This window comes from Triticum urartu, chromosome 2A (genome assembly GCF_056163025.1).
Source record: "Triticum urartu cultivar PI428250 chromosome 2A, HENAU_Tu73, whole genome shotgun sequence".
NCBI classification, from domain to species: Eukaryota; Viridiplantae; Streptophyta; class Magnoliopsida; order Poales; family Poaceae; genus Triticum; species Triticum urartu.
The window spans coordinates 629,152,361-629,223,212 of NC_141874.1; the positions used below are offsets into that span (position 1 = coordinate 629,152,361).

The 70,852-nt window shown below is 49.8% G+C and overlaps 1 protein-coding gene, 7 non-coding genes and 1 pseudogene across 9 annotated transcripts; all 9 read right to left on the reverse strand.

Annotated features, from left to right (window-relative positions):
• Window positions 1-31,821: 31,821 nt before the first annotated feature.
• On the reverse strand, window positions 31,822-31,907 carry LOC147986301 (small nucleolar RNA snoR118). Its single transcript, XR_015617844.1, has one exon. It is a non-coding gene; the product is annotated as a small nucleolar RNA snoR118 (small nucleolar RNA).
• Window positions 31,908-40,121: 8,214 nt separating this feature from the next.
• On the reverse strand, window positions 40,122-40,207 carry LOC147986302 (small nucleolar RNA snoR118). The gene has a single exon (XR_015617845.1). It is a non-coding gene; the product is annotated as a small nucleolar RNA snoR118 (small nucleolar RNA).
• Window positions 40,208-40,262: 55 nt separating this feature from the next.
• Window positions 40,263-40,354, reverse strand: LOC147986303 (small nucleolar RNA SNORD96 family). Its single transcript, XR_015617830.1, has one exon. It is a non-coding gene; the product is annotated as a small nucleolar RNA SNORD96 family (small nucleolar RNA).
• Window positions 40,355-40,414: 60 nt separating this feature from the next.
• On the reverse strand, window positions 40,415-40,559 carry LOC147986304 (small nucleolar RNA snoR135). The gene has a single exon (XR_015617846.1). It is a non-coding gene; the product is annotated as a small nucleolar RNA snoR135 (small nucleolar RNA).
• A 227-nt stretch (window positions 40,560-40,786) lies between these two features.
• Window positions 40,787-40,884, reverse strand: LOC147986305 (small nucleolar RNA Z103). Its single transcript, XR_015617834.1, has one exon. It is a non-coding gene; the product is annotated as a small nucleolar RNA Z103 (small nucleolar RNA).
• Window positions 40,885-40,944: 60 nt separating this feature from the next.
• LOC147986306 (small nucleolar RNA Z103) lies at window positions 40,945-41,042 on the reverse strand. The gene has a single exon (XR_015617833.1). It is a non-coding gene; the product is annotated as a small nucleolar RNA Z103 (small nucleolar RNA).
• An 83-nt stretch (window positions 41,043-41,125) lies between these two features.
• On the reverse strand, window positions 41,126-41,218 carry LOC147986307 (small nucleolar RNA R64/Z200 family). Its single transcript, XR_015617848.1, has one exon. It is a non-coding gene; the product is annotated as a small nucleolar RNA R64/Z200 family (small nucleolar RNA).
• Window positions 41,219-41,397: 179 nt separating this feature from the next.
• On the reverse strand, window positions 41,398-41,471 carry LOC147986308 (small nucleolar RNA Z199; annotated as a pseudogene).
• Window positions 41,416-50,397, reverse strand: LOC147986309 (Nuclear transport factor 2 (NTF2) family protein). Of its 2 annotated transcripts, XM_087544627.1 has the most exons (6): window positions 49,955-50,397; window positions 49,715-49,869; window positions 49,550-49,616; window positions 49,359-49,410; window positions 49,174-49,260; window positions 41,416-46,029 (listed from the first exon to the last, which is right to left on the reverse strand). In XM_087544627.1, the coding sequence occupies exons 1-6, from the start codon at window positions 50,319-50,321 to the stop codon at window positions 45,933-45,935; spliced, it is 825 nt and encodes a 274-aa protein (XP_087400753.1). In that variant the 5' UTR covers window positions 50,322-50,397; the 3' UTR covers window positions 41,416-45,932. The 2 variants fall into 2 exon arrangements, with proteins under 2 accessions (XP_087400753.1, XP_087400754.1); XM_087544628.1 differs by lacking the exon at window positions 41,416-46,029 and having other exon boundaries at window positions 48,937-49,260; window positions 49,955-50,395.
• Between the last annotated feature and the right edge of the window lie 20,455 nt (window positions 50,398-70,852).

Below are 70,852 nucleotides of genomic sequence, written 5' to 3' on the forward strand. Positions count from 1 at the left end.
CAAGCAATCTCAGCAATTTCTTCACCACCTCATGGTCGGTGATGTCAGTGGCACCAAGTGCTTGAAGCTCATTTGAGATGTCAGTGAGGCAATCGAAGGTTTGTTGAACATTTTCATTGTTGAGTCTTTTGAAGCGGTTGAAGAGATTGCGAAGAACATCAACTCGAGAGTCACGCTGAGTTGAGACTCCTTCATTTACTTTGGACAACCTGTCCCAGATAAGCTTCGATGTCTCCAAAGCACTCACTCTGCCATACTGTCCTTTACTCAGATGGCCACATATGATATTCTTCGCTTGAGAGTCAAGTTGCTTGAATCTCTTCACATCAGCAGCATTCAGAGAAGGTGTGACTGAGGGAACACCATTTTCCACAACATACCAGAGATTGTTATCAATTACTTCAAGATGCATTCGCATCTTATTCTTCCAGTAGGGGTAGTCCGTCCCATCGAAGGTAGGACACCCAGCAGAGACCTTGATCATAACTGCGGTCGACATAACTAAAACTCCAGGCGGTTAAACCAAAATCACACAGAACAAGGGAGTACCTTGCTCTAATACCAATTGAAAGTGCGTTATATCGACTAGAGGGGGGGTGAATAGGCGATTTTTATGAAATTCTTCACTGAGGAATTTGCCGGTGAGAAAATTCCTTAGCGAAGAACTACTAGCAGCAGAATAAGTACTCAAAAGTAAACATAACAGAATACAAGCATAGTCATCATGATGAAATGAAGACAGGCACAGAGTACAGGAAGCGTAAGCACAGGATAACACAGGATGAAGACAAACAGACTGAAGAAATTGAACTGAGAAAATTGAGAAAGTCTTCAGTCAAAGTCTTCAAACACAGATATGAACAAGTACACAACTCAATTATAAGGAAATGAAAGAGTTGAGGAAATGGAACCAGTAAGCTTGGTGAAGACAATGATTTGGTAGACCGGTTCCAACTGCTGTCTCAGTTGTACGTTTGGTTGCAGCGGCTGAGTATTTAAACTCGAGGACACACAATCCCGGACACCCAGTCCTGAACACGCAGCTCAAGACACATAGTCCTCACCGTATTCTCCTTGAACTAAGGTCACACAGACCTCGTCCAATCACTCGTGGAAAGTCTTCAGGCGACTTCCAAACCTTCACAAACTCGGTCACTCGGCGATCCACAATTCCTCTTGGATGCTCTAGACCATGACGCCTAACCGTCTGGAAGAAGCACAGTCTCCAAAGGTAACAAGCGTCGGATCCACTCAGGATCAATCTCTTCAGTGATGCTCAATCACTTGGGGTTTGTAGGTGTTTGGGTTTTGGGTTTTTGTGTTTTTCCTCACTTGATGATTTTCGCTCAAAGTCCTCAGAGGATGGGTTGCTCTCAAATGACAAGTGTCAGTTTCTCTCAGAGCAGCCAACCAGCTAGTGGTTGTAGGGGGCGGCTATTTATAGCCTAGGGAGCAGCCCGGCATGATAAGACATAAATGCCCTTCAATGATATGACCGTTAGGTGGATAGATATTTTGGGACAGCTGGGCATAGCACAGCAACGGTCAGAATTTTGAGTAGCAAAATCCTCAGGGCTATCATGTTCCTCACTGTGTAGGCAATCCACACTGGCAAATTCCTAACTCCTCGGTCAGGATCAATTCCTCATAGACCAGAAGAACTTCGTCTCTGTCACTGAAGAAATTGACTGAACTGTATGAGATTTCCAATGGCTTCACTCGAAGGGATTGGTAGGTGTAGGATTTTGAGTTGAGCATCACATGGAAATTTTTCCTTAGTATTTCCTCGACCCCCTTTAACAGTACGGTGTTTCCTATGACTCAAGAAAGAGAAAATGAAACTATGAAAACGAAAGTCTTCAAGCTTCATATTCCTCGCATGAATATCAAGTCTTCACGGACACACCAATTTGTTCACTTTCAAAGTCTTCATGAAAGTCTTCAGAAATATCAAAATCTTCAGTCGAAGATATTTATTTTTAGGGGTCGACTTTTCCTGTAAATATCAAACTCCTCATAGACTTATAGACTTGTGTACACTCACAAACGCATTAGTCCCTTAACCTATAAGTTTTCAATACACCAAAATCACTAAGGGGCACTAGATGCACTTACAGCCAACTATGTATCTCTTTCCCTTATGTATTACATGGGTTGTGTGAAGATTACCTCACTTGCGACATTGCTTTCAATGCGGTTATGCCTCTAAGTCGTGCTTTGACACGTGGGAGATATAGCCGCATCGAGGGCGTTACAGTAAACCCTCACTATTGATTAATAAAGCTCTGGTGGTTTTACCTAAAAAAGTAACCAACAACCCAAGCCAAAAGGCAGGACCTAGAATTTCAACGGAATTTTTTACCATGGCCTATTTATGCTTCTCTAGAGTTAGAGCGAGATGAGACCATCGGGAATCACTAGAGTAATGATTGAATGGTTGTCTATTTACTAGCATGTAAATGGTCAAATGTTTTCACTAAATTGGTTTTCAAGAACATGAGCTAGATTTTGTGGTGATTTCCAAGACTGGTAAACATGACTTCTTTGTGTATGTCCTCCAGTGGTTTTGATTACACAGGACTCCGTCCATCGCCTTGGAAGGTTTGAAGGAATCTTAATTGGAATACAAACGACTATTGTAGACTTGTTAGCTCTTTTGATTGGCGAATTTAATATCAAATTCCACCTTCGAAATAGAGCTAACAATTATACATGCAGCCTAGTTAGAGTCTATTAGGTTACCCAAGATAAATCTGCCATTGGGAATTGGTCAACCATGGTCATTGGGGGGGGGGGGGGACTTTAACATCCTTATGCACCAGAAAGAGAAAATTGGTTTTTCATATTCAAAGTTGTGATTGATAGTTTGTACATTAGGGAAGCCAGTATGTTACAGCGGCAGCTCACCCGCATTTTGAAAAATCAATCCAACAAAAAGAACACATCTATTGCGACAAGAGGAAGTTAAGTGGTGCATAATATCCGACATTCAATTCAGTTTGGAAGGAGACGGTAATACAAAGTATTTCCACATGGTCGCTAGTGAGCAGCACAGGAAGACGTGTACTTTTAGTCTACAACAAATCCTATATAGATGCACCAAAAAATATGAGTGAAGTAGTATTCTAAATTGACTTTGAAAAAGGCTTACGATAAAGTAAAATGATCATTTCTCCAACAAGCCCTCGGGATTAAAGGATTTTCCAATAAATGACGTGAATGGATCCAAATTTCTGTTGTTGGAGATAGTGTGGCTATTAAAGTTGATGATTTAGAGATTGAAAAAGAGGTCAAAATTCTAAATCTTTTTTGAAATAATAATGGTATTGTTTTGTATAAATAGTTCCACAAATGAGTGAATTTTGTGGATTCTTGGACAAAAAAATAAAATTGTGACTACATAAAGTGTGAATAGTAGAGTTATTATTGATTTTATTTTTCTTCATTAAACTTTTCACACAAGCATAGTTTCAAGAAATATTGACTAATTTTGCAATTTTAAAATTATTTTTTCCAATTCAAGTTCATTGGCACTCAAGACCCAAAGATCTGCATCCTGACATAGGCCATTACTACCAAATGAAAAAGGACTACGTAAGGGTGATCCACGGTCTCGAATGACCTATCACCTCCACTACACATTCCCAGAATCATTACTATTAAAGGGGAATGTGTATGTAGTCGTTCGTGTCCTCCGTCCCATCATCCCACCCTGTCCACAATGGTTTTTTTCATTGATTATTTTACCACACAACCACCAGTTTTCTAGCCCACTCCCTCTTCTAGAAAATTAGGAGCTAGTTAGATTTTTTTATGTTGGTAGTTGAAGAGAAAAGCAACCGGAAAAGGGCAAAGTACCAAAAAAGTAAAGTAGGTGCAGACTAAGAGCAACTCCAACAGTTCCCCTAAAAAAATGCCCCCTAAATTAGGAGCTAGTTAGATTTTTTTACTTTACCATAAGTTTTAGGGGAAGTTTTCTGGGAGCAACTTTTGTCAGTTCCCATAAACTTCTTTACCTAAATCTTATTTTGCATTTTTTTCATTAAACATTTTTTTTATTATTCCTCTAGGTCCTGCCCATCAGTGGTGGCCGCCGCCGGCGGTTCGTGGCATGGGCGCGTGGTTCCGCCAGCGGGGGTCGCGTGTGGCGATGTGCCCGCGGGGGGGGGGGAGGGGGCACGAGCGGTGGCAGCACGACGTCCTCCCGGTGTGGTGCCGCGGTGGCCGTGGTGTGTCGTGGTAGTGCGGTGGCGGTGTGTCATCCTCCCGACATGATCGCGCGTCGGCGGTGGCGCTCCGGTGAGCCAACGATGTTCAGCGGGCCGCACGTGGAAGTTTCGTGACGGTTATCTTCCCACCAAAAAGATACATGAAGCTCATCATCTCGTAAATCTGCGGGGAGAAATGACCTCTTGTACAGAATCTCTAAAGATAAAGCCAGTTTAAGGGAACTGTTGGAGAGGTTTTTTTGCCCCTACTTCTCAAAAACGACGGTTATTTTACAGATAGGGGAACTGTTGGAGATGCTCTAAGAAATTATGCGAGAGATATGTCTCAGCCAACATCGCAAGTGAAGGAAATATGCCCTGGAGGCAATAATAAAGTTGTTATTTATAATTCCTTAAATCATGATAAATGTTTATTATTCATGCTAGAATTGTATTAACCGGAAACTTAGTACATGTGTGAATACATAGACAAACAGAGTGTCCCTGGTATGCCTCTACTTGACTAGCTCGTTAATCAAAGATGGTTATGTTTCCTGACCATAGACATGTCTCATTTGATGAACGGGATCACATCATTAGAGAATGATGTGATGGACAAGACCCATCCATTAGCTTAGCATAATGATGTCGGTGTACAAAAAGAGGGGTACACTTTTTGTACCCCTATAACTGTGCACGGGCAGTCTGAGCCACGGGCACCACCACACTGAGCAAGGCAAGGGAGGTGAGCCAAGGTAAGGCCGAAGCTCAGGAGAAGCAGAACGACGCCAAGACCAAGACCACAAAGAGCAAAGGGGACGAAGCGGACCCCCCGGCAAGATCCTTGCCAGGAGGCAGTTTTAGCAAACCCGGCAAGACCCTTGCCGTGGCAGCTCGCCCCACACCTACGGAGTGAGTCACCCTTGAGTCCACTGCCCCCATGGGGCAAGGATTCGGGAGACATCCCCGTGGTGGCATGCAGATCTTTGTGAAGACATTCAAGATCAGATACACCCTTTAGAAGATGATGATCCTTGGCGGGATCTCAGCCAAGGAGGACCACAAGGCCCCCGGCAAGAGCCTTGCCGGGGATGACAGCAGGCGCCACGGCAAGACCCTTGCCGGGGCCCCGGCAAGGCCCTTGCCAAGAACACCCATAGGGCCACCATCAGGCCCACGCCAGTCAAACCTCCACCGCCGTTCGCATGCAGCTGCCGACCCAAACAGCTGGGCAGGCACCTGCGTGGCGGCATGCAGATCTTCGTGGAGACCCACCGTTGCGCCACCTCAGTTGCCTGCCTGCCTACATGGCACCGCGGGCGCCGCTGGCCAGGGCGCGTGTCGACACGAGAGGGAGCGGCGACGGACGAGATAGGGCTCTCCCCCGTCCCCGATAAAGCAAGGACACCTGGGCAAGACGCATTAAATGCGCCTTGTCAGGTAATGCGAGGGATAATCTCGCATCACTGTACCCTTTCCACCTCCTGTGTGCCATTGTGGCAACCCCTTTTCTATAAAAGGAGGCCCAAGGCGACCAGGAGGAGGATTCGGCTTTTTGGAGCTCCTCACGCCCCATAGCTAGCTCAAGAACACAGATATACAATCCACCAAAGCAGGAGTAGGGTTTTACGCATCCTCGCGGCCCGAACCTGGATAAACGAACCGTGTGCTATCTGTTTGATCCGCTCTTCTCACGACCCCGCGCCCCGCAACCGTAGTAGGGATTCTTGTGATCCCATAGGTGTCGTTCCCACCGACATCTTTGGCGCGCCAGGTAGGGGGCGCAGTTGTGAGAATCGGCTCTAGCAATCAGCTCAGCACTCCTTCGTCTTCGTGGCTCTTGGAGAAGGACGGAGGCCGGAAGATCAGCGCTCGAGTGACTACAAATAGAAGCTAAGTTGCACTAAACCCTTATTTGTTCTATCCTTTTTATATGAGGTTATTCCCCCCCAGAGATGTCACGCCTTTGTATGAGAAACCTGCACGCCAGGGGGCTCTCCCACGATCAGCAACGCCCTTCCCTGTTTCGAGTCCGCTCAACAGCTCAAGCGGCTGCGTCGAGAATGGCAGAGTAACCTTCCGCGACCAACAACGCTCTCGATTCTGACTCGAGTCAAGCTCGACAGTTCGAGCGGCCGCATTCGGAACGGAAAGGTGGCTTGTCCGGCAGCACGCGTACCCAGCAGGCCCATGTGGATCCGTCCCCAAAACGCCGCTCGGGGCTTCCGCGCCGGCGATCCTACCCAATCGGCGTAGGGCGCGCATACAAAGAGGAATTGAACGGGGAAATAACATGCATGAAATTAAAAGTACTGCAAAGTTATATTACATCACATCATTGTTGCGGTTCTAACTAAAGATGAAATTTGCCTTGGTCGTGAACCTACAGCGGCAGTGAAGAACGGGATGCCTTATCCCGGCGTTGGCCTTCCACCCTCTTGATTTCGTCGATACTGCTGATGACGGGCTTGATGCGCTCCTTGAGCACCGTGAGGTCAACACCCTCCGGCAAGCTGTCCATCGCGGCACCAAAGTCGAGGTCGGGATTCCAGTACGCCATCTTGGTGAGGACCTTGGTCATGACCCCCCCGGCAAAGTCGCCGAGCTTCCCCGGCCAACGTGGCTGCTCGGTTGGAGTGAAGATAAGCCAAGGCTCCAAGGACGCCCTCGAAGAACAGGGTCAACTTGGTGTTGACGGTCCCGTTGCGCTCAGGGGCGTACCTCACGTTTGGCATCCCCATGGTTGCCAACTGCGAGGTGACCCTGCCGGCGACCTCCTCCAGACGGCTGATCCATCTGTTCTCGCCCGCCACATAATCCTGGTGGGAGGCGGCCTCGTTCGCCCGCAGCTGCTTCTCCTCCTCCAGTCTCCTGGTCAAGGTCTCCTCCCAAGCCCTGCTCTCCGATAGCATCTTCTCGAGATCCTCCAGCTTCAGCTTGAGATCTCTGACGGAGTTTTGCGCTTCGGAGAGCTCCCCAGCCCTGCTGATGACCGCTCCTTGCGCCTCCACCAATGCGTTGTTGAGCGTGCTCTTCTCGTTGGACAGCTTGAGGGCCTGGTCCTTCAGCTCGTCCTGCGCCACCTCCAACTCCCTTACCTTGCCGGCATGGGCCAGAGCCTGGGCATCAAGTGCCTCCTTGTGCCTCTGCTCCAGCTCGCAAGTCCGCAGCGCGACAAGGGCCTCGAGCTCCTCATCCTTGCCATGGAGCGCTGCGGCAAGCTTTGCCTCACGCGCGGTGAGGTCCTCTTCCTGGGAATCCAGTGCGGCTTGATGCTGGTTCCGAACGGCCTCGGCCGCGGCAGCCAAGTTTGCCGCCTGTTCCTGGGCCTTCTCGATGTCAGCCATCTTCATGGTGAGCTCGACGTTGCGCTTGGCCAATTCCTCCTAAAGGGCCCTTTGCTCCTCGCGAGTCTGGTGGAACCAGGTCTGCGTCTCAGCAACGCGCGCCTTGAAATCCACCTCCGTCTGGTCCACCGTTGCCATCCTGGACTTAACCTTGTCCAGACGGACACGGTAGAGCGCCTGGAGTTTTCGGAAGTTGGCCCCCATAGCGCGAAAAACCTGCTCTTCTGGAGAACCGTCACCGCCAACGCCCGGCTCACCGACAACCTCAAGCCCGGTGGCGGCAAGCACCTCGCCGTCAAAGACTTCCCCTTCGGCGGGCGCCCGGGAACTTGACGCCCTGGGAGGTGGACGAAAAGATCGTCGCCCACCTTCAGATACCTGCCGGGGCCCGAGGTTGAGGAGGAGGGAGGCTGATCATCAACCGCCTCTTCCTCGGCGGTGGCCTTGCCGGCTTCCCCAGCAGGCCCACCGTTGGCGCCCTCGGTAGAAGCCTCCCCGGTCGCCTTGGCGGCCCCCGCCGCGGTGTCCTCGGCAGCATCCTTGGCGGCCTCATCAGCGGCGACCTCGGCAGCGTCCTTGCCGGCCTCCTCAGCAATGTTCCCAGCAACGGTATCCACGTCCTCCATACCTGTTGGAGGAGGGTCTGGGTAGTAATGGGAGCATGGAAGCCAAGAAAAGGATAAGGGAAAAACAGAGACGGAGGACAGGTGACTCACCAGTGCCAGGCTGTGAAGCAGAAGTCCCCTCCCCGCTAGCATCCGGCGCCGTGGCAGAGTCACCAGTGCCCAAGTTCCCCTCGTCCTCCATGGGTGTGGGCTTCGTGCTTGATGCCCTTACCGGGGACGCCCCTCGCGGCGGCGTAGTCGATGGGGGTGGTGTGTTGGGGGTAGCCCTCTGCGGCTCCTCCTGCTGCCGATCCCCTCCTGCAAACCCGGCAAGGTCAACACCATAGCATCGGACGCCTACCACATGTCGAGTAAGAAGAGGGTGACGAACTTACGCTGGGGGCTGTGCCGGGGGCTGCTGTCTGGGCTGCTCAACACCACCAGTGGCATCCTTGAAACCCCAGCTGGGGGTTGACTGCTCACCGAGGCCTTCGCCCTCTTCACCCTCTGGGCCAACGTCTCTGCATCCCTGCAAAAGCAAAAACGGATCAAGATGGGTGGCTTAATTCAAAGGAATGGAAATGACAGTAAGGAACGGAGTACTTACTTGTCATCCACCCCCTCCTCTTCCACCGCTTTCCTCTTCCTCTTCGGGCTGAGAGGCCCGAGATCAAAAGTGACCCCCGCGTCAACATCCGAGTCGACATCTGCTGGAGGAGGCGAAGACGGCGGGGCTTGTGCGCGCCCAGATGAGGAAGGGGCTGTTGTCTTCTTCTTCTCAGCAGCCTCCGTCAGCCTCTTGGCTGCCGTGGCCCTCGTGTGGCGCCCAGACCCCTCCAGGGTCAATTGAGGCCACGCAGCCCTGCCGGGCCGGACCGGCTCACCGGAGCCAGCCCGCCATGGGACTCGCCCTCTTCCCCTGGTTGGCGTCGAGCCCGCCGCCACGTCCTCCTCCGACGACGACGACTCATCGGCCGCGTCTTCGACGAGCGGAGATCCAGTGTCGGCGTTGCTGACCTCCCCGGAGGCCACCGCCCATCGGGTGAGCTCCTCTTCCTCCGTCGCCGTTGCGGCCTTGTCCTCCACGCCCCCGGCGCTGCCGGGCTCCATGGCAAGTTGTGCCTCCCTCGCCCTAGTGGCGATGTAGTCCAGCTCTGCCTGGGTGGTGTCCATGATAAGCCACCGCTCGGCATCGGCATTGACGTACACCTCGATCAGCGTGTCGAAGAATTGCTGCACATCCTCGTGCTTCGGCTCCTCCCAGCTCGGGACAGGGCCGTGCGCATTACAGTCCGGCATCATGGCGATGATCTCGGACCGACGTGAATTGTTGCACAACGGGACCACCCCTGCTGGCAGCTTGAAAAATGGCCCCTTGAGGGCCTTGCCAACCTTTGCGGCAGCCCTCGCGGCCTTGCCGGTCCGCTCAACCTCGCCATCGCGACCCACATCAACCTGGAAAAGCCGCTGGCAGAAGTGGGCATGCGCCAGCACTATGAAGTTGTGATCGAGGCCGGGGCGGAGTCGCATAATGTCAGCCGGGTTCGTAAAGAGCCAAGCTGGCCTCCCCTTGCTGTGCAACGGGGCGATCTGGCGGCGAATGAAGTCCGCCCCAATCATCTCAAGGGTGAGTTCGGCCTGGGTGAGCCGGAGAATCCTGGTGGTGGCGACGGTGAGCCTCCCATCGGCGGCGTCGACATCGCTCCAATCGCTGCCACGGACTGGAGGCACTCGGCGGACCTTGCAGAATTCTGGCGGGTTTTCCTCTTCAATCCAGCACCACCGGCCACGCCATTCCTCCCACCTCTCCTTCACGGCACCGTCCGGGTACGCCCCCTTGGATCTTGGGATCCAGGTGACGCAACCGGAGACGGCTCCTCCCGGCTGGATTCGAGGGAAGAAGTAATGGCGGAAGAGCACCGTGTTGGGCTGCACCCCGGCAAAGCCTTCGCAAAGATGCGCGAAGAAAGCCATGCACGCCACCGCATTCGGAGTAAAATCCAAGAGGCGAAAGCCGAAGGTGCGCATAACGTCGCAGAAGAAATCAGGGAAAGGGGGCATAACCTGCAAGAAAAGTAATCAACGAAGAAGGAGTAACGATTTGGGGCAGGATCAGCGCAAGCGGCAGGAATGACGTGCGTCGCCGGGTGTCCCAAATCCTCTCCCCCCGTCTTCACTCCCCATAGGGGCTTGAAGGAGGCCTGGAGCTCTTGAACATCAACCGTTGAGGGGAAGAAGAAGGCGGACTTCGTCCGGTCCCCTGACAGCGCGCTCTCCGGCGGCTCCACCGTCCCGGCGCCCTTAGCCACCCCCTTGCCCTTGGCGAATTTGGGAGCCATGGCGACCAAGAAGTTCAGAGGGCTGAGGAAGGGGGATGGCGAAGCAATGACGGCGGGCGACGGCGGAAGCTTAGGAAGGAAAGAAGAGAGGAAACGACGGCTCTGAGATTGGAAAAGGCACGAGGAAAGAGGAGAAAGTGAGCAGCGCGCCCGCGGTTATTCCTTTCTTATGGGGAAAAACAACAGGCCGCCTCCTTTCACATTAACTGTGATGTGACGCATGCCCGCGGGAAGCAACCCCACGCATGCCGCCCACGCCACACACGCCTCCCCACGCCGCGCCACGCGCGGGAAGCATGGGAAGCGCAGCGCGCGAAGAGACTTACCGCGGTAAAAACCGCCCCGCCTGCCCGCGCATCGTTTTTGGGCCTAGCCTAATGACGCGATTGCGCTTACGTGTGGCCCAGGCCCAGGGGCTCCCGTCGGTGTACAAAAAGAGGGGTACACTTTTTGTACCCCTATAACTATGCACGGGCAGTCTGAGCCACGGGCACCACCACACTGAGCAAGGCAAGGGAGGTGAGCCAAGGTAAGGCCGGAGCTCAGGAGAAGCAGAACGACGCCAAGACCAAGACCATAAAGAGCAAAGGGGGCGAAGCGGACCCCCCCGGCAAGATCCTTGCCGGGAGGCGGTTTTAGCATACCCGGCAAGACCCTTGCCGTGGCAGCTCGCCCCACACCTACGGAGTGAGTCACCCTTGAGTCCACTGCCCCCATGGGGCAAGGATTTGGGAAACATCCCCGTGGTGGCATGCAGATCTTTGTGAAGACATTCAAGATCAGATACACCCTTTAGAAGATGATGATCCTTGGCGGGATCCCAGCCAAGGAGGACCACAAGGCCCCCGGCAAGAGCCTTGCCGGGGATGACAGCAGGCGCCACGGCAAGACCCTTGTCGGGGCCCCTGCAAGGCCCTTGCCAAGAACACCCGTAGGGCCACCATCAGGCCCACGCCAGTCAAACCTCCACCGCCGTTCGCATGCAGCTGCCGACCCAAACAGCTGGGCAGGCACCTGCGTGGCAGCATGCGGATCTTCATGGAGACCCACCGCTGCGCCACCTCAGCTGCCTGCCTGCCTACATGGCACCGCGGGCGTCGCTGGCCAGGGCGGGTGTCGACATGAGAGGGAGCAGCGACGGACGAGACAGGGCTCTCCCCCATCCCTGATAAAGCAAGGACACATGGGCAAGACGCATTAAATGTGCCTTGTCATGTAATGCGAGGGATAACCTCGCATCACTGTACCCTTTCCACCTCATGTGTGCCACTGTGGCAACCCCTTTTCTATAAAAGGAGGCCCGAGGCGACCAGAAGGAGGATTTGGCTTTTTGGAGCTCCTCACGCCCCATAGCTATCTCAAGAACACAGATATACAATGCACCAAAGCAAGAGTAGGGTTTTACGCATCCTCGCGGCCCAAACCTGGATAAACAAACTATGTGCTATTTGTTTGATCCGCTCTTCTCACGACCCCGCGCCCCGCAACCGTAGTAGGGATTCTTGTGATCCCATAGGTGTCGTTCCCACCGACAAATGATCATTGAGTTTTATTGCCATTGCTTTCTTCATGACTTATACATGTTCCTTTGGCTAGGAGATTGTGCAACTCCCGAATACCGGAGAAACACCTTGTGTGCTATCAAACGTCACAACGTAACTGAGTGATTATAAAGATGTTCTACAGGTGTCTCTGATGGTGTTTGTTGAGTTGGCATAGATCGAGATTAGGATTTGTCACTCCGTGTATCGGAGAGGTATCTCTGGGCCCTCTCGATAATGCACATCACTATAAGCCTTGCAAGCAATGTGACTAATGAGTTAGTTACAGGATGATGCATTACGGAACAAGTAAAGAGACTTGCCGGTAACGAGATTGAACTAGGTATGATGATACCGACGATCGAATCTCGGGCAAGTAACATACCGATGACATAGGGAATGACGTATGTTGTTATGCGGTTTGACCAATAAAGATCTTCGTAGAATATATAGGAGCCAATATGAGTATCTAGGTTCCGCTATTGGTTATTGACCAGAGATGTGTCTCGGTCATGGCTACATAGTTATTGAACCCGTAGGGTCCGCACGCTTAACGTTCGATGACGATTTGTATTATGAGTTATGTGATTTGATGACCGAAGTTTGTTTAGAGTCCCAGATGAGATCACGTACATGACGAGGACTCTCAAAATGGTCGAGAGGTAAAGATTCATACATTAAAAGGTTGCATTTGGACATCGGAATGGTTCCGGATGATTCGGGTATTTTTCCGGAGTACTGGGAGGTTACCGGAACCCCCCGGGGAAGTTAATGGGCCTTAGTGGGCTTTAGTGGAGAGAGGGAAGAAGGGCCACGAGATGGCGCGTGCCTAACCCCTGCCCAAACCGAATTGGACAAGGGGTGGGGGCGCGGCCCCCTCCTTCCTTCTCCTTCGCCCCTCCTTCCATTCCCTCTGGTGGAAGAAAGGAAAAGGAGGGGGGGGAATCCTACTTGGACTAGGAGTCCAAGTAGGACTCCCCCCTTGGCGCGCCCCTCCTGGTCGGCCTCCTCTCTCCCTCCCTCCTTTATATACGTGGTCAGGGGCACCCCAATAGGACAACAGACAATCTCTTAGCCATGTGTCGTGCCCCCTTCACAGTTCAACACCTCGATCATATCATCGTAGTGCTTAGGTGAAGCCCTGCACCGGTAACTTCATCATCACCGTCGCCACGCCGTCATGCTGACGAAACTCTCCCTCGTCCTTAACTGGATCAAGAGCTCGAGGGACGTCATCATGCTGAATGTGTGTTGAACACGGAGGTGCCGTACACTCGGTACTTGGATCGATTATATCATGAAGACGTTCGACTACATCAACCGCGTTACTAAACGCTTCTGCTTTCGGTCTACGAGGGTACGTGGACACACTCTCCCCTCACGTTGCTATGCATCTCCTAGTTAAATCTTGCGTGATCATAGGATTTTTTTTGAATTACTACGTTTCCCCAACAAAAAGAATTCCTGCTCCCTCCATGTCCTAAAGTTGAATTTCGTTTCCAACCTTGCAAACGAAAACGCTTTTGAGCTTCATGAGAAAAAACTAGGGAATACTCTCATGTAGTCAGGTGAATGAGCGAGAATACTCTCTCCCTCATTTTTTTACTTCCCGCTAACTGCATGCAAAACGAAAGCGCTTCTGGACCTTGCGAATGAATCCCGCCATGTTCCAAAGTTGAATTTTGTCTCTCGCTCATTCAGATTTTTTTCACTTCACGCTAACTCCACTAATTATGTCTTTCTATCACGGGGTATTCGCCAGGGGGACCCAATAAGCCCCTACTTGTTCCTGTTGTGCACTGAAGGATTGTCAAATTTGTTGCTTCAAAAGAAGAATTGTGGCGAGCTACAGGTATTTGAAATGGCCGACTTGGCCATCCTATCTCACATCTCCTCTTCGCCAATGCCAGCATCTTCTTTGCCAAGAGTAACACAACGTGGATGCATTGTGTTCAACTTTGGATGTGTACTGCCATGGATCCATGCAGATAATAAATGAGGATAAGTCCTCAATTTTCTTTGGTCATCATTGTCCTGAAGTGGTTAAGATGCGTGTGAAGGCGCACTTGGGAATTCATAATGAAGCCTTTCGTGATTATTACCTGGGCATGCCAACTGAACTAGGGTGGTCTACCATGGCCACTTTCAAGTTATTGATCGATATGGCGTGGCAATGAGTTCACGGTTGTTCTAATCATCCTATATCCCGTGTTGGAAAAGAAACTATGTTGAAATCTGTGATACAGGCGATTCCGACATTTGTGATAAGTTGTTTCCAACTTCCTATTTCTATATGTGAGTAGTTTCGTCAACTCATTGCTGATGAACGGTGGGGTAGAGAAGATCGGAGGAAAAAGATGCACTAGCGGTCATGGGAATGGCTCACATTGCCCAAGTCTGTCAGTGGTATGGGCTTACGGAACCTTCCACTGTTCAACCAAGCCATGCTTGGGCGGCAATGTTGGCACCTACTCACGGAGCTGGAGTCTCTCTATGCGCAAGTTCTGTTGAGAAGTTATTTTCCTCTGATTTTTGGAATGCATTGGCACCCCGTTCATCTTCATATACTTGTCATGGTATACTATTTGACCGGAAACTTCTAAAGCAAGGTGTCTCATGGGACATTGGGGATGGCAAGAAAATTCGCATTTTATCTTACCATTGGATCACCACCATATTTGCTCCAACCTATCTCTCTTATTCCAGCTACAGCAATTATCAGATGGTGTGGGTGACTTGTAGTGTGTGGATTGTGCATTGATTCGTCGTGTGTATACCCATGCTCATTGTCTAATGGAAGTGTTGTGCAGACGATCTGCCCCTGCATGATTTGTAGCAAATGGGATTAGGAGCCACACGGATTAGAAAACGAGATAATCCAATGGTATAGGTGAGTTGTAGTGTGTGGATCGTGCATTGATTCGCCGGGTGTATAGCCATGCTCATTGTCTAACGGAAGTGTTGTGCAGACGATCTGCTCCTACATGATTTGCAACCGATGGGATTAGGAACCACACATATAAGAAAATGAGATGATCCAATGGTGTAGGTGACATGTGGTGTGTGGATCGTGCATTGATTTGTCGTGTGTATCGTTGTGCTCATTGTCTAATGAAAGTGATGTGCAGACGATCTGCTCCTGCACAATTTGCAGCCGTTGAGACTAGGAGCCACACTAATTAAAAACGAGGTAATCCAATGATGTAGGTGACTTGTAGTGTGTGGATCGTGCATTGATTCGTCGTGTGTATACCCATGCTCATTGTGAAAGTGTTGTGTAGGCTGCTCTGCATGATTTGCAGCCGATGAGATTAGGAGCCACATAGATAAGAAAACAAGATAATCCAATGGTGTAGGTGACTTGTAGTGTGTGGATCACGCCTTGATTCGTCGTGTGTACAACCGTGCTCATTGCGTAAGAGCATCTACAACCGAACCTCTCAAACACTCGCGCAGGCCGTTAGTCACTAACCGGTCACAAAAAACTCACCCAATCGAAGCTCTCAGACTGCAGACGCCCAGGCTGACTGGCACCCCTCATATCCAGCCCAAATATATGGCAAATATGGGGCAGCCCGGGCGCGTCCGCCACATCATCCCGGCCCACCGCTGGCCCACCCCCAGACCACAAAATCCTCGTCCGGAGCAAACCCTAGCTCACTTCCCTCCGCTTCGCTCCATTCCCCGAAGCTCCCCTTTCACCAATTCGTCCAATTGTCAGCGAGCATGTCAAGCACCGGTAGCGACTCCAACGACAACTCCGCGGACGAGGATGAGTCGACGCTCCGTAGCGGGCTCGAGCGCTCACAGGTCGATATAGGCAGTATTTCCAGGTCCAGTGCGACGCCTCCTGTCACCCTTCGCCACAGCGCCAACGTCGGCCCTCCCGCCCCGCGCATGGATCTGTGCAGCCTGCCCAATCGGCTCTGCCCATCCAACGGCTTCCTCCACCATCAGCCGATGCTCCACGCAGGCAGCATGGGTGCCCGCTCCACCGACGCTGCGGTTGTGGACTCCAGAGTCAGAGGCACGCGTAGCCCGCCGTGAGAGGTAGAGGGGGAGATGGGGCAGGTTAGACGCGACTGCGCAATCCGCCCACCGTCGCCGCATGATCCTTCAGAGCAATGGTCGACTCCCGACGGCTCTAAAGGATCAACGCCAAGCAGCTCCAGCCCGACATTAAGCAATCCGAGCAAGAGGCAGTGGCGTAGAAGGCAGTGAGGGTGGGCAAGCTCAAGCGCAAGCAAGACCACATCATTCAGCGCTTGCAAGGCTACATCATCATCTTCGATTCCTCCTCCGACAAGATCCAGCTCGGCATTGAGCAATCCGAGCGGGGGATGAGGGTAGTGAAGCCAGCAAGGGTGGAAGACCGCATCGTCCGGCGTTTGCAAGGCTGCATCGTCATCTTTGATTCCTCCACCGATAGGTCCGACTCCGACGGCTCCGACGTCGACCGACATCCCGTTGTGGATGCCTACAACAATGCCGACGGCCGAAAGGGCAAAGGGCCGGCAAGAAAATGGTGAAGCTGGCCTTGTCCTTTTATATAACCTAGCTCTAGTATGTAGTTACAATGTGCAAGATCATTAACTGTGTGTGAATCATGCCCGTTTGGTGATGTTTATGTGAATTATGCTCATTTGGTATCAGTTTATATGTCCATTTCCTGTTGATTTTGATCATTTGGTTATCTACGTATTACATTACATGAATTTGTTTATTTAGGTAGTGTCCGATCACTGTCCATGACAACACTACGTTCCACTACACCAGACGGCTGGCCTTCATGCCGAGTCTTCCTCCACTGCCAACTCAATGCCGCCGTAACCAATTTCAACCAAACTTCGACCTAGCGTGCCACCCAAGTGGTAAAACGAGCACTCAAAGACCTGGCGAATGAGGGGCCACCCCACCCGAGCATTGTCACATATGGGAACTCTCGGCTAAAAACAATCCATGTTTATTGTCCCTATGTTCCTTCTGGGTTGCTAAACTTTGCCTGTCAAAGAACAAAATAAAAAGTTGATACAAACATGGTAAGATAGGAACACCTATGGTGTGGGCTTCACTGATATTACAACCAGAAACATCTGAAAACATACATAGACGACCACATTTATAATCCCTATTTGCACCTCATGTCGCGAAAGACCTATCCTCGTTTTAAAATAATGAGCATCAATCCCGGATAAGCCAGTCAATGAAAGTAGGATTGTTTATCCAATCCAAACTATTTATTGAGGGATGAGGGGAAGAAATATCAATAGTTGGCCCTGTTGTCTGTGTTCGTCCACAGGCATTTGAGGGGTCAAATTAGTGAAGTCCAACCACATATGCTCCAATACAAGAATGAAAAGAACGTGCATGGTGTCTTGCCTGTTACTGTAGGTTGTCGTTCAAGATCACTTAGGCTGTGTTGCCGTTTGTAGTGAACTTCTCCCAGGAGCCCTCACACCTGAACTGGCCGAGGCATTGCTAGTTCGTCATCTGTGTCTTTAACTTCTGATGTCGATCCTTTGTTGGCTGAGTGGTGTCAAAGGTGTCGTGGTTTTGTCACGGCAAATGTCCTAGAGAAAGGACTTAGTCGTGGAGCCATCACGACGGGTTAGCTTGAAGGGGTTAAAGCGGACACAGGGACGCAAGAGTTTATACTAGTTCGGCCCCTTCGATGAAGGTAAAAGACTGCGTCTAGTTGTGATAGAATTGATGGGGTTTCGATGACTAGGGAGCAAACAAGCTTCGCCTATGTCTCGAGTTGTTGTCTGTTGTCCTTGAACCGCCGCCGGGTCGTCCCCTTATATACACGGGTGACGCCCGTCGGTTCACAGAGTCCCAACACTGGTCGATATTCGTATCCGGGTTGGTCTCTCCTTATTCCTAACTTATAATACAAGTTTATATACAAATACCGGTTTACAGCTACAAGTCTTGAACCGACTACGGGCCTTAGGCCCTCATCTGCCTTCTTGGGCTTTAGCACTCTTGAACTACTGATGAAGTTGACCCGGCCCAGATAGTCCAGTTTACGCCCAGCAGTAATATCCCCAATATTAGGCCCCAGATTGATTTGAACGGGTTCATGTCAATCCTTTAACAAAAGCTTCATCTTCAACATCTTCTCATAAATTAGTAAACCGCCATGATGTCATCTTCTCTGATTGCTGTAAACCGGAGTGACGTCACCTGTCATAACGAAGCTATCCATTATGCTTCCTTGTTTAATAGATCTGCGGAAATCGAGGCGACAGCTCCGTTTCGTGGCCCCTTGATTGTCGCGCCTGACACATGTCCTTTTGCCTTATAAATAGGACCGAAGGGTCATTTCCTTTCTCTTTCCCTTCGGCCCCTTCTGCTTCGTCTTCCTCGCGTCGCCCAGCTTCAGAGCTCTGCCGCCACCGTCGACCTCTGCCTCAACCTTGGCTGCTGCATCAACCTGGGCACACCAAAGCATCACGGCAACCTTCCGCGTCTTCCTCAACTCCGGTAAATCTTCTATCCTTTCCCCCGCAGATCTGCTCTAGGGTTTCACAGTTCTTCAGTGTTCATCGTCTGCCTCTTGCTCATACGATAGATCTTTAGATGAATCCGCAAATCTTTATTCTGTGCAATGGTAGTTGTTTAACCTTCGCCTTCACTTACGCATCTCAAAACCATAGATCTATATGTACGTTTTGCTCATTGATTCGGTACTGCTCCTTTTGACCCTCTGAATATTTATCTCTTTTCTGAACTTGCTTCAAATCCAACGCTATAGAGAAATCTTGTGAAATCTGTTTCCGCATACTTATCCATCCGCAATCTCAGTTGTTTCAATGCTTAGATCAGGCGGTTTAACCTTGTAGAAAAATTTGCCAAACCGGTATATACCATTAGTCCCCTTGTTGAACCGCCAGATGTTGTTGCTTCATAAAACTCCGGTTCAGATAGATCTGTCTCCGGTTTAACATTGCACATACCAATGTACCTTGATCAATGCATTTTTGAACCGGGATCTTCTACCTTGTAGATTTCATCATGGCCAAGCAAGTATATGAGTACAATTGGGTTCCTTGTCGCGTCACAGAGGCTCAGCTGGACGATTTAGTCCTGATCGGCGCTTTAGGCAGCAAAGATACCATCCATTGGAGGGCTCCTGGCAAAGAATGCCCTCCCACACCTCAAGAAGGAGAGGTCGTTGTCTTCGTAGATCACTTAGCCCGGGGCTTTAAGCCGCCTGGTTCTAAATTTTACCGGGATGTTTTAGCCGATTTCCAACTCCATCCACAAGACACTGGCCCCAACTCTGTTGCAAATATGCGTCACTTCCAAGTGCTCTGTGAGGCGTTCTTTCAAGAGGAGCCCACAGTGGAATTGTTCAGAGACCTTTTCCATCTAAACCGATGTACTGCGTTTACTGACGGCTCCAATACGGAGTTGGGTGGCGTGGCGATCCAGAAAAGGAAAGAGGTCACATACCCTCACGCCAAACTGCACAGCCACCCCAAAGAGTGGAATCACACCTCCCCTGCTGGTGAGAATCCTTGCCTGGCTTTCGTCCGGAGCGGCTCAGCAATACACATCCCTTTCTGTAAAGATTGACTGCCCAGGAGAGAAGCAAATATGCTCCTCAACTATCGAAGCTCAGAGCCTTTATGGCCAACGGTTTAACAGGGGTTGATCTTGCTCGCTGTTGGATATCATGGAGCATACTGCCCCTTAGTCAGCGCTCCGGTTTGATGTGCGAGTATACTGGCAGTGTTGATGACCCACTGCGACATTCCAAAATCCAGCTCACCGATGAAGAAATCACAAAGGCTGTGAATAAGATGCTGAATGAACCGGACCACATCTGTGCTAAAAACGGCCTGCTTCCCTTCTGTGCCACCAACAAACCGCCAGCTGTAAGACTTTGATTTTTCTTTTTGCTGAATATGTTATTGATATATCTGGTCATTGTTTAATATCAGTGTCTGTGTAATCAGGGCAATGATCCGTTTTGGAGCAAGAAACTGCCACAGGTGAAACCAGAAAAACCAAACAAACCGGAAAGAGCAACCCGGCAAAAGACTAAAGCTGTGAAGAAGATTGCCCACAGGAAAAGAACCACTGCATCCTCTAATCCGGCCCCTGATGATGATGTGGATAATCCGGACCTTGAGGTAGAGCTTGACTCACTTGGCTTATTTTTCATGCGTCTTATTGATGATGATATTTGTCAGGATGATGCCGAAGCCAGCCACGCTGATGCTGCAGAGGTAATTATTCTCTCTTCAGATTCAGAACCTTTTCCTTCACTAAAAATCCGTCAGGCAAACCGGAAAGTTAAATTTTCTCATCCTCTTGCTTATTTGGATCCCAAATTTCTTATGAAGACCCAACAGCACGAAGCTCGTCGCACAACCCGGCACAGCGGCCAGGTAGTTACCTCCGCCGGTTTACCGAACAGTCCGGTTTGGAAACGCTGTTCAGAGGTCTCTAATTTGCTTGTCAGTGCTTGTCCTAAAGCGGGCTGCTTTCGTCAACCTCTTAATCCATCTGACTCCGATTACCAGGTTACTTCCCACTCATCTTCTGGCGAGTCATCGGGTACTCAGCTGCCACCGCTCAAAATGGTGCTTGGGTAAGCTATACTTATCATAATATTTGTAGCACATCGCCTTAGAACATGTGCTATATTTGATTTTGTTATTCCTTTCAGGGCCAAACCTAGGCCAAGCAAGAAGGCTCGCCTAGACAAAGCGGCCGAAGAAGATGTCGTCCTTGAACCAGGCAAGACACCAGATCTTGAAGCGGCTATTCCTGAGGATATACCCAATGATCCACCGCAGCAAGACGACGATCTTATTGCTGAAGAGAGACCTACTGATGCCTCAGGTCCTGTCAATCATCCCACAAGCTCCATCCGGATTGAGAAATCCACCGGTCCAGCAAAGCCTACTAACAAGCCAACAGCCCCAGTGCAAACCGGCGATACCAAGGACGATGAGGTTGTCATTACTGGCACTGGCCATACTGAGCCAAGCAATCCTATTGCCTTGTCCAAACATTCTGCCAAGGAAGAATTTGCTGCCTTTGGCAAAGGCAAGTGGAATGCTGATCTAGCGACTTACGCTGCTCTGAACGCCCAAGATATCCATTCCGGCTACCTGAACCGGTTGTATACCAGTCGTGACTATGAAGCCGGTCTGGTTAATATGATGAAAGATAAATATGAGGTAACTTCCATATGCTCTTTCCTGCTTGTATGCTTCAATTCTTGCTGACTCTCCTAGCCCCCAAGGGCCGGTTTGTAATCTTCTTTCAAACCGGGACTTACTAATATAAATCTTAATGCTTTGAAATTCGCTGATGTAGCCCCCAAGGGCCGGTTCAACTTAGCGTAGTTAAACCGGTACTTTAAGTAATTGAGATTGCCGCATCAGAATATATACGAGCAAATAGCCATTAGCCCCCAAGTGCCAAGTTGAATACTTGTATTGATCTTGGGACTTTGTAAGCAATTGAAAGATGAAGATCGGATATGCATTAGCCCCCAAGTGCCAAGTGCATAACTTGTTATGTGGTTGGTACTTCAATCCTTGTACCGTTTTGTTGAAGCATATAACTGTCTGCATGCAGGTTGAGCTGAAGACGAAAGAAAGCCAAGTCGCCGATCTCCAAGAAAACCTGAAAACCCAACAAGCTGAAACCTCCAAAGCAAAAGAGGAATTAGCCAACGCTTTAAGCGCCATGGAACAGCTTAAGGAGAGCTTCAAGAAGAAACGGGTGGATTGGGCCACTGAAAAGTCCGCTTTAATCAAACGAGCAGAGGATGCCGAGGCTGCACTAAAACCGGTGGCGGATGAACTGACCAGCATAAAGCGGCACGTGCATGCCATGACCTCTGCTATCTTTGGTAAGCCAGTTTGACTTCTGAATTGACTCGGCCTTCTTACAGAGCTGCCGGTTTGTTGACCCTTTATTATATTTCAGGGACACGCATTGGTCACTTGGGGTCAGATGTGCGGAAGAAATTGAAAGTCGCCTATACGTTGGTCGAACAACTGTACACTAGTGCCCAGCGGATCATCTGTACCGCATCCCACAACAAACTGGCGCCCACTTTGATTCAAGACACTCTGATGAAACTGTCGGTGCTTCCTGCCCGGGTTGAAGAGCTGAAGAAATCTGCTGCTCGAACCGGTGCGATCAATGCCTTAATCCAGGGAAAAGCCTGGGTGCCGGATTTTGATCCTATTGAAGCAGCTCAGGGCTATCCCAGCTTGAAGGAAGACGGGTTAGAGTTTGGTGAAGCGGATCTGCGAGCAATAAACCGGGAGGTGCATCCGCTAGCTTGTCAATTGGCTGAAGAAGCAGACTTGTCTCATTATCAAGCCCAATATGACAATCAGAACAAGCGAATAGCTGCACCAATTCATGAATCAGAAAATCTTATCCCTCCAATCCGTAAGCATACTTACGCTCCCGATATTGACCCGTCATTGCTGATCCATGATGAAGCTGTTTTTCAAGCATTAATGGGAATCGACTGGACAACTATTGATTTCCAGCCGCTGGGTAGAGAAACTGAAGATGAAGCGGCGCAGGATGACCCACAACCATCAGGCCAGGCTGGTGACCAAGCTTGAACCGGAAGCCGGTTTAAAACGGCTTCTCCTTTGCAAAAAACAATGATCTTATTGTGGGCACCGTGTTGCCTTGTAATAGGCTAGCTGATACTTTTGATGTTGATATGCCTTCGTGCATAATTTGCTCTTCCTTTGGGTGATGAACTTTCCAAAGTACTTTCTGCAATAAAAAATCTTCAAGTGCCACCGCGGTTGTACCGTCAGGCGGTAATATGATGTCTGCATACATGAAATCAAAACATCCGAATTTTTTTAAGTATATGACCAAATTTTTGAGATACATAATACCTGCCATCGTTGAGCGTGAAGTTGGCTCGGCCAATCTTGAAGCGGAGTTTTATAAACCCACACTGTTGGAGGTTATAATAAGCACCGTGTTACTCCATAAGAGGATGTTAACAAAAAAGATCAAACCGGGCAAATAGTCTCCGGATTGAAGTGAACCGTGTTCCGTCAATTGACAGTATGAACCGATTGAAAACTTTGTCGGTTTAAAAACGCAATAAAAAGGAAGAAGTACCTTGCAAAGAAAAGTGTGAAGCAAATGCAATGACAAAACCGTTTGCAAAAAAGGTTTATTTGAGCTGATCAGATGGCGTTACCATGGCCGAACACGACCAAGCTCCCGTTAGGTGTAACTATGGTTCTAGTCAGCCAGGTCCCCCAATGAAACCATGGCATTTATGCCGATCAAGTGGATGGCAATGGTTCGGGTTCGACCAACCCCCAAGTGATTCTGTGGCCTTAGGCCGATCAAAAGGCATGACTGGTTCAGACATGACCAAGTCCCCAAGTGATCTGGTGGCTCTCGCCTATCAAGAGGTATGGTATTGGTTCGGACACGACCAAACCCCCAAGTGATGTAACATGATGCTTTTAAAAAGCTAACTCAAGGGGTAAACCGGAGGCCGCTTTAGAACAACTCCGTGTAACCACACATGATGTAAAAGAACATATACCCCGCTTTAGCTGAGGTTCCGGTTTATTATATTTAATCATAATATATACATCATCGTAATATGTACATAAGTAGAGCCAATGGCTCAGGTATAGTAAGGCCAAAGATGAGCTATGTTCCACGGCATGTTGGTCTCCTCCTCTGATGTACGTGAGTCCTTATGCTCTTGAATATCGATCAGATAGTATGACCCATTGTGTAGATTCTTGCTGACCACGAAAGGCCCCTCCCAAGGTGGGGATAGCTTATGCATATCAGTCTGATCTTGGATGAGCCGAAGCACCAAATCTCCTTCCTAAAAGGTTCTGGTTCTGACTCGGCGACTGTGATAACGACGAAGATCATGTTGGTAAATCACCGATCGGGCGGCTGCTATGTCACGCTCTTCATCCAACCGGTCCAAAGTATCTTGCCGTGTTGTCTCGTTGTCCGCTTCAATATAAGCTGTCACACGAGGTGAATCATGACGGATATCACTGGGGAGAACCGCCTCTGCTCCATAAACCATGAAGAACGGTGTGTATCCTGTTGATCTGTTGGGTGTTGTATTGATGCTCCATAACACAGATGGTAATTCTTCTACCCAACAACCCGGCGTTCTCTGCAAAGGAACCATGAGCCGGGGCTTGATGCCTCTCAAGATCTCTTGATTAGCCCTTTCTGCTTGACCATTGGACTGTGGGTGTGCCACTGATGAAACATCGAGCCGGATATGCTCCCGTTCGCAGAACTCCTTCATGGCACCTTTGGACAAATTGGTACCATTATCTGTGATGATACTGTGTGGAAAGCCAAACCGGAAAATCACTTTTTTGATGAACTGAACCGCCGTGGCCGCATCACACTTACTAACAGGTTCTGCCTCCACCCACTTTGTAAACTTGTCAACCGCCACCAGGAGGTGGGTCTTCTTATCTTTGGACCTTTTGAAAGGCCCAACCATATCCAGCCCCCAAGTCGCAAATGGCCAAGTAATTGGAATCATTCTCAATTCTTGAGCCGGTACATGAGCATGTCTTGAAAACCTTTGGCAACCATCACATCGTTTGACCAGATCCTCCGCATCAGCATGAGCAGTTAACCAATAGAAGCCATGGCGAAACGCTTTAGCCACCAGAGACTTTGAACCGGCGTGGTGACCACAATCTCCTTCGTGGATCTCACGCAAAATTTCACGGCCTTCTTCAGGAGACACACAGCGTTGAAATGCTCTTGACACACTGCAATGATGCAACTCACCGTTGATAATAGTCATGGACTTGGATCGCTGGATTATCTGTCGGCCAGAGTCTCATCCTCTGGTAACTCGCCCCGGTTCTTGTACGCCAGGTAAGGAAGCGTCCAATCCGGAATAACATGAAGAGCTGCCACCAATTGAGCCTCCAGATCAGGAATAGCCAAATCCGCTTCACCAGGGAACTTGACCGACGGGTTGTGCAGCACATCCAGAAAAACATTGGGCGGGACCGGTTTGCGCTCAGAGCCCAGCCGGCTTAAAGCGTCCGCCGCTTCATTTTTCTGTCGGTCCACGTGGTCCACCTGATAGCCTTTAAAATGACCTGCAACAATATCCACCTCACGACGATATGCTGCCATGAGTGGGTCCTTAGAGTCCCAAGTGCCGGACACTTGCTGAGCCACGAGGTCCGAGTCACCGAAACACTTAACTCGACTTAGATTCATCTCCTTAGCCATCCGGAGACCATGGAGCAAGGCTTCATACTCAACTGCATTGTTAGTACAAGGGAACATTAAACGGAGAACGTAACAAAACTTATCACCTCGTGGGGAAGTTAATACAACTCCAGCCCCCGAGCCTTCCAATTGCCTGGATCCGTCAAAATGGATGGTCCAATATGTGTGATCCGGCTTTTCTTCAGGTGCTTGCATTTCCGTCCAATCATTGATAAAATCAACAAGTGCTTGAGACTTAACCACCGTCCGAGGCACATACTTCAAATCGTGCGGTCCAAGCTCTATAGCCCACTTGGCAATCTGGCCAGTTGCTTCCCGCTTCTGGATGATATCCCCCAAAGGAGCAGAACTGACCACCGTAATTGGATGCCCTTGGAAGTATTGTTTAAGCTTCCGGCTTGCCATAAAAACTCCATACACCAGCTTCTGCCAATACGGATACCTTTGCTTGGACTCAATGAGTACCTCGCTGATATAATAGACCGGACATTGAACCGGATGCTCCTTACCTGCCTCCTTTCGCTCCACCACAATAGCCACGCTGACTGCCCGAGCATTAGCAGCAACATATAGCAGTAACAGCTCCTTGTCAATGGGAGCGGCGAGCACAGGCAGATTGGCCAATTGCCGCTTTAAGTCCTCAAATGCTTCATCAGCAACAGAACTCCAGACAAACTGATCTGTCTTCTTCAACATCTGATACAAAGGGATTGCCTTCTCACCAAGACAACTGATAAACCGGCTTAACGCGGCAATCCGGCCTGCCAGGCGTTGAACATCATTGATACACTTCGGTTTAGCCAGGGAGGTGATGGCTATGATATTCTCCGGATTAGCCTCAATTCCCCTATTGGACACCAGAAAACCCAATAACTTGCCCGCCGGTACACCAAAGACACACTTGTCCAGATTAAGCATCATCTTGTATGTCCTCAGGTTATCAAAGGTTTCCCTCAAATCATCAATCAGAGTCTCCTTCTCCCTGGACTTAACCACAATATCATCCACGTAAGCATGTACATTACGGCCAATCTGCTTGTGAAGACAATTTTGTACACACCATTGATAAGTTGCCTGGGCACTCTTGAGCCCGAAGGGCATAGACACATAGCAGAAGGCTCCAAAAGGAGTTATAAATGCCGTCTTCTCCTGGTCCTTAACTGCCATTTTAATCTGATGATAGCCAGAATATGCATCCAAAAAACTTAAACGCTCACAACCCGCCGTAGCATCAATAATTTGATCAATACTGGGGAGGGCAAAAGGATCTGCTAGACAAGCCTTATTAAGATCTGTGTAATCCACACACATGCGCCAGGTGCCGTTTTTCTTAAGGACCAGCACCGGATTGGCAAGCCACTCAGGGTGAAAAACTTCAACAATAAAGCCAGCTGCTAAGAGCCTGGCTACCTCTTCTCCAATCGCCTTGCGTCTTTCTTCGTTAAACCAGCGGAGGAACCGTTTTACCGGTTTGTATTTAGGATCCACATTAAGGGTGTGCTCAGCGAGTTGCCTCGGTACACCTGGCATGTCAGAGGGCTTCCATGCAAAAATGTCCCGATTCTCACGGATGAACTCGATGAGCGCGCTTTCCTATTTTGGATCCAAGTTGGCACTGATGCTGAACTGCTTGGACGAATCGCCAGGTACGAAGTCAACAAGCTTAGTTTCTGCTGCCGATTTGAACTTCAGGGCCGGATCATGCTCCGTAGTTGGCTTCTTTAATGGAGTCATGTCCGTCGGATCAACATTGTCCTTATAATACTTCAACTCCTCGGTGGCACAAACCGACTCTGCATAGGCCGCATCTCCTTCCTCGCACTCCAAAGCGATTTTGCGGCTTTCGTGAACTGTTATTGTCCCCTTGTGACCCGGCATCTTGAGCCGCAAATACACATAACAGGGCCGTGCCATAAACTTGGCGTAAGCCGGTCGCCCAAACAGGGCGTGATATGGACTTTGGATTTTCACCACTTCAAACGTCAATGTCTCTGACCTGGAATCATGATCGTCCCCAAAGGCTACTTCCAGAGCTATCTTACCAACAGGATATGCTGATCTGCCAGGTACTACACCGTGGAACACCGTATTAGACGGTTTGAGATTTTCATCTGTTAGTCCCATACGACGGAAGGTCTCATAGTACAAGATATTAATGCTGCTCCCTCCATCCATGAGCACCTTGGTGAACTTGTAACCTCCCACCTGAGGCGCCACCACTAGAGACAACTGACCCGGATTATCAACCTGGGGAGGGTGATCCTCTCTGCTCCATATGATTGGTTGTTCAGACCAGCGTAGATAACGAGGTATGGCCGGTTCAACAGAGTTGACCGCCCGCCTCCGAACCTCCCAGTCTCGCTTGTCCAAGCTAGTGGTGAAGAGATGGTACTGCCCACTACTCAACTGCTTTGGGTTGCTCTGGTAACCTGACTATTGCTGCTGTTGGTTGTAACCACCCTGGTTGTTCTGACTATTTTGATTGTTATGTCCGCCCGGATTACCGTTAAATCCTGAACCGGAATTTCCTCCACCGTAACCCGGCCCGGACCCTGAGCCACCGCCGGAGCCGTGATCATACCGGAAAGCATTAGAATTCTTGAACTCCTGCATAATGAAGCAATCCTTCCAAAGGTGGTTTGCTGGCGCTTCCTTCGTCCCATGTCTTGGACAGGGCTGGCTCAGTAGATAGTTTAGGCGGTCCGGGTTAGGGTTGGGTGCCCCATTGCGATTTTTCGGTTTACCCTTGCGTCGCTGCCCATTGTCCTGCGTGTTGGTATTAGCCACAAAGTCCATGTTACCATCCGCTTTACGCTTGCCTCCACCACCATTGCCTGCCCAGTGATGTTGCTGGCCTTTGGAGTTGTTGTTCCTCTTTCCCTTCCCTGCCTTGTCATCATCAGATTCGGGATCCTTGGTACTATCAGAATCAGCATACTTTACCAAAGCAGCCATGAGGGTTCCCATGTCAGTGCAATGACGCTTCATCCGTCCCAACTTCAGCTTTAGGGGCCCAAACCGGCAATTGCCTTCTAGGGTTAATACTGTGGTGTCAGTGTTGATGCGGTCTGATGAGTGCAACACTTGTGAAACCCGGCGCACCCAATGAGTCGTTGATTCTCCTTCCTCCTGGACACAGGCAGCTAAGTCCACTATCGACATAGGCTGTTTACATGTATCCTTGAAATTGTTGATAAACCGGGCTCGTAATTAGGCCCATGAACTGATAGAATTAGCCGGCAAGCTTTTTAACCAAGTACGGGTCGTTCCTTCAAGCATCATGGTGAAGTATTTCGCACACGCCGCGTCATCCACATCAAGCATCTCCATGGCCATCTCATAGCTCTCCACCCATGTCTCTAGAGGTTGATCCGCCGTGTAATTTGGTACCTTGCGCGGGCCTTTGAAATCCTTGGGCAGGCGCACATTGCGTAAAGCGGGGATAAGGCAAGGCACCCCCAAAGAACTAGAAGTAACACCAGGTTCGATCGAAATAGTTGGACGAACCAGCGTGAGCTGCCGAGCCTGATGCTGTGCGGCTAACTCGGCCTCCCTGCGCGCTCGGGCCCGGTCCACCACTTCCTGAGCATTATCAGCACCACCCGCCGGGTTGTTGCCACGGGGTGCTCCACGTCGTTCATTACTCGACACTGCCGGTTCATCCATATGTCTGCTATAGCTCCGGCTTGGACGGGGGGTCGAGTGGATCCGGTCGCAGCTGTACGAGTACGCTTCCTGTTGGACAAAAGCTGTCCTCAGAAGCTCCTTGACCCGTCGCGTCTCTGCTGCCTGCGGCGAGTCACCTTCAATTGGAATGACCTGCCTGTTGGACAAAAGATTGTCCATTGGGTTGGAGTAGTGACCCAGAGGTGTTAAAACAGCCTGAGGTATAATGGTGTTTTGACGAGGCGGGTCCATCTGACGAGGCTGAACCGGTGTACCGGTCCCAGGAGCTTCCGCCCGGTTTCCCTCTAGCGGATTGCTGGTTCCTGCTCCTGGAGTGTTGAAAAGGTCTCTGGCCTCGAAAACCGGAGGCAAACGGGATCGGTGCTTCCTCCTCATGACTTCCTGCGACGCGCTCTGGTCCAACATGAGCCTCTAGGCCTGTGCGTCTAAAGCGGCCCACTCCGTGGCCATCCTGGTGTCCTCAGCTGCCAGATCCGCCTTGGCCTGGGTGATCTGTTCCTTTATCTTTGCAATCTCCGCGTTGTGGACGTCCTGATCCGCCGGATTAGCTTCCGCCATAAGCACAGCCAATGCATCAAATAGATCTGATAGAACTTGAGCCGGCGGGCGCACAGGGCCTCCTGCCCCGGCAGCCGTCGCCGCTGCTGAACCGGAGGTTGTTGCCGCAGCGGTCGAAGAATGAAGCGCTGCTTGTGTGCCGGCCATGAATATTCCAACCCGGTTGGGCAGATCAGAGGGGTCCGGAATACTGTCGCCATCGGAACAGCCCCCAATCCGGCCGTCTTGTAGCTGATAAAGAGATTCGGTTTCTCCGGTCGATGACTCGTCATCGGAACAAACGACGGTCTCGCCGCGAGATTCTGATCCATCCTCATAACTTCCTCCATGGATGACTCCCACGAAGGCACGCTTCATGGCCGGTTTAACCCGGGCGGATCGCGCACATTGAGCCGTCTCGACGAGGTCGGTGCAGATGTCCGGCTCAGGGCCCGGTTCACCGATCTTGCCAATGAAAACGTGAATGCCACCAAAGGGGACCCGGTACCCGTACTCAACTGAGCCGGCCTCGGGGCCCCAGCCTGCGTCGTCGATGTAGAGCTTGCCACGACGACTCTTAGTCATCCGGCCTACAGCGTAGCCCTCGAGTCCTTCAAAGCGGCCCTCCAAGAACTTGAAACCATCATGCGATAGCCCCACGGTGGGCGCCAACTATCGTGGTTTTGTCACGGCAGATGTCCTAGAGAAAGGACTTAGTCGTGGAGCCATCGCGATGGGTTAGCTTGAAGGGGTTAAAGTGGACACAGGGACGCAAGAGTTTATACTAGTTCGGCCCCTTCGATGAAGGTAAAAGCCTACGTCTAGTTGTGATAGAATTGATGGGGTTTCGATGACTAGGGAGCAAACAAGCTTCGCCTATGTCTCGAGTTGTTGTCTGTTGTCCTTGAACCGCCGCCGGGTCGTCCCCTTATATACACGGGTGACGCCCGTCGGTTCACAGAGTCCCAACACCGGTCGATATTCGTATCCGGGTTGGTCTCTCCTTATTCCTAACTTATAATACAAGTTTATATAGAAATACCGGTTTACAGCTACAAGTCTTGAACCGACTACGGGCCTTAGGTCCTCATCTGCCTTCTTGGGCTTTAGCACTCTTGAACTACTGATGAAGTTGACCCGGCTCAGATAGGCCGGTTTACGCCCAGCAGTAATATCCCCAACAAGAGGCATATTCATCGTGCTCTTTTCTAATATTCTTGTTTAATTAAAAAAACGCTGGTTAAAAGTATGTGTTCATGTCCAAAATATATTGTTCACAAAAGAAAGAATAGTAAACCCTGATTAATCTAGATTAACTGTCAAATATACATAAAGTGCATCTATCACTTTGAAGTTACTTCCTCCAAAGTGAACTACTGATTCAGTCAGCAGAGATATTCCACTTTAATAATAGCCATTTAAATATGGGAAACATTTGTAATCAAACGACCGGCTGAGTTTCGGCGGGTCACGTTGTTGACCACGCACTCATACCCCCAGGCCCACACAGAGCGCAAATTTATTTTCTTCTTCCTCGAGCAGGTTGCTTTTTGCTAGAACCACGGCTGCCCGGCGAGATGGCAAGCAGCAAAGACGGCGAGATTCAAGGCCGGCCGTCTTGCTCAAGGTAATCGGTGCGGGGTCGCTCGCTCGGAGTAATGGGCACGGACCTGGGGACGGACGTGTCACTCAGGAAGAAGTGAAAGGCGAGGGACAGGGGAGAAGATATTTGGAACAGGTCGAACAGCTGTGTTGCGCTGCATCGGGTGGCTGGGGCACGACCGGCCCAACTGTTGGGCTGGCGCGCCAGCGCCTAGTAGTCGCCTTTAAATATTTACACCAGAGAACTGATATATCCTGTATTATAAATATAGGACTGCCATGAAAGTGGGGAAACATCTTGGTCTACAGAGTTCATGAACCTGCAGTGCTCCCTGCCTCCACAGTGGTAGGACTCAGATGGGTTGGGACACCCTGGGGTGGGCAGACTGATGGGTCAACATGGCATGAAGAGGAGGCTCTTTCCATTGCAACACACAGGAATTACACCAATCTAACTATGCAAAAATACTAAGACCAGCGATATGAAGATAAGACATATAGGAAGGTTGGTAAGCGGGTTGCCCATTGGAGCAGGCAGGCCGACCAGATTTCCTTCCATGTTGGTTTGACTACAGCCGAAACTGGCAAGCAAAACAAGGGTACAAAGAACCCTAGCCTTGGTACAATGCAGCCTAGATTAACATGTTTTAATATGTACTAGTACTAACATTAAATGGTTATGGATTGGTGAGCTATCAGACTGCTTTTTAGGCAAATGCATCTCCATAAGAATGAAGCAATGTAAGCTACTCAGAACCCAGTGCTTATCTTCATCCATGAGCGAGTAGTCGGCGCTGCTCCCGTCGTCGCCGGCCACCGAGGCCCCGGGCGCGCTCGCCCTCGCCTCTCATGGCCTCTGTTGCGAGCACCCGCAACCGTGAACCCGGCGCCTGCAAGGCCCTGGGCCACTTACACGCGGGCCCCAGCGCCCAGAACGTCTATTAAAAAAAGAAAAGGAAAAAAATATTAAATAAAATTAATTAATTAACTAATTAATTAAAGAAATAATTAACTTAATTAATTTTGATTAATTAAATTAAACAACTAATTGAACATTAGTTACCTAATTAACCTGATTAGTTAATTACTTAATTAATCAATGGCAGTGGGACCCACCTCCTAATTAACCCGGATTAGGTTAATTAATGTGGTTAATTAAAATGGGTCACTGACAGGTGGGACCCACCTGTCAGGTTGACCAGGTCAACTGCTGACGTCATGCTGACGTCAGCAAACACTATTCTGGATAATGTTGGTTTAAATAATTAAATAAATTCTAAAAATGATTTAAATCTTTAATTAATATAAATAAACCGTAGCTCAGATGGAAAATCTTTGTACATGAAAGTTGCTCAGAACGACGAGACGAACCCGGATACGCAGCCCGTTCGTCCGCCACGCATCCCTAACCTATCGAACACGCAACTTTCCCCCTCCGATTCATCTGTCCGAAAATGCAAAACACCGGGGATACTTTCCCGGATGTTTCCCCCCTTCACCGGTATCACCTCATACCACGATAGGGCACCCCTAGCACCGCTACTTGCCATGTCATGCATCGTCATGCTTTTGTTTGCATTATATTTATCGTTTCTTCCCCCTCTTCTCTCGCTAGACACTGAGACCGACGCCGCTGCTACCCAGTACGATTATGGTGTTGATGACCCCTCTCTCTTGCCAGAGCAACCAGGCAAGCCCCCCCTTGATCACCAGATATCGCCTACTCTTCTCTATACTGCTTGCATTAGAGTAGTGTAGCATGTTACTGCTTTCCGTTAATCCTATTCTGATGCATAGCCTGTCCTTGCTACTACTATTGTTACCTTTACCTGCAATCCTAATGCTTAGTATAGGATGCTAGTTTATCATCCGTGGCCCTAAATTCTTGTCCGTCTGCCATGCTATACTATCGGGTCATGATCACCCAGGAAGTGATCACGGGTATATACTTATACATATATACATGCTATACATGTGGTGATTAAAGTCGGGTTGGCTCGTAGGAGTACCCGCGAGTGATTCCGATGTTGGGGGCTGAAGGGGCAGGTGGCTCCATCCCAGTAGAGGTGGGCCCAAGATCCCGAAGGCCCCTGACTGTCACTTTGTGGCGGAGCGACAGGGCAGGTTGAGACCACCTAGGAGAGAGGTGGGCCTGACCCTGGTCGGCATCTGTGGTTATTTCAAAATAACACGCTTAACCTTGGTATTTGATCTGAGTCTGGCTACTGGCCTATACGCACTAACCATCTATGCGGGGACAATTATGGGCACTCGATGTCGTGGTATCAGCCGAAGCCTTCGTGACGTCAGCGAGTGAGCGGCGCACGTCGGGTTGGACCGCGTAACGCAACTTCCTCTGTAATGGAGGTTGCTAGGTCTGCTCTCCGGCCGCGTACGTAGCGTGCAGGTGTGCAATGGGCGATGGGCCCAGACCCCTGCGCCATAGGATTTAGACCAGCGTGCTGACCTTTCTGTTGTGCCTAGGTAGGGCTGCGACATGTTGATCTTCCAAGGCCGGGTGTGACCCAGGAAAGTGTGTCCGGCCAAAGGGGATCGAGCGTGTTGGGAAATGTGGTGCACCCCTGCAGGGAAGTTGATCTATTCGAATAGCCGTGTCCCTCGGTAAAAAGACGACCCGGAGTTGTACCTTGACCTTATGACAACTAGAACCGGATACTTAATAAAACACACCCTTCCAAGTGCCAGATACAACCGGTGATTGCTCTCTCACAGGGCGATGAGGGGAGGATCAACGGTTAGGATTATGCTACACGATGCTACTTGATGAACTTGCCATCTACTCTCTTCTCCTGCTGCAAGATGGAGGTTACCAGAAGCGTAGTCTTCGATAGGACTAGCTATCCCCCTCTTATTCTGGAATTCTGCAATTCATTCCACATATGATAGCCTTTTCCATTTGATACCAATGCATACATATGTAGTGTAGCTCCTTGCTTGCGAGTACTAGTTTGGATGAGTACTCACGGTTGCTTTGCTCCCCCTTTTTCCCCTTTATATACTCGATTATTGCGACCAGACGTTGGAGCCCAGGAGCCAGACGCCACCATCGACGACGACTACTACTACTCGGGAGGTGCCTACTACTACGTGCAGCCCGCTGATGACGACCGGGAGTAGTTTAGGAGGATCCCAGGCAGGAGGCCTGCGCCTCTTTCGATCTGTATCCCAGTTTGTGCTAGCCTTCTTAAGGCAAACTTGTTTAACTTATGTCTGTACTCAAATATTGTTGCTTCCGCTGACTCGTCTATGATCGAGCTCTTGTATTCGAGCCTTCGAGGCCTCTGACTTATAATATGATGCTTGTATGACTTATTTTATTTGTAGTTGTGTTGTGATATCTTCCCGTGAGTCCCTGATCTTAATCGTATACGTTTGCGTGTATGATTAGTGTACGGTCAAATCGGGGGCGTCACATGATGATACCGACGATCGAATCTCGGGCAAGTAACATACCGATGACATAGGGACGTATGTTGTTATGCCGTTTGACCGATAAAGATCTTCTTTGAATATATAGGAGGAAATATGAGTATCTAGGTTCTGCTATTGGTTATTGACCAGAGATGTGTCTCGGTCATGTCTACATAGTTCTCGAACCCGTAGGGTCCGCGCGCTTAACGTTCGATGACGATTTGTATTATGAGTTATGTGATTTGATGACCGAAGTTTGTTCAGAGTCCCGGATGAGACCACGGACATGACGAGGACTCTCAAATGTCGAGAGGTAAAGATTCATACATTGAAAGGTTGCATTTGGGCATCGGAATGGTTCCAAATGATTCGGGTATTTTTCCGGAGTATCGGGAGGTTACCGGAACCCCCTGGGGAAGTTAATGGGCCTTAGTGGGCTTTAGTGGAGAGAGGGAAGAAGGGTCAGGAGATGGCGCGTGCCTAACCCCTGCCCAAACCGAATTGGACAAGGGGTGGGGGCGCGGCCCCCTCCTTTCTTCTCCTTCTCCCCTCCTTCCATTCCCTCCGGTGGAAGAAAGGAAAAGGAGGGGGCGAATCCTACTTGGACTAGGAGTCCAAGTAGGACTCCCCCCTTGGCGCACCCCTCTTGGTCGGGCTCCTCTCTCCCTCCCTTCTTTATATACGTGGCCAGGGGGCACCCCAATAGGACAACAGACAATCTCTTAGCCGTGTGTCGTGCCCCCCTCCACAGTTCAACACCTCGGTCATATCATCGTAGTGCTTAGGTGAAGCCATGCGCCGGTAACTTCATCATCACCGTCGCCACGCCGTCGTGCTGACGAAAATTTCCCTCGTCCTCAACTGGATCAAGAGCTCGAGGGACGTCATCGTGCTGAATGTGTGTTGAACACGGAGGTGCCGTACATTCGGTACTTGGATCGATTAGATCGTGAAGACATTCGACTACATCAACCGCGTTACTAAACACTTCTGCTTTCGGTCTACGAGGGTACGTGGACACACTCTCCCCTCACGTTGCTATGCATCTCCTAGTTAAATCTTGCGTGATCATAGGATTTTTTTTGAATTACTACATTTCCCCAACAGAAAGAATTCCTGCTCCTGCCATGTCCCAAAGTTGAATTTCGTTTCCAACCTTGCAAACAAAAGCGCTTTTGAGCTTCGTGAGAAAAAACTAGGGAATACTCTCATGCAGTCAGGTGAATGAGCGAGAATACTCTATCACTCATTTTGTTTTCTTACTTCCCACTAACTGCATGCAAAACTAAAGCGCTTCTGGACCTTTGCGAATGAATCCCGCCATGTTCCAAAGTTGAATTTTGTCTCTCGCTCATTCAGATTTGTTTCACTTCACGCTAACTCCATTAATTATGTCTTTCTATCACGAGGTATTCGTCAAGGGGACCAAATAAGCCCCTACTTGTTCCTGTTGTGCACTGAAGGATTGTCAAGTTTGTTGCTTCAAAAGAAGAATTGTGGCGAGCTACAGGTATTTGAAATGGCCGACTTGGTCATCCTATCTCACATCTCCTCTTCGCCGATGCCAGCATCTTCTTTGCCAAGAGTAACAGAACGTGGGTGCATTGTGTTCAACTTTGGATGTGTACTGCCATGGATCCATGCAGATAATAAATGAGGATAAGTCCTCGATTTTCTTTGGTGAAGCGATTAAGATGCATGTGAAGGCGCACTTCGGAATTCAAATTCAAGCCTTTCATGATTATTACCTGGGCATGCCAACTGAACCGGGGTGGTCTACTGTGGCCACTTTCAAGTTCTTGATCGATATGGCGTGGCAGTGAGTTCACGGTTGTTCTAATCATCTTATATCCCGTGTTGGAAAAGAAACTATGTTGAAATCTGTGATACAGGCGATTCCGACATTTGTGCTGAGTTGTTTCCAAATTCCTATTTCTATATGTGAGTAGTTTCGTCAACTCATTGCTGATGAATGATGGGGTAGAGAAGATGGGAGGAAAAAGATGCACCAGCGGTCATGGGAATGGCTCACATTGCCCAAGTCTCTCAGTGGTATGGGCTTACGGAACCTTCCACCGTTCAACCAAGCCATGCTTGGGCGGCAATGTTGGCACCTACTCATGGAGCCGGAGTCTCTCTATGCGCAAGTTCTGTTGAGAAGTTTTTTCCTCTGATTTTTGGAATGCATTGGCACCCCGTTCATCTTCATATACTTGTCATGGTATACTATTTGACAGGAAACTTCTAAAGCAAGGTGTCTCATGGGACATTGGGGATGGCAAGAAAATTCGCATTTTATCTTACCATTGGATCACCACCATATTTGCTCCAACCTATCTCTCTTATTCTAGCTACAGCAATTATCGAATGGTGTGGGTGACTTGTAGTGTGTGGATTGTGCATTGATTCGTCATGTGTATACCCATGCTCATTGTCTAACGGAAGTGTTGTGCAGACGATCTGCTCCTACATGATTTGCAGCCGATGGGATTAGGAGCCACACATATAAGAAAATGAGATGATCCAATGGTGTAGGTGACATGTAGTGTGTGGATCATGCATTGATTTATCGTGTGTATCGCCGTGCTCATTGTCTAATGAAAGTGATGTGCAAACGATCTTCTCCTGCACAATTTGCAACCGATGAGACTAGGAGCCACACTAATTAAAAAACGAGATAATCCAATGATGTAGGTGACTTGTAGTGTGTGGATCGTGCATTGATTCATCGTGTGTATACCCATGCTCGTTGTGAAAGTGTTGTGTAGGCTGCTCTGCATGATTTGCAGCCGATGAGATTAGGAGCCACACAGATAAGAAAACAAGATAATCCAATGGTGTAGGTGACTTGTAGTGTGTGAATCACGCCTTGATTCATCATGTGTACAACCGTGCTCATTGCGTAAGAGCATCTGCAGCCAAAAAACTCACCCAGCCAAAGCTCTCAAACTGCAAACGCCCAGGCTGACTGGCACCCCTCATATCCAGCCCAAATATATGGCAAATATGAGGCAGCCCGGGCGCGTCTGCCATGTCACCCCGGCCCACCACTAGCCCACCCCGAGACCACAAAATCCTCGTCCGGAGCAAACCCTAGCTCACTTCCCTCCGCTTCGCTCCATTCCCCGAAGCTCCCCTTTCACCAATTCGTTCAATTGTCAACTAGCATGTCAAGCACCGACAATGACTCCAACGACAACTCCACAGACGAGGATGAGTCGACGCTCCGTAGCGGGCTCGAGCGCTCACGGGTCAATATAGGCAACAGTTCTAGGTCCAGTGCGACGCCTCCTGTCACCCTTCGCCGCAGCGCCAACATTGGCCCTCCCGCCCCGCGCATGGATCTGTGCAGCCTGCCCAATCGGCTCTGCCCATCCAACGGCCTCTTGCACCATCAGCCGCTGCTCCACACAGGCAGCATGAGTGCCTGCTCCACCGACGCTGTGGCTGTGGACTCCAGAGTTAGAGGCACTGCACAACCCGCCGTGAGAGGTAGAGGGGGAGATGGGGGCAGGTTATCTGTGCAGCCTGCCCAATCGGCTCTGCCCATCCAACGGCCTCCTCCACCATCAATCGTTGTTCCACGCAGGCAGCATGAGTGCCCGCTCCACCGACGCTGCGGCTGTGGACTCCAAAGTCAGAGGCACGCGCAACCCACTGTGAGAGGTAGAGGGGGAGATGGGGGCAGGTTAGACGCGACTGCGCAATCCGCCCACCGTCGCCACATGATCCTTCGGAGCAAAGGTCGACTCCCGACAGCTCTGAAGGATCAACACCAAGCAGTTCCAACCCGACACTAAGCAATCCGAGCAAGAGGCAGCGGCGTAGAGGGCAACGACGGTGGGCAAGCTCAAGCGCAAGCAAGACCGCATTGTTCAGCGCTTGCAAGGTTACATCATCTTCGATTCCTCTTCCGACAGGATCCAGCTCGACATTGAGCAATCCGAGCAAGGGATGAGGGTAGTGAAGCCAGCGAGGGTGGCCAAGACCGCATCGTCCGACATTTGCAAGGCTGCATCATCATCTTTGATTCCTCCACCAACAAGTCCGACTCCGACATCAACCCACATCCTGTTGTGGATGCCGACGACCGAAAGGGCAAAGGGCCAGCAAGAAAATGGTGAAAGATCCTTTTATATAATCTAGCTCTAGTATGTAGTTACAATGTGCAAGATCATTAACTGTGTGTGAATCATGCCCGTTTGGTGATGTTTATGTGAATTATGCTCATTTGGTATCAGTTTATGTCCATTTCTTGTTGATTTTGATCATTTGGTTATCTACATATTACACATTACATGAATTTGTTTGGATATATAGTGTAGATCAATTTAGGTAGTGTCCAGTCACTGTCCACGACACCACTACGTTCCACTACACCAGTCGGCTGGCCTTCATGCCAAGTCTTCCTCCACTGCCAACTCAATGCCGTCATAACCAATTTCAACCAAACTTCAACCTAGTGGTCCACCCAAGTGGTAAAACGAGCACTCACCTGGCAAATGAGGGCCCACCCCACCCGAGCATTGTCACATATTGGAACTCTGGGCTAAAAACAATCCATGTTTATTGTCCCTATGTTCCTTCTGGGTTGATAAACTTTGCCTGTCAAAGAACAAACTAAAAAGTTGATACAGCCATAGGAACACCTATGGTGTGGGCTTCACTGATATTACATCTGAAAAACATACATACACGATCACATTTATAATCCCTATTTGCCATTTATAATCCCTATTAACTTCTGATGTCGATCCTTTGTTGGCTGAGTGGTGTCAGGCATATTCATCGTGCTCTTTTCTAATATAATTGTTTAATTAAAAAAACGCTGGTTAAAAGTATGTGTTCATGTCCAAAATATCTAAAGTGCATCATTTTGAAGTTACTTCCTCCAAAGTGAACTGATGATTCAGTCAGCAGAGATATTCCACTTTACAAATAGCCATTTAAATATAGGAAACATTTGTAATCAAACGACCAGCCGAGTAGCGTTGTTCAGGCACACATCCTCGAGCAGGATCGTCATTTTTTGCTGGAACCACGGCTGCCCGGCGAGAAGGCAAGCGGCGGCAAGACGGCGAGCTTCAAGGCCGGCCGTCTTGCTCAGGGGTAATCGGTGCAGGGTCGCTCGCGGCCATAGGACTGCCATGAAACTGGGGGAACATCTTGGTCTTCAGAGTTCATGAACCGGCAGTGCTCCCTGCTTCCACAGTGGTAGGACCCACATGGGTGGGGACACCCTGGGGTGGGCAGACTGATGGGTCAACATGGCATGAAGAGGAGGCTCTTTCCATTGCAACACACAGGAATTACACCAATCTAACTATGCAAAAATACTAAGACCAGCGATATGAAGATAAGACATATAGGAAGGTTGGTAAGCGGGTTGCCCATTGGAGCAGGCAGGCCGACCAGATTTCCTTCCATGTTGGTTTGACTACAGCCGAATCTGGCAAGCAAAACAAGGGTACAAAGAACCCTAGCCTTGGTACAATGCAGCCTAGATTAACATGTTTCAATATGTACTAGTACTAACATTAAATGGTTATGGATTGGTGAGCTATCAGACTGCTTTTTAGGCAAATGCATCTCCATAAGAATGCAGCAATGTAAGCTACTCAGAACCCAGTGCTTATCTTCATCCATGAGAAGGAAAAAAATAATACTGATTGAAAAATACTACTCAAAAAGATGTTCAATTTGGCCTCAGAATTGCAGAATGACAGCATGGACGCATAGCGCCCAATCAGTCCCGAAAGATGGTATGATTAAAAGTTTTTTCATCACTGGCCAAGCATGAACAATTATTAGATCAGTCCTGAAAGATGTTAACAACAAGTTGCATTTGAAGAATAATGAGAGGAAAATGATTGTTGGCAAAAGAGATTATCAAGCTCAGCCCAACTGCCCACTTTCCTCAAATTAATATAGCAGGAAAAACTTTCGGCAAAAAATGCACAGCAAAAGGCATTTAACCGATACACACTTATCCTGCAAGTGCAACATACAGGCACACATAAAAGTAAATCAGGCACATGGCATGGCACCATTAAACCCATGAATTAACAATAATAGTATAAAATCACAAATCATTATAATCTAGCAGATGCTCAATGAACTAGCACATTGCGTTCACTCATTGCAATTTCAGAGCACAAGAACGAACACCCTGTCGAGAGCAGACAATGACAAAATGCACAATGAAGACAAACATAGAAGAAATTAATGGATCAGACTTCTGGCTTGGAACCCTCTGATAAGGATTACATATGCGCATAGTATAACCATAGTCGATCATTTGGGGAAAGGATCGTCATGTCCATTCAACTTATGATAAATGAAACAAATACAAATCTGAAAGTTAAAAAAATAAATTAAGCAAGATGGATCAGACTTCTGGCTTGGAATCCTCTGATAAGGATTACAGTTGCGCACAGTATAATCATAGTCGATCATTCGGGGAAAGGGTCCTCACATCCATTAATTTTCTGAGAAGTTCATTCGATGTGCATAAAACAGCGCATACTGTGTTTGTTTATTCCGAAAAAATTTAAAGATTGTATTTCGTTGCTCAGTCATATGATATGTCATCTCATGGACGCCAGAGGCGTCTCTGAAGTCTGACATGCGAAAATTCATAATTCATCATCGCATTGACATGGATCTTCGAAATAAAATGGGAAAAAGAGAGCAGATCTAAAGACAAAAGGAGGGATCAGAAGTCTTTAAGGATGGTAATCAGTCACTGTAAATCAGAAACACGGACCAACTTTTCTTCATCACATCCCACTTATAAAGAAACGAAAAACAAGATTGAAAACTCGCATTGGCAGAGAGATCATCAGAGACTTAAATACTAAGAATCAGATCATGGATCATATTGTTGCAGTATTTGCTCATCCTTTGATACATGCGCCATGGCGACAGTGCAAAAAACGAGAAAATCTACAGAAACAATCAAACCAAACACGTCGTAGACTGACAATAGCGAAGAACCAACACCGCGGACCCGATTGGCACTGGGAGCCGAGGAGAGGTGGCGGCTACTGGATGCAGTCGACGGCCGACGCCGCCAGTTGTGCCTGCTCTGCAACCCTCGCCCGATCTCGTGTTTATAAAGGCGTGCGGCGAGGAAACCCTAAGAGGCCGCGACTGTCCAATATGGGCCGGACCGCTCTATTTAGAACAATGGGCCGGGCCAATTTATGGCACGATTCGGTCGAGGTCAAGAAGTTTCCGGAATTCCACTAGGTTTCCAGAAGAATCGATTTGAACTAAAAATAAACACGATGATGAAGGAGTCTGGATTTTAAAATTAAAATCCTGGCCTGGTACGATGTGGTCTATAGAGTCGAAGCGATTTGCTGATAGACCCCTTTTGAGTTTTGATCATACGGGAGTCGAACAAATTACACTTCTATGTGGTCCGGAAAAACTTCCATGTGCTCACAGAGTGCACGCTATAGCTTACAACCTGGGCGCTGTGGCACCAAGCGAACAACAAAGGAAGCACGCCCCTTAGGAGCACTCTCAAACGGCAGGCGGTACCCACTGAAGCGGGGAGAGAGGGCTCCCGTAAAAAGGGGATCTGGCGATTGCCAGGGCGATATGCCGGCGCTGAAGGATGGCTATGACGGCAGCCAAGGTGGCCCGTGGGGCTGACCATGGGCGGTGGTCGGAAGGCGGTGGCCTCTCCCCCCAGGAGTGGCACCATCAAGCGGCGCGGGGTCGAGCTCCTTCGTCGCGCGAAGGACCCGGAGGCCTGTCTGAGGCGACTGAGGGAGCGGGCGGCGGAGTTCTTGGGAGGTGGATCCAAGTCCTTTAAGGATGCTGAGAAAGAGATTAAGGAGAGTCCATCGGTGGAGGAGCCGCTGATTCCGTTGGCTCCCAATGCTCTCCCACCAAATCTGGAGATTAATGGAGTAAAACGGAAAGGAATTCTTACGGGTGAGTCAATTCGAAAGTTCAATGGGAGGTTTCTCACCGGTGATTATGCCTGTATTACATCCGATTTGGGAATTATTCGTGTGGATTGTGAGGCGGAATTTGGGGGCGGGGGGAGTATTTGAGTGGCCAGTCTAGAAGCCCTGTTCTTCGTCTCTGTTCGACTTCGCCCCTTTCGTCTGTCTGGGTGTTTTCCCCTCTAACAAAAATCCAGAATTCCATGTCGAGCCATGATGAGCCCATCCAGGACACCCCTGGTTTGACTGTTCGAGAAGAAGGGCCAAGTGGGGAAACTACACCGATCATGCGTCCGACGCCAGCAACCAGTATGGTGTTCGATGGTGCAGGAGTGCTGGAGAGTCAGGAGGCAGGTGCAGCTATGGGCATGGACCTTGTCAATCAGGGGGGGCTGGAGTGTGCCCCCGTCCCTGGGGAAGGATGCCTCGGGCTCCAGGACGCCCTGCAAGCGCGGAGGTGGAGCTCGTCCTGTGTTGACCACCCCGGAAGCCACAATCGGCTTCATCGCTCCAGGGGCTACTCCGCCTCTGCAGCGAGCCGGTAAGGCGGTTGCTTTCGCGTCCCCGGATGAGGAAGATGCCCCAGTCATCATCGACTTCGCGGCAGCCCGGCGCTCCACTGCGGGGAGGCTGCTCGTCGGACGACTCCTCTCGCCGTACCCTGCTGACCCCGACGCCATCGTCTGTGATCTCAGGGGACCATGGCGGATCCGTGGCGAGGTGACGGTCCAGCGGGTAGTAAGCGGAGACGGCAGGTTCATCCTACACTTTGTGCAGGAGGGTGATAGGCTCCATGTGCTTAGGGCTGGGCCGTGGCACTACCACAATGACGGAGTCATCTTCGCGCCTTTCGACGGTACAGGCAATGCAAGTGATGTCCGTCTCGACTCCATCCGAGTGTGGGCGCAGATTCAGGGGCTCCCGTACGAACTCAAGTCGGAGGAGATGGGCAGGGAGTTGGGAAAGAAGCTGGTTACCGTCATCGCCGTCGCCCATAAGAACAAGCTGATCGTTGATAAGCACCTCCGCGTGCGTGTTGACATGCCGGTACATCGTCCCATCAAGTCATACATCACTGCCACCCCAACTGGAACTTCCAATGTTCTGAAGTACTTCGTAAAATATGAAAAACTCCCAAACTTCTGTTTTTGTTGTGGACTGCTGGGTCATACCACAGAGAAGTTTTGCAGCATTCCTAAGGAGCAGCGTACAGCGGTCTTCTCCTCCGACATCAAGGCCCTCCCAATCTGGAAAGAGAGAAGCCTCAATAGTTCAGCGCAGTCTTTGGGTCCGGTGCGCCGTTCTTTGGAGTTTGAAGGAATGTTGGCACCTGGGGAGTTGGAGAAAGAAGAAGAGACTGAGAAGCTCCAAGCCAAGGTCCCGGATGTGGTCATCAATGTGGTGACTACGGCCGTCAAGCAGCTTATGGTTTCTCCAGTGGGAGAGACCTCTAACACTGCGGCTGGCCGGGAGACGTCGGGCATGAACTCTGCTCCTGTTGAACAGTACGTTGCGGGGGCAATCGTCCCTTCTGCTAGGAATCCCGCGGTGAGGGGACAGGCTGCGGACAACTCGCCTGGCCAGGAGGGTCGTGGGCATACTGAAGCTGCTGGCGTGCTTGTGGGGATGGCTGATGCTGTCATTCCCACGGCAGGAGAGGCCACTCATGTGGGTAGAGCTAATCTGGTGAGGGCGGCTGATATTGTCACTCCCGTGGCTATAGCAGCCCCGGGAAGTGCCACTGTTGTTGTCCTTTCAGCAGCCCAGCACGTCGGCTCACTCATCTCTGGTGCTAGGCCTGGCCAGGTGGGCCAGGCTCGCCTTCTGCTTGGGGCTGCTGGAGCTCCAGCAAGCTACAAGTACATCTCTGTCAAGCCGTCACGCCACTACGAATCTTCATCGAGCCGTTGGAAGAGGATGCAAGAGAAGAAAGGGAAGTGTTTGAAGCAGTGAGAAGCATTGGAGTAACAATTTTTTTCTTAAATGCTCATGCTAATCAGACCATTAGTGGAGAAATGCCCAGTCCCAAAGGAGCATCTGCTATGCAGGAACGCGATCGCGATTCAGGGAGAAAGAGAAGGGTTGGGGACGGGTTGGTGCCTACAGGAAGCGATTTGGTCTTCTCTTTTGAAAACAATAGTGCTGAAAGTATGGGGTACACTAATGATGAGATTAGTATCTCCTGCAAGCGTGTGTGTATGGAACGGGTTGAAACTGTAATAGGTGTAGATGGTTTGGTCAAGCATGTCACAGAAGAGGTGGAGGATGGGGAAGAGGAGTACATAGAGAAAAGACGTGAATCTGTTGGGGAGGAGAAAGGCGCTTGGGAAGGACAAAGCAGGATTATTTCTGCTGAGGGCACCTTGGTGGATCCAGGATCGGCGGGCTCTGCGCTGGAGCCTGTCCGGGAACAATGAAAATCGTCGGTTGGAACTGCCGTGGGATGAACTCTTAGGCGGCAGTTCGGTCGCTCTTGGATCTCCAAGAGCAGGTTAGGCCAAATATCTTGTTTTTGGCTGAGGCACATCTCGATAAGAATAAAGCGGAGAGTCTCCGCTATAAATTAGGTTTTCAATTTTTATTAGTTCATGAAAGTAGTGATGGTCGTTCCGGGGGTCTTGTAATGTTCTGGAATGATGATAATAAAGTTGAGTTTGAATATGTGTCACCCAACTGTATAGATATGGTTTTTGTGTCTAGTGATAATGTGAAGTGGAGGCTAACTGGTTTCTATGGTGAGCCAGCTTGGGAGGACCGCCACTTGTCTTGGTCTTGTTTAAGAGACCTTCACCGGCAGCATCAGATGCCCTGGATAGTACTAGGTGATTTCAATGAGATTAAGCTGAATTCAGAAAAAGAGGGAGGAAACCCCCGCCCAGTGCATATGCTTAAGGCGTTTAGAGACTGTTTAGATGACTGCGAGCTTCAGGATATGGACTATATTGGGGATAAATACACCTGGAGACGCGCTGATGTTCGTGAACGACTGGATCGTGCTGTGTGTAATAGTCAATGGACTTTAGATTATCCCAATGCTGCAGTCATCCATGAGAAGCACTACAGGTCTGACCATAGGCCTATTTTGGTTGACACGGAATATTATAAGACAAGCCAGATTAGATATCGTTTCGGGGGAAAAAAATTTGAAGCTAGGTGGTTATCTGAAGATACTGTAAACGAAGTGGTTGCTACTGCCTGGGCGAAGGCAAACCTGAGAGGCTTGGGTCCAAGCTTGGCTTCAAGAACCAAAGCGGTACACAATGATCTCCATAATTGGGATAAATCTGTTCTGAAGGGTCCGAAAAATCGTATCAAGAAGTTGAGTAAAGAACTAGAAAAAAATAAGATATGGTGCCTTATCGCCGGTTTCTTGGGCGAGACAAAAGAAATTACAACTGCTTATTGACAACTTATTGGAACAGGAGGAGATCCATTGGCTTCAAAGAGGGCGTGCTAATTGGCTGATGCATGGTGACCGGAACACTTCCTTCTTTCATAATGCTGCCACTGCATGTAAAAAAAGAAATCTGATTAAAAGGCTCTTGGATGATACTGGGGTCTGGAAGGAGGGTAATGAACTCCAGGGTCATATCATGTCCTATTTTGCTCAGCTGTTCACTTCTGAACCTTCCGAGAGGCAGGCAAGTGTTCTAGACAAGGTGCCCCATAAGGTGTCTAGAGCGATGAATGAAAATTTACTTGCACCGTTTACGCATGAGGAAGTAAAAAAGGCTCTCTTCAGTATTGGTGATTTTAAGGCGCCAGGCCCTGACGGACTGCACGCAGTTTTTTTATAAGCGATTTTGGCATCTTTTGGGGGGTGATCTGATTGATGAAGTTCTTACAGCAATGAATACGTACACAATCCCCGAGGGTTGGAATGATACAATTATTATTATGATTCCAAAAACTAAAGCACCTGAGAAGGTAACTCAATTCCGCCCAATTAGTCTTTGCAATGTCGTGTACAAAGTCATCTCCAAAATGCTTGCGACAAGATTGAAGATTTTTCTGCCAGAAATTATTTCATCCACTCAAAGTGCTTTCGTCCCTGGACGGCTGATCACGGATAATTTCTTGGTCGCTTTTGAAAGTTTTCATACTATCAAGAAAAGGAGACAGGGTAAGACTGGATTGTGTGCGGTGAAACTGGATATGCACAAGGCATATGACCGCGTTGAGTGGGACTTTCTAGAAAAGATCACGATCAAACTGGGGTTCCATAGAAATTGGGTTCGGATGATTATTGTCTGTGTTCGGACTGTGAGATACCGGGTCAGATTTAATTCTGAGGAAAGTGAGCAATTCACTCCTACTAGGGGCTTGCGTCAGGGAGACCCCTTATCCCCGTACCTTTTCTTGTTGTGCACTGAGGGTCTTACCTCCCTGTTGTCGCATGCGGAGTGGAGTGGCGAACTTAAAGGAGTACAAGTTTGTCGAGATGCGCCAACAATATCTAATCTTCTATTTGCTGATGACTCCCTGATCTTAATGCATGCTACGTCGCATGCTACGTCAGGCAACCTAATTGCTTGAGACGGATTCTATCGGATTATTGTAAGGCGTCTGGGCAGTTAGTGAGCGAAGACAAGTCAAGCATTTTCTTTAGTCCGAGTACCAAGCCTGAGGTTAGAAAGGAAGTGTGTACAATTCTGAATATAATGCCAGAAGCTCTGACGGATAAATATCTCGGATTGCCAGCCATTGTTGGGGCAGACAGAAGTGATAATTTCCAGTTCCTGATTGATAGAGTGCTAAAGAGATTGCTTGGATGGAAAGAGAAAAATCTGTCCACGGGTGGAAAAGAGGTGCTTCTGAAAGCGATTGTGTAGGCGATACCATCATATGCGATGTCTGTTTTTAAAATCCCAAAACAAATCTGCAAAGGGATCACAGACGGTATGCCGCAATATTGGTGGGGCGATGATGCGGATCAAAGACGGATGCATTGGCTTGCTTGGTGGAAAATGTGTATCCCAAAGAAATTTGGTGGAATGGGTTTTAGGGATATCCACTGTTTTAACCTTGCCTTGTTAGCTAAGCAAGCATGGCGACTAATTGAGAACCCTGATTCTCTCTGTGCTACCGTGTTGCGTGCAAGGTACTTTCCGTCAGGAGATTTGTTGAACGCGGAGTTGAAGAAAGGGAGCTCTTTTACATGGCAGAGTATTTGGGCTGGGATTAGTACATTAAAACGTGGTCATATATGGCGTGTAGGAGATGGAACTAATATTGATATCTGGAAAGACGAATGGATCCCAAATAGTGCATCACGTAAAGTTATAACTAGAAGGGGTCAGAACATCTTTAGTAGGGTGAGCGACCTTATTGATCCTATCACAAATCACTGGGATGTGGATTTAGTGAGGCAGACCTTTTGGCAAGTGGATGTTCAAAGGATTCTTGCTATACCTTTATCATCTTCTGGCATGCAAGATTTTGTTGCTTGGAACCTGACTCGTACAAACACCTTTTCTGTGCGCTCAGCTTATTATGCAGAATGGGAGGGCCAATATGGCCAAAGGTTAAACAGAGGATATCAAGCTTTTGGTATCAAACCACATCCAATTTGGGACAAAATCCGGGGTCTCAAAGTGCCTGCGAAGGTAAAAATCTTTCTTTGAAGAGTTATGCATAATACTATTCCTTGTCGGGTTGCTCTGGCGAATTGTCATATTAAAGTGAGCGGGCAATGCCCAGTCTGTGAGATTGGAGCGGAAGATATTAAGCATCTCCTGTTCAAGTGTAGCCGAGCAAAGCACGTATGGCAAGCACTGGGTATTGATGACTTAATTGAGAAATTTTGTCTTGCTCATCGCCCTGGACAGTCTATTCTAGAGGAATTGTTGTACTCAAGCCCTGGTCAGTCTATGATTTTGGGACAAGCCCCATTGGCAGAGCTTGTTGCAGTGGCATGTTGGTATTTATGGTGGGAAAGAAGATAAATTAGTCGTAATATTCAGGTGCAGTCCCCAGAAAGATCTGCGGTAGCAATCAAGGTGTTATCTTCAAACTTCAGGTCTGCTACCGTTCCTAATGCAAGGGTGAGAAAGGAAAGATGGGCTCCTCCAATAGGTGATTGTGTCAAGATAAATGTTGATGCTTTCTTTGACCCAGACATTCTGAGGGGAACTACGGGTGCAGTCATTCGTGATAAAAAGGGGAAGTTCATTGCCGCGTGTAATGCACGTTTGAATATGGTTCAAGATGTTTTGTCGGCTGAAGCTTTGGCGCTCAAACACGGCCTGTTCTTAGCTGAATCCATGGGTTGTAATAGAGTCGTTGTGAGTTCTGATAATAGTGAATTAATAGAAATTATGAAGAACGAGAGGCCCCCTACAGGTATTGCTGCAGCGATTTATCATGATTGTTTTTCTATGGAGTCAGACTTTGTTAGGATTAAGTATGAGCATGTGAATAGGGAAACAAATTCTGTAGCTCATGAAATGGCCCAGTTAACTAAATTCCAGACCAGTAGGGTCTGGATGGATGATCCTCCCCCCTCTATTGTACCTTTTATGATGAATGATGTAACATTATTATCTATTAAATAAAGAGGTCTTTTTTGAGGTCAAAACAAAAGGAAGCACGCCCCTTGCGCACATCAACGGTGCCTGAGCATAGGTGGACGGATTTTCGCTCAAGTTTTACCGTTTCTCTTTCTCCCATGCCCATCTGCTGGGCCTGAATATCTGCCGCAGGAGCGCCATCTTGGGGACGTTCCAGTTCTCCACATGCCTGAACAACAAACCAACTGTATCTGTCAATCACCAGACTCATAGCACATCGATCTCGTGCACACGATAAGCTCACGGAACGACGGAGTGAGCGAGTACCTGCACACCTTCCCCGACTCAGAATCGAAGTAGTACTCCGTGTACCCGGTTGCTGAAAAAGTGAAAAATATTTCAACGAGACCAAAAACATGTTCAGCACAGGAGCGATGCATTTTGCAGTTCGCACCGGCCGGGCCGGACGAGGTGTCGATCTGCTGATGCAGATACATAGCGCGTCGTCACGAACTTACCGGAGAGAATGGGCCTCCACGGGAACGACATGACGCAGCTGAAACGCCAGTGCCCGATCGATTTCTCCTGCACCCAGCAGAGGTCGATGAACCGGCAGAAAACAACGCACCATTAGCTGTTGTAGCAGTAAGATCGATTGACTGACGCTGGAAATGTGCTAGTACCTCGACATCCTCCCATTTGGTTAGCTTCATGTTGGACTTCTCCAGCAGGGACCCGAAGTTGGTGCAGTTCCTCTTGAAGCGCTGCAGGCCTCTGAATGAGCCCGCCGGGTCGGCGAACTCGCAGTCGTCTTCGTACGCTCCCAGCGTCAGGTTCCCTGCAATACAAACGTGAACAAAACCGCAAACGTGTAGTAGTGCTGTAGTACAGTTTACTTGCTGATCTAGAGCTTAATTCCTGACCTGTGACGAAGTATGACCGTGCGAAGTCGTCCTTGATGGCCTCGGCGACCTGCGCGCGGCCAACCGGCTGGGACTCCGACGCGCCGTCGCCTGCAGCGCCGGCGTCCGCCTCCGGAGACGGCGGCCGGAAGAAGGACGCGGCGATGCCGAGGGCCTCGGAGCCGTACCAGGCGGCCTTGAGCACCACGTTGTCCGACTCCGAGCCGGAGGGCGTGCCGGTGCGCGGGCTCGTGGACGTGGACCCGGGCTTTTTCTGCGCGTTCAGCCGGAAACGGCGGCGGGATGGCCGCTGGAGGAGCACGCCGGCGTTCTGGCGGTGATGGCCGGTGGGGAGGGGAGTAGCAGGGGCGGGGTGCAGCAAGGCCATTCCTTTTGCCGGAGCTCCGGCCGGGCCAACAGTCTAGTGGCAGAGGAGTGGCACAGCCACTTGTTTCGCCTTGGCATCTTCTGTACTTACCTGCTAGACTCTCTTACCATTCGAGTGTGCGGTTGGGATTAAACGCGGGAGAGATGGTTTTTCTTCACTCTGGAATGTGTGGTTGCAATGACATAGTAGATCTGGACAGTTATTTTTTCCGAAGGTACGCAAATTGCGTATCATGGCTTTATAGAGAAAGAGAATATCAAGTACAAGACCACTACCATTCTTTGCAAACAACGAGCGCAGCATAGCTTCATATCCGGCTAGTCTAAAAACAACTACCCACGACAACACAATTACAATGCAAAAGAGTCTACCCAAAACCGTAAACCTCTCCGTGTCTTGACCGACGTCGGTCACCTCCGAACAACAGCAGCTCCCTCTGTCGAATTTCGGGTTCCGGCAGACCCTTGAGGTTCGAACACTGGGGTGCGCGCGGAGATCTCTCCCCTACCGATATACGTCCAATCTCCTCGCATGATCTAAGCTGGAAACAACGAACAACACAAGGGACACAAGGTTTATACTGGTTGGGGCCACCGTTGTGGTGTAATACTCTACTCCAGTGTGTGGTGTGGTGGATTACCTCAGGGGCTGATGATGAACAGTACAAGGGAAAAACAGCCTCGCGAGAGGTGTTCTTGAGCTGGTGCGATGAACTGCTTGTGTGAGTTCAGTCGCCTCTCTCTCTCTCTCTGCTAGGGTTCTACCAGATCTCTCCCTCTTTTTTGTCCCTTCTTCTCCCTCTTCACTCTGTGGTGGCTAGCTCTATCTATAGAGGCCCTGCGCCTCTCCCCAAATAATGAGCGGGAAGGGCGCCAACAATTGGCCATTTTGAAGGGGAACATCTAGTACAAGTCATCCTGACCAAAGGTGGTCTTCGGCTGCCAAAAGCTCTGGTGATGACGCCGTCTTGGGCTCCACGGTGACCTCCGTCCTGCAGCTCTATTGGTCTTGGTCTTGTTGCACTGGAATGGTAACCTTTGCCCTAAGCCTTGGCCTGTGCTTGCCCCCTTTGCACCAAAGGGGACACAAGGACACTCCGCAGGCCGGCGCCCGCCTGGGCTCGATCGTCATGGCTTGCGTCACGGGCTCCTCGCGAGGTACCCCTGCCTTGATCTCTCCGCCTCCTCGCGAGCCTGCCTGATGAGGCTGCCTCTGAGGAAGCTTCCGGTCGTCTGCCCCGCGAGGCTTGGCCCCTCGCGAGGGTCTTGAGCTTGAGCTGATGAAGATGGACCGCGCTGGGCCCCCACTTGAGCCACGCTGCAGGCCGCAGGCAGGCAAGTCTGGGGACCCCCGTTCCCAGAACCCCGACAGTAGCCCCCGAGACCAAGGCGCGCCCGGGCTTGGCCTAGCAGGGAAGCGAAGGGGCAAGCGCGAAGCGCCGTGGGCCCTAACAGCCTGCGGCCTTGGGCGCCGCGTGGCGATTGATTGGATGTGGGCGTCTACACTTCCCACGACACTTCGCGACCGCACGACTTGATAAGTCCCTGCATGTAGAGAAACCGGTCATGATTACCTGCGATCGTGGTGCTCGACGGTTGGCCTCCTCCGGCTATAAGTACGGGGCTGCGCGAGTCCCTTCAGTCCATCCCTTGCCGCCGCTCCTTTCCTTCTTCTTCCTCGCTTTTGCTTCTCCTTATGCCAATGGCACCAATCCGCCGGTTCTCTGCAGAAGAGAAGGGAAAGCCCCCCGAGAGGGTCCTGACCCACTTCCGCCGAAGAAACGACTGGTTCTCTGCCACCGAGATGAGGGTGCTCAGCAGGAGGCACCGAGGCCCCGGTACGAGCGGCCGCCGCCTGGGTATTCGCTACCCTTGTACGCCCGCGTCGTGGTTCCTGGGGGAGAAGGCGTCGAGCGACATCGACGGTGCCGCCGTCGACGCCGGCGAGTCACGGTGGTGCGTGTCGTTCCTCCTGGAGTCCACGCCGAGCGCTCCTCTCGCGAGCTCGTGCTCCACGCCGCCATGCCTCCGAGCTCTTGGATTCGCATTCCCCCTCCTTCGCCTTCGAGATGCCGCCGAGCGGGGCTCTAGAGCTCTGGCTGCAGCACGCTGACTGCGGTACCCTTGCGACCGGAGCGGAGGTCGCGGTCGTCGCTCCGGGCAAGGTCTTCATGACCCGGGGCTGGGGCGAAATCGCCCGGGTCTGCTGGACGGTAGGTGCCCTCGTGATTCATCTTGAATACGATGGCGCCTCCCTGATGTTCTTCAAGGTCTTCGATGCTGAAGGACACCGGCTGGAGTGCTGCCCCAGGGAGAGCGGGAGGGGCGACGAACCGGCGAGGACCTGGCCCGCCCATCGGCCCTCCAGCAGCTCCTCAGGCGGCAGCGGAGGAGCTGGGGAATCCAGCGGCTCCCCCGAGCTCCTCGCGACTCCGGAGACGAGTGACGACAGCTACGAGCCCCCGAGCTCGCGCCGTGCTTGGAGCGGGGCAGTTGCGTCTAGCCGCCGATGCCACTGATCTGGATGGGGTTGGCGTCGACGTTGGGCAGCCCACTGTTGATGATGGCGTCCCTTGCGGCGGTGCGGGCGATTAGCGTTCCTTAGGATTAGTACTCTTGTTCCCTGCGAGGAATCGAAGAAACACCCCGCGGGGGCATGTAAGGCATCTGCCATGTCTTTTATGAATATTATACCCTCAATATGAATCAATGTGAGGTGCTTGTCCTGTCTCGGCTCGGCTCCCCCTTTCTATCCTCACGAGGACTTGGCGCTCTATGCTGACAGGTCCCAGTCCCCAGGCAGGTTTTAGCCGTCGCTGGTATGCCAGGTCGCGATGCCGTGGTCAAGGCCAGGAGGTGAGTGGCCCGAGGTCCGGTAAGAGCCCCTGAGTCGCGATGCTTGGGAGGTCCCCTTTAGCGCTCAAGCAGCCCTCGCTGGGCGAGAAAGGAAGGCAACGTCGCCATGACAGAGCCGCATTGGGCGAGGGTTTTTGCGCTGCGTTGGTTCAACTCCTGTAAGGGCGTGACTTATCTCTTGAGTCTGGTGTAGTTCCTCGACGAAGCGCCTGGCCCGAGCGGTGGCAGCTGAGGCGCTGCTGGGTTAGGTCCTCGCGAGCTTCTTCCCACTCCCCCGCACTTTCCTTAATGCTCTACGTCCTCAGGTCCCGTTCCTCGAGCGAGCTCAGCCGCTGCTGGTATGACAGGTCGCGATGCCGTGGGTCAAGGCCAGGGGGTGAGGGCTGGAGAGCCAGTAGGAGCCCATGAGTCGCGATGCTCAGGTGCCCCCTTATAACGTGCAAGCGGTCCGTGCCGGAGAGAGGGAGAGACAGCTCGCGATGTCCCTAGCGTTGCTCCTGGAGTAGGTCCTGCACACCAATCATGAAGAGAAACAATACCTGTCGTTACGGTTGCCAGCCAACCTTTGTCGCTCCGAGGAAGTGATTGGGGCACTGAGGGCCTAGTGAGGTGGCACCTTGCGGGGCTGCCGCGGCCAGAGCTCGACCACTCAGATTTATCGGCGTTGCAGGGACGGACCCGTCCGTAGACGCCGTGCCAGAGCGAGCAGCTTCATAGGTAGGCGTCAATCGAGCAGGCGATTAGGTCGGGTGTGTTAAGCACACAGGAGGAAATTCATTTAAATAGACGCGAGAAAAGCAAACGCCATTGGGCCAGGCCCGAGCAGCTCGGGGATGATGCAGCCCGAGGGGCGCCCCCAACAAGGTAAGTAAAGAGCATAAGCAAAATGGATACATGCCATAGGGACGGACCCACGCGGCCTGGGAATGATGCGGCCCTGTGGGCGCTCCCAGCTAAGAATGGAATTTAGAAAGATGTCACCTGGTGCCGTTGAAGATGGAGTGATGTTGAAGAAGCGGGCGATGTGTGATGAAGACGTCGATCCTCACGAGCCCCCAGGCCCAGGAGCCTCGGGAGGCTCCGGGGGCACTGGTGGGTCTCCGAGAGCCATCTCCATCTCCGCCAGGACCGCACGATGCCTGACCTCTTGGGCCTCCAGAATGCTCCTCAGCAGGCGCTGATGAGCGGCGACCGCGTTCGGCAGGCCGAAAGGCATGCGAACGTAGTTGTGAGGTGGACCCTCGCAACGCCCCACGCATGAAGGCCAGAGGCGCTCCTGAGACGCGGCTCGGTTGAGCCCTGGCACGCCAATGCAGACACGCAGCCCACTATCCTCGCCTGGATGTGGGGCTATGGCGGGCGAGTGGCGACTGCCGCGCATGACTCTCGACTCCTATAGCTCCTGGGTGTTCCTTGTGATGAACTCCTGAGGGTTTGGTCTTTCTTGCCTTGAAACGTACCTGGAAGCACCCCTCCAAGTGGTGCCCGAGCGCCTCCCTCGCGACCTTGGCAAAGTCGGTGGCTCTCCAAGAAAAAGCCCCCGAGCCCTGCCTGAGGAGGGCGCCAGGCGCGCCTTCCTATGCGAGAGAGGGTGGCGCTCCCTGATTGGGCGCATATCCTGACGCAACACCTCCGGAGGCGCCTGCCTCCTTATGGCTTGGGTCAGGCGAAACCTTCTTCTTCTTAAGTGTCACCTCGGGAAGCCTTCCGTTCCTATGGTCCGGGTCTTCGATTGCCGTGGCTTGGAATGCGCGCTCAAGTGAACACACTGCGTCCCTTTCTTCACAGGGTACGGTGATGACTCCACCGCTTCCTGGCATCTTGAGGACATTGTACCCATGGTGAGTCACTGCCATGAACTTGGCCAGGGCCGGGTACCCGAGGATGGCGTTGTATGGCAGACGGGTGTGGGCGACGTCGAAGTCGATGAGCTCGGTGCGGTAGTTGTTGCGCTGTCCGAAGGTGACTAGAAGGCGAACCTGCCCTACGGGAACAGTGGAACCATCAGTGACTCCTGAGTAGGGCTTGGTCGGCTGGAGCTGATCGTACTGCACTTGGAGATTGTCGAACGTATCGACGGACAGGACGTTGAGTCCTGCTCCATCATCAATGAGGGTCCTGGTGACCTGCATGTTGCTGATGACTGGGGAGCAAAGCATCGGGAGGACTCCGGTCGTTGCCGCGCACTTGAGCTGATCCGCTGAGCTAAACGTGATAGCGCACGCAGACCACCTGAGAGGGCGCGTGGCCTCAAGCTTGGGGAGGACTGCATTCACCTCACGAGCAAACTACTTGAAAATGCGATGTGAGGCTGGGGCCTGCGCGCCATCCAAGATGCAAGCGATTGCACGCGGCTCCTGGAATCCCCCAGCCCCCTCGTCTTGATGTTGGTCTTCGTTCCTCCTCGGCGGTGGCGGCAAAGGAGGAAGGCCTGCGTTGCCGTATGGGCGATCCTCACGAGGCTGATCTCTCCAGCCTCCCTCGCGAGGCTGGTCCTGCCAGCGATCCTCGCGAGGTCGGTCACGCCACCCTTGCCGAGGGCCACGGACTTCCCATCGTCCGCCACCTCTTCCTCCTCGGGCATAGCCCCTGTCGTTGCGCTCGGGGCGTCGGCCGACACGTCCATCTCTCACGGCCCTGAGCTCTTGACATTCGTTGGTGTTGTGGGTGTGGAGGTCGTGGTACATGCAGTACCGGCTGCCCTTGGATGACTCGGGCTGATTCCTGCCTCGCTTTGTGTCTGGCTCCGCTGCAAGCACGACAGCCCCCTTGCGCTTCACGTCCTTGGCCTTGGGCTTCTTCTCTTCTGGGTCGGCAGCCGGGAGTTCGAGGAGGGAAAGGCGCCCTTCCTCAGCCCTGGCGCACTTGGTCGCCAAGTTGAACAGCTCCAGGGATGTGCACAGGTCTTCATGGATTGCTAGCTCCTCCTTCATCTTGATGTCGCGTACGCCATCGGAGAAGGCTGAGATGATGGCTTCTTCAGTCACCTTGGGGATCTTGAGGCGAGCGTTGTTGAAGCGCTGGATGTATTTCTGCAGGGTTTCCCCTTGCTGCTGCTTGATGCGGCACAGATCGCCCACGGCCGGGGGCCGGTCGCGAGTGCCCTGGAAGTTGGTGATGAAGCGAGTGTGCATCTCGTCCCAGGAGGAGATTATGCCAGGAGCCAGGTTCAGGAGCCAGGTGCGGGCCCCGTCCTTGAGCGCCATGGGAAACCAGTTCGCCATGACCCTTTCGTCTCCGTTGGCGGCTTCGATGCATAGCTCATAGAGCTGTAGAAACTCCGCGGGGTCTGTCGTGCCATCGTAGCGAGGGGGCAGGTCAGGATTGAATTTGCCTGGCCATGCGACGCCGCGTAGCTCGGGGGTGAGGGCGCGGCAGCCTGCCATGGCCACCGGTGCCTTTTGCTGGTGCTGGGCTTGCTCATGGGGATTACAGCGCGCCGCCGCTTGGAGCAGCGCGGGGTCTTGTCGTGGAGGTGCAGGGACACGATCTTGGCGCGCCGGCGCTGGGAGCGCGCGAGCACGTTCTTGGGGACGAGGGATCTCTTGGCAGCTCCTTTCTTGCTGCGCAGGCGCCGGACGCGGAGGGTCTCGCTTGGGAGCTGCGCGCCTTGGAGCCAGGGCGCCTTCTTGGGGAGGAGGTGGTGGAGGCGCCTCCTGATCCCCGCCTCCTGCGCGGAATGGAGGGCGAGGCAGCGAGAGGGACGGCAAGGGGGAGCCCCCTGCGGCGCTGACGAGCTCGGTGATGCGGGCGAGCCAATCCTCGTAGAGGTCATCGACGGGGCGGTAGTGCAAGAGCTCTCTTGCCAAGAGCAGCGCGGCGTGCGCGTCCGTGGGGGTGCGACGGGCGTGGGACGACGTAGCGGCTGGAGTCAGCGATGGTGTGGCGGTGCGGCCCTCCCGCCGCACCGAAGGATGCTGGGAGGAGGCCTGCTGCTTGTTCCCCACCGGGCCGGTGGCGGCGTTGGTGGCAAGCGACGGGGAACGACGGGGACATCCGCCGACGGGCGCCGTCTGGGCGACGCGGGTGGAGAGAGCAGCCCGGCGCTCGGCGGCGAGCCCAACGAGCGTCAGCCATGGACACGACGGAAGATCGTACGCGAACAGCGGAAGAAAGATTCCGGCGCACCCCTACCTGGCACGCCAAATATCGGATTTCGGGTTTCGGCAGACCCTTGAGGTTCGAACACTGGGGTGCGTGCGGAGATCTCTCCCCTACCAATCTACGTCCAGTCTCCTCGCGTGATCTAAGCTGGAAACAAGGGACACAAGGTTTATACTGGTTCAGGCCACCGTTGTGGTGTAATACCCTACTCCAGTGTGTGGTGTGGTGGATTGCCTCAGGGGCTGATGATGAACAGTACAAGGGAAGAACAACCTCGCGAGAGGTGTTCTTGAGCTGGTGCGATGAACTGCTTGGGTGAGTTCAGTCTTCTCTCTCTCTGCTAGGGTTCTACCAGATCTCTCCCTCTTTTTTATCCCTTCTTCTCCCTCTTCACTCTGTGGTTGCTAGCTCTATCTATAGAGGCCCTGGGTCTCTCCCCAAATAATGAGCGGGAAGGACGCCAACAATTGGCCATTTTGAAGGGGAACATCTAATACAAGTTATCCTGACCAAAGGTGGTCTTCGGCTGCAAAAAGCTCTGGTGATGACGCCGTCTTGGGCTCCACGGTGACTTCTGTCCTGCCGCTCTGTTGGTCTTGGTCTTGTTGCACCGGAATGGTAACCTTTTCCCGATGCCTTGGCCTGTGCTTGCCCCCTTTGCACCAAAGGGGAAACAAGGACATTGCGCAGGCCGGCGCTCGCCTGGGCTCGATCGTCATGGCTTGCGTCACGGGCTCCTCGCGAGGTACCCCTGCCTTGATCTCTCCGCCTCCACGTGAGCCTACCTGATGAGGCTGCCTCTAAGGAAGCTTCCGATCATCCGCCCTGCGAGGCTTGGCCCCTCGCGAGGGTCTTGAGCTTGAGCTGATGAAGATGGGCCGCGCTGGGCCCCCACTTGAGCCACACTGCAGGCCGCAGGCAGGCAAGTCTGGGGACCCCCGTTCCCAGAACGCCGATACCCTCTAAGCTTCCCTAATTAACGCACCATCCCCCATAAAGCCAAAAGGAGGTGGAAAGAAGATGGCAGGACTCGATCCGACCTGAGAAAGGCACCGTCTTGGAATCACCGGCGTCGACCGTGCATTGCGCGGGGGAGGAACGGTCAGGGCAACAATGAACATCGGAGGAGCGCAACATAGGAACTCCAAGTCTCCCGGCACCACCTGGACAGTTTTACTTCACCGAGTTTCGAAGCTCACACATTCGTCCGATAGCAACCAACACAAGCGCGCCGAATTCACACCATGCTCTCGATATTTCTCTTGCAACAACACCCCAACTCAAAAGATAATCGGCTTTGCCGAATCTGAGTCAACTAAGATTTAACAAAGTCTCAGTCGACGTGTTGTTCGTAGGATGCGTAGGAGCCATTGGACGTTTTTGGTTGACCGCATTAGGCCCACACCGAGTCGGGCCAAAAAAGTGTGTTTGGTTGCATACATGGTGGGTTGCTTCACATCGGCACAAACCTTAAAGCAGTCGACAGCCTGGCTCGCTCGCTGGAAACCCTCCAATTGGCAATTTCCAGCGAGCCAAACTCAGTGCGGCACAAGCTCGCACACGAGGGAGCAACCCGAAAGCGAGTGGGGACGGCGGGAGATGGAAATCGGGCGCGGCGACAAATCTAGCCTCACCCCGCCCCCATTTTACTCGGTCATCACTACCTCTAGGACATCCACTTCCTCTAGTCTCACCACCGGCGACGGCGGTGACTCAGATATGCGCAAGCGGCGGCGGCAGATGCGGCAACAACACTATCTGGCAGCAGAAGCTGGTGCTCCACTTCCTGGTGGCCACTGTTGGGTCGTCCTTCACTCATCCATGGCCTCCCCTTCGTCGTCATCGTATCCGATGCCGGTAAGCAACACCCCCTCTCCCCTATGTTAGGTCGGTTGTTAGGATTGATTTCCCCATTGCTCAACGAACCCTCGACGTCGACTAGGTTATGGACGCACGGATGAGGCTGGTAGTTCAGTCAGCATCATTGATAGTTGTGATTCAGGCATGGCTCATGTTCATGCACAGGAGAGATGTTCGTCGTGCTGAGAGACCTGCAATCAGTTACGCTCCAATGCTTATGCGGGAGAAGGAGGGGATCGTCAATCTGAACTACATCTTGCAAAGACACAGAGGCCTTGTGGATGCTTCGAATGAAAAGGGCGCCATTTGTCAGATTTTTCCAGACCTTCAGGAGCAGGAGGCTACTACAAGATATCATCCAAACCAGTGTGGAAGAGCAACTGCTCATGTTCCTCCATGTTGTTGGCCATAATCAGAGGTTCAAAGTTATGCACAACACGTTCATGAGATCAGTGAAGACCATCTCAAGGTACTTCAAGCAAGTGTTCTATGTTGTGGGGAGCTTAGAGGAGAGATGACCAAGTCACCAACCGGCCGGACTCCTACCAAGATTCGCACTAGCCCAAGATGGTATCCATACTTCGAGGTGAGCACTGATGGTATGTACTTCCTGGCTTGATATGCCTTTATTGTTCAAGGTGAGCACTAACACAATCTTGTATTTCCATTTTAGGATTACATTGGGGCAATAGATGGTACTCATGTCACTGTTAGAGTGTTGAAGTCACAAGCTAGAGCATACAGGGGGAGGAAGTACTACACAAGCCAGAATGTGCTTGCTGTTGACGACTTTGATTTGAAGTTCACCTATGTGCTGGTTGGCTCGAAAGGGTCAGCACATGATGCTAACATTATCAGTGATAGTATGAGTCGTCCTAATGGCATCAACATCCCCGATGGCAAGTTCTACTAGCAGATGCGGGCTATGCATGCCAGCTAGGTATTCTTCCACCCTTCATGAAAAACCAGGTACTGATGATACGTCTCCAACGTATATATAATTTTTGTTTGTTCCATGCCATTATAGTATCAATCTTGGATGTTTTATATGCAATTATATGCTATGCTATATCATTTTTTGGGACTAACCTATTAACCTAGTGCCCAGTGCTAGTTGCTATTTTTTGTTTTCCAGAAAATCAGTGCCAAATGGAGTCCAAATGCTATGAAAACTTTTTGACATTTTTTTCTGGACATAAGAGACCCTAGAAACTTCGGGAGGAGACCAGAGAACGTACAAGGAAATGGCAAGGCAACAGGGCGCACCCTGGGGGTGCACCCTATTACCTCATGGGACCTCGAGGCTCCGTCTAACCTAATTCCACTTCAATAAATTCTCAAATATGGGGAAACCAACGAAGAGACACCCAAAACACTTTTTCCGTCGGCGCAAGTCTCTGTTCTTCCGTGATCCCATATGGAAGCCTTCCTCGGTACTCTGCTGGAGGGAGAATCAATCATGGAGGGCTTCTACATCATCCTTACCGTTTTTCGATGATACGTGAGTAGTTTAACACAGACCTACCGGTCCATAGCTAGTAGCTAGATGGCTTCTTCTCTCTCTTTGAACTCCAATACAATGTTCTCCTCGACGTTCTTGGAGTTCTACCCGATGTAATCTTGTTTTGCAGTGTGTTTGTTGAGATCCGATAAATTGTGGGTTTATGATCTGAATATTTATGAATATTAATAGAGTCTTTTCTAAACTTTATTATGCATGATTGTTATAGATTTGTACATCTCTCTGGTCTATCTGTTTGGTTTGGCCACCAGATTGATTTATCATCACCGGGAGAGGTGCTATGTAATGGGTTCAATCTTGCGGTGCTCTATATCCCAGTGACAAAGTAGGGGGCAAGACATGTATTTGTATTATTGCCATTAAGGGTAAAATGACAAGGTTTATTCATATTGATTGGGTTTACTTTGTCTACATCATGTCATCTTGCTTAAGGTGTTGCTCTATTTTATACTTAATACCGTATATGCATGCTGGATAGCGGTTGATTGTGGAGTAGTAGTAGTAGATGAAGGCAAGAGTCAGTCTACTTGTCTCGTATGTGATGCCTATATACATGATCATTGTCTTGAATATCGTCAAAACTATGCGCTTTTCTATCAATTGCCCAACACAAAATTGTTCGCCCACCGTATTCTATGTGCTCAAGAGAGAAGCCTCTAGTGAAAATTATGGACCCCGGGTCTACTTTTATCATATATATAAGAACACAAAAATACCTTGTTGCAATTTTATTCTTTTGTTTTGCAATTTATTTTATCTATCTATCACTATCAGAAATAATCCTTGCAAATAACGATTTCAAGGGGATTGATAACCCTCTTGCCAGTGTTGGGTGCAAGTATCTACTTTTGTGTGTGTAGGTGATGTTCACGAGGCTTTGTGTGATTCTCCTACCGGATTGGTACCCTGTTTATCACTGAGGAAAATACTCATCTCTATCGTGTTGTATATTCTCTCCTCTTCGAGGAAAATCCCAACGCAGCTCACAAGTAGCAGGAATAATTTCTGGCGCTGTTGCTGGGAAAATCTATCAAGTACCTTCGCACAAACTATCATCTACTTGCTCTTATTTTTATTTGCCCTTGCCTCTCGTTTTCATCTCCCCTACTTCTATTTTTTTACAAAAACAAAAAAAAATGTTTGCTTGCTTTTTCGCCATGTCTCGAGAAAATACCAAGTTATGTGACTTTTCCAATACTAATAATAATGAGTTTATTAGTACTCCAATTGCTCCTCCCACCACTAGTGGGGAGTCATGTGATATTAATGTTGTTTTGCTAAATGTTGTTACAAAAGAACAATTTTCCGTAGTCCTAATGAAGATGTTGCATCCCATGTTAATACTTTCGTTGAATTATGTGTTATGCAAAAGAAAAAAGATGTGGATAATGATATTGGAAAATTGAAATTATTATGTTCTTACTACGGGATCGTGATAAAACTTGGTTTCCATCCTTGCCTCAAAATAGTATTGATTCTTGGGATAAGTGTAAGGATGCTTTTATTGCCAAGTATTTTCCTCCTTCTAAAATTATTTCTCTTAGAAATCAAATTATGAATTTTAAGCAACTTGAACATAAACATGTTGCACAATCTTGGGAGAGAATGAAATTAATGATAAGAAATTGTCCCACTCATGGTTTAAGATTATGGATGATTATACAAAATTTCTATGCGGGGGTAAACTTTGTTTCTAGAAATCTTCTAGACTATGCTGCAGGAGGTACTTTTATGTAAATCACATTGGGAGAAGCTACAAAACTCCTTGATACAATTATGGCAAATTACTATCAATGGCACACCGAACGAGCTCCAACTGGTAAGAAGATAAATTATGTCGACGAAATTACAACTTTGAGCGATAAAGTGAATGCTCCTAAGAAAATGATTGCTAGAAAAAATGATCATGTCGATTCTAATGATGTGCCATTATCTACTTTGATTGAGCAAAAGAATGATGCCATTGATGTGAATTTTATCTCTAGAAAAAATTTCAACAACAATGCTTATAGAGGTAATTTCAATCCTAGACCGTATCCTGAAAATTCCCCTAATAATTATGATAATTCCTTGTAAATAATAATAATAATAGGGTACCTACTCATCTTGAGAACCATATTAAAGAATTCATTAATTCTCAAAAGATTTTTAATGCCATGGCGGGAGAAAAATTGAATAAAGTTGATGATATGGCTATGAACATGGATAAAATTGTTCATAATATGGAAACTCTTAAATCTAAATTTTTTCCAACTAAGCATGATATTAATGAGTCTATCAAAGCTATCTATGTCTCCATTAATGAAATTAAAGGGAAAACTGCTAGGTTGAGAGCCAAGCGAGAAATTCTAGAAAAAACAATTCCGCCCGATTTTTACCGTAATCATGATGAAGAAATTAAAATGATTGGTGTCTTGGCTATTGAATATTTTTTTAGTAATATAAAACTTGGTGAAAAAGGGACTGGAGATGAGCCAACTTTAGCTAGAAGGCGTCCCAATCGTTTGAAGAGTGATATTCTTAATAATATAAATAATATAAGTAGGTTTGGGGAGGTCAAGACTTTAACTACTGATGTGCCCAGTTCTTTGGATTACAAGGACTTTAATTATGATAGTTATTATTTAATTGAGTGTATTTCCTTATTGCAACCCATGATAAATTCACCCAATGCTTATGAACAAAACAAAACTTTTACTAGACATATTGCAGAAGCTATGATGAAAGGTCGTGAAGAAAATTTAGATTTGGAGGTTTCAATACCTAGGAAATTATATGATGAATGGGAACCCACTATTAAAGTAAGATGAAATGTTATGAATGTAATGTTCTATGTGATTTGGGTGCTAGTGTTTCCAATATACCAATATCTTTATGTGATTTGCTAGGCCTTGTTGATATGGATGAACGTTCCCTTAATTTGCACTTAGCGGATTCCACTGTAAATAAACCATTGGGTAGAATAAATGATGTGATTATTATTGCTAATAGAAATCATGTGCGGTGGATTTCATTGTGCTTGATATTGAATGTAATCCGTCTTGTCCTATAGTACTTGGAAGACCTTTCCCATGTACCATATGTGCTATTATTGATATGAAAGAAGGTAACATAAGGTTCGAATTTCCATTAAAGAAAGGGATGAAACACTTTCCTAGAAATATAATTAAGCCACCATATGAGTCTATTATGAGGGACATCTATGGGATAAAAACTAAGGATGACAATACTTGAAATTATGCATTACGCCTAGCTAGGGGCGTAAAACAATAGCGCTTGTTGGAGGCAACCCAATAGTTATCTTATTTTTCTTTTTTATGTGTTGACACGATTATTCTACTTTGATGATTGTGTTTTATGTTTTAATTAGTGTTTGTGCCAAGTAAAGCCTTTGGGATGATTTGGTCGATAGTTGACTTGATTCTGTGAAAAACAAAAACTTCCACGCTCACTCCAGGAATTCTTAAAAATCACTCAAACATGATTTGATCTGATTTTTTACACATGATAAATATAAAAATTTCCCACGTTGTCCTAATTTTTTAGATTTGTTAGAGTTTCATAAGTATGGTCATTGTTTAGATCATCACAAACTGTGCTGTTTTAGACAGATTATGTTTTCGTTGCATACTTTGCTTGTTTTGATGAATCTATGGATTATATCGGGGGGTATAAGTCATGGAGAAGTTAGAATATAGTAGGTATTATGAAATAATAAAGGGATTTTTACATATGCGCCCTGGTTCCTTAGCTCTACTCATTCATCCCCGCGCTCTTAACTTTTGCTCAATTTTCCCCACTCCCTTGCCAGAAACCCTCATAACTGGTCACAACGAACGGTCGGACGTTGCCGTCGGGTCAAAGGCTTGACCATTAACTCTGACGAGTGGGTCCATGCTGGACTGTGTCGTCCATTGGACCTGACAGGTGAGGTCGCGTTGGGTGGTGTCGATGTTCGATCGTTGGGCCGTCCCTTGCATTAAACGTCTGTGCGCACAACGCCAGGACAGAAGCCTGCTATGCATGCACCCAGCAAAGCTTGCCTGCATGCGTCGATCGAGCCTGCATGCGCTGATGCCATGATGCGTCAACCGAGCCTGCATGCGCCGATGCATCCTCCACGATGCACTAACCGAGCAGCTTTCTTGCATGCTAGCCGCCACAGATGCAGCGACGGTCACTGCCACTGGTTCCTCTCTTCTAGCTAGGTGGCTACATATCTGTGGCTTGTGTAAAAAAGAGCCACTCCCTTGCTTAGCTCTACTCGTTCATCCCTACTAACAAAGCTTGCTTGCATGCACTAGGTGGTTACTAACAAGGGAACCCTACTAACAAATCGAGCTCTCTAAGAAAACAATCAACAAATATGTAGTCCCAATATGTAGATAGGGCCAACAAGCCCATATCATGATCACATAGTTCAAACTAGGAAGAACTTAATAATAGAATAGATAGAAAACTTAATAATAGAACTTAAGAAAAGGGCCAACAAGCCCATAGCAGCTCCAACATAGTTCAATTACAACTTAACATAACATAGGCTAAAAAAAGATAGAGGGTTTAGAACCCTAGCTGCCGCCTTCTCCACCTCGCTCTTCCTCCGGGCGCCCTTTTCACTGCTCCTCCGAGGCGTTGTTGATGGGGTACGGAAGAGTGTGCATGCGCGTCGTGGTGGGGAAGATGTTGGTGTACTCCATGAACCTGTTGTGGGTGGTGAAAGCGATAAACTCGGAGCCACACCAAAACACCCGGCCGAGGAGGTAGAAGGCGTCGAATGTGTTGGTGAAGTGGGCAAGGAGAGCAACCACCACATGGTTTTGGATGACCTCCTCGACGCGGAACATCGTTGGAGATCCCCGCGGGAGGTGGTGGTAGCCGGACGTGAGGAAGAACTCGGTGAAGTTCCTTGCGGTCCTCAACCTTGATATCGCCCACACACGTAGTGTGCGATCAACGTACACGCCAGTAGGATAGAGCCTCTCCGGCACGGTGGGTGGGAAGCAGTAGGTTGGTTCGGTGTACTGCATGACTGATGTGTAGAAGAAGGAGAAGGGGTCGAAGAAAGAAGGGCAGATGGCAGAGGATGGGAGATGGATGAGGGATGTGAGAGGCAGAGGGTGCTTAAATAGCCATAGCACTACGTGTTATTTGGACGTGGCAATAACGGGGTCAAATGTGAAGTAGCCCGTTTCAAACCCACCGCAGCATCGGGAGTGTACACGCATGGGAAATGGTGGTTTGGAAAGAAGAAGAAAAAGAAGCTAATTGCACGCGTGGGAATCTGTGGTCATATATATTATATGAACAAAAAGATACAATTTTTGAAGGGCTTGTGGCCATTTTGCATGATAAAAATAAATTTGGCCCTTATAAATTTGGTCATTTTGCATGATAAAAAAATATAGAGGGCTTGTGGCCATTATACAAATGCAAAATGACCCATTTTTGAATAGTTTGTGGCCATTTTGCATGATGAAAATAAATTTGGCCCTTATAAATTTTGTCATTTTGCATTTTTATAGAACAAAAAAAACTAAATTTTCTATGTAATGTCAATTGTTGTGTAATTTCAACCGATGCAAAAAAACAGAGCCAACATGTTCACAAAAACAGAGCCAACACGTTCACAAAAAAAGATGCAATTTGACAACCCAACCAGAGCTTGGTTTCCTTTTGGGCCCAATAACAACATTTTTTTCACGAAGTCAGTGGTGGGCGAGCAGCCGAGCACAACCAACAGGATCGCCTCTCGCGGATCACCCCACGATCCAACGATGCGGAGCCGTCCTTGTGATCCAACGACCCGGAGCCTACACGCAGCCTACCCATCGAATTCCTTCTAGAAGACCACATCTGAGGGTTGTCGCTTGGCTCCAGGGTATTATCGGACGGCTGACGTTTGGAGCTAGGGTTAGGAGAAACCCCGTGGTGTTTAGAGGGGTTTTGAGCTGGTCAACGGGGTTTCAAAAGCTTTGCCTGAGCATAACTAATTTAAAAACAATCGAAAAATATAAAACCTTTGCCATTCGTCGTTTTATAAGACACACTAACGAGGGAAAATACTAAAGTTGGTATATCGTCATTTTCATGAAAAAACCCTAGCTGGCATGATCGAGGTCAAATGAGCACCATTAATATAAAAAAATCAAAAAATATAAAACATGCACACAATGTTGTCTTATGTGACATGTTACCAACCAAGAATCATAAACTTGGTCTATGGTCATTTTCATGAGAAAACCTTCACACATATGAGCTATCACCTACAAGATTTCATAGAGTTCAAGGAGATGAGGTAGGGTTACCTTCTGTTTTTGAAAAAAAATTAAAAAAATTAAAAAAATCACCAAAGCTTTATTTCAAAGTGAATAAGAAGGATCTGAACTTAGTTATCCATTTTCATATTTTAAACATGTTTTTAATAGCTTTATATTAAAGCACATTTGTTCAAAACAAAATGTAAAAATATGAAGATTAATTCAAAAAATAGCAAGACTTCAAATCTACACTATATAGATTGAATAGGTGTTAATTAAAAACATTTGGCTCATTTAGAGTAGGTCCAAAAAAACTTGATTACGAATGGGTTGTTTACCCTAGCCTGGGAGATCATTTGGAGCACATTTATCAAATTCAAATTTCTTTGACCTCCTCTAAATCCCATCAAATTTTGCACACATGATCTCCTACACAAACATAGATAGTTTGCCAAGTTTTTTTTTGCATTTTCTTGAATTTATACTGTCCTATCAAATGTTAGTTCAAAACATCGGATAATGAAACATGTTGGTGGGAAAAAGCATGCATTTGATTTGATTAATAAACATGAGACAAATAACATGTGTGATTAATGAAGCAACACTGAAGCAACATGTGTGATCAGTGAAGCAACACTGAAACAACTTGTGTTATCAGTGAAGCAACACTGAAACAACTTGTGTGATCAGTGAAGCAACACTGAAACAACATGTCTGATCAGTGAAGCAACACTGAAACAACATGTGTGATCATTGCAGCACCTAAACTCATAGTTCACAACATCTAAACATAACTAACCATACACCACAGGAAAATTTAAGGACAGACAAATATAGATAGCATAATACATTACTAGCATAATATAGATTCAGTTCAACACACCATAAACAACCACATTCAGTTTACCAAAAGTAACCCAAAAGATAAAGATAAAGATTCAGTTCATCATAGAATCACATCATCACGCCGGATTCAGGGCCTTCGCGAGGGCAGCATGCTGCCCCCTGATCATGTAGTCCTCCCCGCGAATCTCTACATCCTCTGCATGAGACAGAAGGTGATCGAAGCAGCCATCCTTTGGCTTTGGCTTGGTGGTGCTGTAGGGGCAGCGCCACTTCTTGATCTTGCGGTTGTAGAAGGAAGCAACTCCCTTGGCCTTGATCTTCTCCACCTGCTTCGCTGTGAAGGACGCGACGTTGCCCTTGTACATATCATCTCCAGAATCATACTACACACATGAATGAATTACATTAATACATTATAGATTCATATACACCATGTCAAAGGAACTAAATGAACAATCTAAATTTCAAGTATGCTTACCTCATATTCTGAGTCATCACTAAACTCTGGATCGTAGGGGTCATACTGGGCCAGATTCCTCTTTTTTCCTCCCAACCATCATCCTCCTGAATATACAATTACATCCATCACTAGTAAATATAGAAGCCAATTGAAAATTTAGATATGCACACATGACATATTGATCATAGGGCTAATATACTCCCAGTATACTATGATCCTATTTGCATTTTCCATTGTCATGCACACACTATCGGATTACGGGTTTTGGCAAACCCTTGAAAGGTTCGAACTCTGGGGTGCGCACGAAGAACATTCTCTCCCCGACTTGCTCATTCAACAATTCCACGGCCTAGCTCGACGTACCCATAGAACAAGAGACACAGGGGTTTATAGTGGTTCGGGCCACCTTGCGGTGTAATACCCTACTCCAGTTTGTGGGTGGATTGCCTCGAGGGGCTGAGGATGAACTAGTATAGAGGATGAGCAGCCTCAGGAGGCGAGGTGTTCTTGGGCTCGATGAGCCGTGGTTGAGAGGGTGACCTGAATGGTCCGTCCTTCCCTACGGTGGTGGCTAGGTCCTATTTATAGTGGCCTTGGTCCTCTTCCCAAATGTTTAGGCGGGAAGGGATCCCACAACGACCAAGTTTGAAGGGGGACAATTAGTACAAGCTATCCTGACAAAAGTAGTCTTCGCCTGCCAAAGGCTCTGGTGGTGACGCTGTTGTGGGCTCCATGATGACCTCCGTCCCGCCGTCCTGCTGGTCTTGGTCTTGTTGCACAGATATGGAAACCTTTGCCTGATTCCTCAGGACCCCGTGCCTGCGCTTGCCTCCTTAACACCAAGGAGGAAACTGGTACACTGCGCCCGCTGGCGCCCGCCTGGCCTTGGTCGTCATGGCTCACGTCACACGAACCTCGCGAGGTGCCCCTTGCATAGATATCTCTACTCCTCGGGAGACAGCCTAGTGAGGCTACCCCCAGGGAGGTCTTGGTGTCGTCCGCCTCGCGAGGCTCGGCCCCTCACGAGGCTCGGCCCCTCACGAGGCTCGGCCCCTCGCGAGGGTCTTGAGTTGTTGCTGCTGAAGACGAGCCGTACCGGGCCGTTGATGGAGCCACGCTCCGGGCCGTAGGCAGGCAAGTCTGGGTACCCCCGTTCCCAGGACGCCGATAGTAGCCCCCGGGCCCAAGGCGCGATCGAGCTTGGCTTCGAGGCGAAGCCAAAGGGCAAGTGTGGAGTGCCGCGGGCCCCAACCGCCTGTGGCCTGGGTCGACGCATGGCGATTGATGGGACATGGGCGCCTCCGCTTCCCCATGTTGCCTCGGCAACCGTCCTCGCCTGACAAAAGGCTGGTGCACGCTACAGAGCCTTCATTGCCTTCCTTCATCTTGCTCCAGATCCCCTTTCCTGTTCTTCGCCCCAAGAGACTCCAGATCCGCACGGACTCCTCTTCAAGCATGTAGCCGATGGCGTCTGACAAGGCGAAGGCCGTGCGCTCGCCTTCCTGGTTTGAGCCCGCCCTGAGCATGCCCAATGTCTCGGAGAAGAACTTCGCCACCGCGCTCCTGATGGAGGCGGGCCACAGCAATGAGGGGGGAGAGACCGTGCTTCGGGCCGGATCCGCCAAGCCAGAGGCCTCGGGCAGTACCTTCTGCCCCGTTCTTCATGCACAGTGTCTTCACGGGGCTGGTCCCCCCTTTCTCTGAATTTTTCGACGCCGTCCTCCGACACTACAAGCTCCATGACCTCCATCTTCATCCCAACTCTGTCCTCCTCCTGTCAATCTTCACCTTTTACTATGAAGCATTCGTGGGGGTGATGCTGTCCATGACGCTTCTTCGCCACTTCTTCTACCTCTGGAACAAGGATGGCCCATGCTCGGGGTGTGCCAACTTCATTGCGGCCAATGGAAGCAACAAAATTTCGAGAGCCAGGAAGAAGGCAGAGGGCTTCTGGAACAAGTGAGTCCTCATGGATTCCAAGAGCCCCTACCATCAGTTGGTGCTGCCGACGGGGATGCCAGTGCCTCACGACTGGTGGAGTAGTGCGAAGCTTACCGACCCACGGGGCGGAGCAGATGTTGGGGAGGATGGCGGCCCAACTGAAGCCTGACGATCCAAAGGCGGAGAAGCTGATGTGGGCCATAATCGTCAAGGAGTTCCTATCACAGCGCCTGGCTCCACTCCAGGCGCGCTCGCGCCCCTTGTGGAAGCTCTCGGACGAGGCAAGCAACCTCCGCCTGCGCCCGGATGCTTTGTCCAATGAGGAGCTGGACAAGGTTCTCCACCTCTTGGTTGCGGAGGATCATGGGTACCCGCCTGATACCCATCTTCCGCTGTACCGCCGCCCGGATGGGGCAAAGATCACCGCCGCCATGCCCGTCTTCAACGAGCGCGGGCTCGAGCCACCGGCCCCTACCGGGGCCCCGGTGATGGTGTCCTCTGGCGAGTCCGGCGACGAGGAGAGGCCTGACTCGGAGGCGGTCCGGGACGGGGCGGGGGAGACTTCTCCTCCTCGTGTGGCGGATCTCCTCCGCACCTTCCCTGACGACAACGAGGTCGGCGAGCATCTGGTGAGGGGGTTGCCGAACACTGTCGGGGTCACAATGAGGTCCTGGGGCACCCCTCCG

Excerpts from the sequence above, each read along its gene's own strand:
- LOC147986309 (XM_087544627.1), bottom strand. The coding sequence starts at position 50,321 with ATGGCCTTGCTGCACCCCGCCCCTGCTACTCCCCTCCCCACCGGCCAT. Across the intron at positions 49,870-49,954 it reads ACGGTCATACTTCGTCACAG|GGAACCTGACGCTGGGAGCG; the intron begins GTCAGGAATTAA and ends TTTGTATTGCAG. Across the intron at positions 49,261-49,358 it reads GAGTCGGGGAAGGTGTGCAG|GCATGTGGAGAACTGGAACG; the intron begins GTACTCGCTCAC and ends TTTGTTGTTCAG.